We start from the raw sequence: 72,089 nt of genomic DNA on the forward strand, positions 1-72,089 counted from the left end.
GAAGTAGACCACAGGGCCCCTTTTGCTGTTGTGAACTGAAATGTAGATTAAATGATAGATGTGTCTGTCACATCGGAGAAATACTTCTGAAAAAATCGAGCCTATTTAAGCACCTTGATCTACATTTTCAACCTCCACAACTCTGAGAAGTAAAATTCCATGATTTACATCATATTTTCTGTGGTATTTTCTTAACAAATTTATATATCCTCATTTCTGCCAGCATTTTCTGCTGTCATCTAGAAGGTCCTTGTGAGTAGCAGAGAAATATGGAAACTAAAAACTGTGATTTTAGATTACCAAGTATCTACTAACACAAAAAAGATATCCCAGAAGCAACCTACTACCATCCTCCAGGACCCAGAAAAAAAAAAAAGGAATGAGTCAAGATGCAGGGCAGTAGAAAAAAGTGAATAATGAAAGATCACATCAGAAGTAAATAAGGAAGGGTTTGATGCTGTGGTGTAGTGGGTTAAAGCCTTGACCTGCTGTGCATGCATCCCATATGTTGCTGTTAGGAGACCAGGTGCTCCACTTCCAATCCAGCTCCCTACTAATGCACCTGGGAAATTGGTGGAAGATGGACCGTGTTCTTGGGTGCTGGCACCCACATGAGAGACTTGGAAGAAGCATCTGGCTTTTCCAATAAATAAATAAATCTTAAAAAAATAGAAGCAGTGTTAGCACTGTTGGAAAAACAGACACATAGTTCAATGGAAAAGAATAGGCAGCTGAAATTTACCGACTTTTCTACAGGTAACTCCTATTTAACAAAGGAAAGAAAACAAACAGGAGAAAGAAGAATCCCTTTCGCAAATGGTTTAAAGGAAAGTGATTATCCATATGTAGAAACCTGAAAAGATACCCCAACACCTTATACACTATGTAAAAGCAACTCAAGGTGAATTAAAAGTCTAAATATAAAACCAAAAACTAAGTAAACATATGAGAAGCTGTAAAACATTAGCATAGACAACAGTTTTGGGTCAGATTCCAAAAGCACAAGTAACAAAATAAAATATACAAATTTGAGCATATCAAATTAAGATACATCTTCACAACAAAGTAATCAACAGAGTGAAGATACAATGGACAGAATGGCAGGAAACATTGAAAACTCTGACTATGACAAAAGATTGATAGCCAAAACATACTTATATAGAACTGGAAAAACTCCAAACAAGAAGCAAAATGTACAGTTCAGAAATGGAGAATGATCTGAATAGATGTTTCTCAGAAGAAGAAATCTCAATGGTCAAGACATAGATGAACATGCCCAATATCACTAGCCATTAGGGAAATGTAAATCAAAACCAATAGCAGACTCCATCTGTGGGAGAAGACAATGCTTGGGCTTTCATTTGTGCAACAAGTGGGTTTAGAGGACCCTGTTCACCATTAGAGGGCAGAGTCTACATGGAAGTAAGGAAACCTTAATGTTTTCCTAATGGGCTTGTTAACTTCTTGACCAATGCCTATTACTTTTGCCACAAACTTTCCAGTCTCACTACTTTCCTGCTTCTTCCTCTTCTCTGTGGCTTGCAAAAACAGTATACCTTCTATATACGGAGGATACTTTTGTTTTGTTTTATTCCTTCTGTCTCATGATGTTCCTCTAAGAAATCACAACCCTCCAAGTATTCATTAATTTATGCAGTCTGCAGTTTTCATGGGCTACTACATGGCAAAGTACTAGGTTAAAGGAAAGGTATAGGTCAGGAACTGAGCAAAGTTCACAATGATGAAGCCATTGGGGAAATGAACCTGATGGAAGACCTCTCTCTCTCTCTCTCTCTCTCTCTCTGCCTCTCCTTCTCTCTCTGTGTAACTTTGATTTTCAAATAAATAAATAAATTTTAAAAACTAACTAAATATACTAATAACTTGGTGGCAACACCTTTCTATCAGAACATGTGAAGCACTCAAACACAGTTTGTCCCAGAAAGTCAGCCATAGTTTTCAAGGGCATGTCTTCTACTCCATTTGTGGACACCTCTGTGTGGCGTAAGGGCACTTATTTCTTCCCTTCTTCTTTCTTACCACTCTCACAGTTATAACTTCTATCGATGCTTCCACAGACCAGTCTCTATGAAATTGTAGAACTAATATCCTCCCATGTCAAAAATGTCATGGGTTTAAACACAGAACCCAAAATAAGACAAGTAACTGACCTTCTTATTTACACAGTGTGGAAAGTAAGATTCTCAGTGGATCACTGGGTAACTGTAAAGTACTGCGCAGAGAAAAACTGTAACTTATCTGTATTTATGATGCTGTAATTCTCCACTTTATGCATACTCAGATTAAAAGAGCTCCCGTTAGTGGGCAGCACTGTTGCATAGTGGGTAAAGCTACTGCCTGCAGTGTCAGCATCCTATATGGGTGCCGGTTATGATCCTGGCTGCTGCACTTCCAATCCAGCTCTCTGCTGTGGCCTGGGAAAACAGTAGAAGATGGCCCAAATCCCTCATCTCCTGCACCCACCTATGAGACCTGGACAAAGCTCCTGGCTTCTGGTTGTGGATCCAAACAGCTCCAGCCATCTATCTCTGTTTCTGCCACTCGGTAACTCTGCCTTTCAATTAAATAAATAATTATTTAAAAAAAACAGCTTCATCCCAGAAGAAGTTCCTGGCTACAGGCTTCAGACTGGCACAGCTCCAGCTGTTGCTGCCAATTGGGGAGTGAACCATCGGACGGAAGACGTCTCTCTCTCTCTCTCTCTCTGTCTCTCTCCTCTCTCTGTGTAACTCTTTCAAATGAATAAATAAATCTTTAAAAATGTAGCTCCAGTTATTGACAACACAGTAGACTTGCATTAATTTTAGTTCCCTTCTCACTTTGCAAAGGGATCAGCGTCAGGTCAAAACAGTTGACAGCCTTGCTAACAGGAGAAGAAATAGCTGAAGACAGAAAATGAAAAGCAGCCAAATAAATCATCAAAGAAAGAGAAGTGGACCACATCCAACACAAACCTTTAAAAGTGGATGCTCACAATTAACGAGTGAAACAGCTGCCCACTGAAATCTTATCTAGGGAGGGAAGATGTCCTAAGTTCTGCTTCTGTAAACTTCAGTCATAAATCTGTCCTAATAAATCTGTCCCCAGCATCTCTTTTACAATCATACTGGACCCACTGACCATTGGAAATGTGGTCCTAAGTCATGTAGGCTGCCATTTAAACCCACCAATGCTGTAACAGCTAAGAAACTTGAATTTGATGCTCAGTTCTCAGGAAATCATTCCAACTGAGCCTAGGGCCATTAATAGAAACTCCTTGGATCCTCCACTGTCTCTGTGCCTGTTTGAAAGAAGAGAGTTTTCCCACCCCAGGTTTCTGGAACAGCTTCAAATTCCACATTGGAAAAATCTGATAACTAATATGAGAGGGATCAACACACAAAGCAGCTATTCATGCTTCACACTGCTCCCCACCAGGAAGATGAGATGCAGGATGAGAGCAGTGGGGCAGATCCTAGTCAGATCCTTCTTCCCACCCCTCTGCTGCCCCAGGCTCCCTGCTGAAGGCCATCCTGCCCCACCCTGCAGAAACCAGCCCAGGAAACATCAAGAGGCCCAGCCCAACTGTATTCTAAGACCACCCACAGTGGGAACCCAGCTTATTTAACTGTGGAGAGCCAGAGTCTTTCCGCCTTCCTTCTCTGCGTGTGCAGGTTTCCAGAACGCTGCCCTCTCTCTCCTGTAACCACTAAATTAAGCACATTAGGGACAGTTTGGGTGAGGTTCTGCAGGAGAGAGTCCAGGCACTGGGAGCCTGAGAAGCAGAGGTGGGAGACAGAACAGCCCAGGTCCCAGCCCTGACCTCGGGGGAAACTGCCAGGATCTCTGGTGCCCTGGCACCCACCCTTCTCCCACACATGTCCCCACCCCATCCTGCACACCAAACCTGCAGCAGAAAGTCCCCGAGCAGGTAAGCTTTCTTCCAGAAACACGGGGAGCAAAGCAGGGAGTGTGGGGAACAGAGTCCCTGGTAACTGGGACCCACAGGTGGACAATGAAGAGGGAAGAAGCAGCAGGAGGCAGGCTCAGGTGAGCACTTGGAAACTGCCTGGGATTGCACGTGCAGAGCAGGTGATGCAGTAAATGAGAGAGAAGGAGCACCACAGCCCCCAGGGCTGACCCTGATCAGGGAATGAACTCCCTCTGGTCCAACTCAGACCCCCAGGGACTGGCAGTTTTACACACATGTGCACAGGCATTCGGGAAGCAGAATATGTTGGAGCTCCTGGGAACTCTGGGAAATGGAGTCCAGTCCGCAGCATCCATAGAGACACCAGCTGGCCCTCCCCAAAGGCTGCAGTCGGGGGTGGGTGCCCACAACCAGAGGGCATTTCCTTTTGTTCAGTCCCTCCTTCCTTTCCTTCCCAACCCAAAATCTCAGGGATCAGTTGCTGTTCTTCCTTTCCTGAATCAAATCTGAAAGAGTGACACTCACTGCTGCTAACTGACCCCAAATCCTGGCTCCCTCATAACCTCTGTCTCTTCCAGAAAAATCTTATTTACTACTTTGGCCCTAGAAATCATAAATGACTATGATAGAATGTAACTTTTAACAGAAGTGAGGAAGGCATGGTTTAATATCCAGTTTTGAGAATACAATTTTCATTTGTGTTTTATTGATGTTTATAGTTCTTTTAAGATTTGTTGATTTATTTGGAAGTCAGAGTTACAGAGAAGGAGAGGCAGAGAGAGAGAGAGAGAGAGAGGTGTTTTCCATCTGCTGGTTCACTCCCCAATTGGCAGCAGCACCACAGCGCTGACCCCTTATAGTTCTTTTCAAATCATTTTACACTTTCTTTTTATTCATCTAGTACAGAGACAGAAGAATGGACACAGAGCTAACATAGCTGAGTATTCAAGGAGACAGGTTAAGGGGTTAAATGCCTCATATCATATCATTTATACCTTAGATTAATTCTGGGGACAGTATTATCTGGAATTTACAAAGTAGAAACTGAATGGAAAGAGCTTAGAAAAATACGGTGTTTTTTAATATCATTAAAAAGTCTAAGATAAAGGCTAATCAAGGGGCCAGCACTGTGAAATAGCAGATAAAGCTACTGCCAGCATGGACATTCCATATGAGTGGAGGTTGAGCCCGGCTAGTCTGCTTTCAATCCAACTCTCTGCTATGGCCAGGGAAAGTGGTGGAAGATGGCCGAAGTCCTTGGGCAGCTGCACCTGTGTGGGAGACCCAGAAGAAGCTCCTGGCTGCTGGCATTGCAGCAGTACAGCTCCAGCCATTGTGACCAACTGCTGAGTGATCCAAAAGATGGAAGATGTCTCTCTCTCTCTCTCTCTCGCCTTCTACTCTGTGTAACTCTGACTTTCAAATAAATAAATAAATCTTTTTTAGAGAGCCAATCAACATATAACACTAGCATAAAAATCTTTCTTTTGTCTTGGGTCTCAGTTTTTATAATCTGATTTCTCAAATGGAAAAATGTGAGAGAGATGAAGTGTACCTACAAAAATAATTTACTATAGTTATTTACTGTAATAATTTACTGTAATGATGTACTGTAATTTACTGTAATAATTTACTGTAAAGAACCACATAGGATTATAACTTGTCTAGAAAACAAAGGAGATTCAAAGTTGCTATTATTTAATGGTTATTTTTTCTTATTTTTAATATCAAGATAGTATATAAATATTATGCACTCCTGGGTATTTCTGTGTTGTTTGATATGTTTTATTTTTAAGCAGAAATTCAAAGAGATAACTGGCTAACATGGAGTTCTGTGTTTCTGATTACTTCTCTCAATTAGAGATCATGGGATTAGAGTTGGTGCTAGATTAAGAATGCTTCAATCTTTATCCACTGGCTTCACACCAGCATTTACTATGTTAAAAAATATTCTTTGGGTAGATTGCTCTTTCTTGCCAGACTGTAAACTTCATGGGGTCTAGAAACATATTTGCTTTGACACTAAAACTCAGCATCTTGACAGTCAGTCTTTTAGTTGAATAAATACATGATATACAAAATAAATATTTCTGCCCCTCAAGAACTGCCTAAGAGAGAAGAAAATAGAAATCAATTTGATGACTCTCAGTATTAGGTGAATATATAATTTGTCGTTCTGACATAAGCTTGGTCATAAAAAGGGAATATGAATAATTACACACAGTTGAAGTGTATGAACACCTAGGGCCAGCGGGTTAAATGTTCACCCTAGCAATGTAAGGCATTCCATGTCAATAGGAGAGGAAGGAGGAAGAGGGGAGGGGGTGTAGGTGGGAAGGTGGTTACGGAGGGAAGAATCACCATGCTCATTACTTAGCAGCAAAGAGAGAATCTGTGATCATTTGTTGCTTAAGAAAGGGTGATAGGCATTATTTAATTATAATGCAGGCATCAGTGTTTTCCTGTCTCTGAAATAGGAAGTCTATAACTCAGAATTCCTTGCTGTTTCATCAAAAACAATTCAAAACAAAAACCTAATTAAGCATAAGAGGAAGTTACGCATTAGAAGTCTATTCTAATCTCTAGGAGGTTCAGGGGTTGGAAAATTCATCCAAAATCTTGCTGCCAAATGTCCCATACATTTTCCATGACCACTACCCATCAGCATAAGCTCTTTTAAAAAAAAGAAAGATTTATTTATTTGAAAGTCAGAGTTACACAGAGAGAAGAGAGGCAGAGAGAGAGAGAGAGAGAGAGAGAGAGAGAGAATCTTCCATCTGCTGGTTTACTCCCCAATTGGATGCAATGGCCAGAGCTGAGCTGATCCAAAGCCAGGAGTTAGGAGCTTCTTCCAGGTCTCCCATGTGGGTTCAGGAGTCCAAGGATGTGGGCAATATTCTAATGCTGTCTCAGGCCATAGTAGAGCTGGATCAGAAATGGAGCAGCGGGACTTGAACCAGTGACCATATGGGATGCTGGCACTGCAGGCGGCAGACTTACCTGCTACACCACAGCACCAGCCCCCATAAGCCCTATCTTCTGCAGAACCAGCACCCCAGACACCAGCCACCACATGGCATCCCATGGCACACTCACCCCTGGCAATGTGCTGCAGCTCCTGCTCCTCTCCACTTTCACTGGAAGAATCTGCAACTCCTTTTTTTCATGCAAGTAATTCTGATTCAGATGATGACCCTGACACAATTGGCTGGCAAGTGCCATGGCATGTGTCCATGGCCTAGCTAAATGCAAAGCTGGAACATTTTAAACTTTTCACTGCCATGGTGAGACACGGACTCCATCTAATGAAGTAGGGGATTTTTCAGGGAGTCTAGAGAATCAAATATGACAAAATGACAAATCTTAACCAAAGAGTGCCGTGGTACAGATGAAGAGAACCCAAAATGTATTTTTCTATCTTTTCTTTTCTGAGTTAAGTGCCTAAAAACAAAGCCAATGAGGGTTAAACAGACCCATTCTGAAAATTCCTTAACATCTTCATTTTCATCCAAATTAATATATTGCTTGAAGAAAATAAATTTTACATAAATGAAAATGCAGTACCACAGACAAGTGTACAGAACATAGGCCCTCAGTTAGCTTCAAACCATCTGGGTCCATTAATGTGTTCTTCCAGAATCAAAGCTGCAGTACAATAGAACCACAGCCTCTGACATTCCTCCTCCACCCCAATGGATCTTGGGTTTTCCTCCCACCTCCCCTCTCCTGTGAATACATCAGTAGCAGAACAAATGGAATCCAAAGATACGATGATGTTATTTAACATGGAATAAACACAGTGTTTTAGTCAGTATAATCCTCAATACTACACTAATAATTCCGAGTTCACTGATTATGAAAGTAAGTATAAGAAATCTCTTCCTAAGTAATCACAACATCGAGAGCTGAATGTAGACTTTCAAAGTGAAAGAGAGAATAGTGTAGAGATGTGTATCTCTATAATAGAGATTTACCGCTGTAATTTATAGACAGTACACCATGTTTGTATTTTTTTTTGTAGTCCTGCATATTTTATTACATGCAGCTTGTCACTTTGGAAATTTTATGATTAGACACTAATATGCAACAAATTTTGAATCCTTACAGATAATATAGAGCACCCTAGGCCCTCCCAAGGGCAGAAAACAGACCAAGAGCTCATAGACTGGCTGCAACTGCAAGAAGCAGATGAAGATATCGTCAGAAAGATACATATTCCTGCAGTGTGGCTGCTGAGCAGTTCTGCCCTTATGGATCTCATCTCTGTTTCAGATCGTTAAAGAAAGTTACATGCTTTCTGACATTTCTAAAGATTTCACTAATGAGAATCTAAGATATCTTCACTACGCTAAGAGCCTCAGAACAGTCCAAAGACTTGGGCCATCTTCTACTGCTTTCCCAGGCCATAGCAGAGAGCTGGATCAGAAGAGTAGCAGCCGGGACTAGAACCGGAGCCCATATGGGATGCTGGCATTCAGGCCAGTGCTTTAACCTACTGTGCCACAGCACTGGCCACAACATAGTATTTCTAATAGAAGAGATGGTTAAGTCATTAACTCCTCTAAAATACAAGTTAAGTATTAGTTTTGAAACTCTGATTCATTCATGAGAAAAACAAAAGGTTAATTTTCTCTCTTTGCTTCTGGGTATGTAAATTTTCTTCTAAGAAATTAATCATGACTTTTACATCTCAGACCCTATTATGAGTAAGTAGAGAATATTGTGGGGTCATATGCTCATTCTATCAAAAGAACATTTCTCCAATTAAAGAAAACATTATGGGAATCCCATATGGGAACTGGTTTGAGTCCTTGCTCCTTGCTGCTCCACTTCTGATCCAGCTACTTGCTATGGCCTGGGAAAGCAGTAGAAAATGGCCCAAGTGCTTGGGCCCATGCACATGCATGGGAGGCCAGAGCTATGGCCCAGCAGATTAACACCCTGGCCTGAAGCACTGTCATCCCATAAGGGCACTGGTTCAAGACCGGGCTGCTCAACTTCTGATCAAGCTTTTAGCTTATGGCCTGGGAAAGCAGTAGGAGAAGGCCCAAGTCCTTGGGCCCAAGCCTAAGTGGGAGACATGGAAGAAGTTCCTCGTTCCTGGCTTCAGATCAGTACAGCTCCAGCCATTACAACCAGTTGGGGAGTAAACCATCAGATGGAAGACTTCCCTCCCTCTCTCTCTCTTTCTCTCTCTCTCTCTCTCTCTCTGTGTAACTCTTTCAAATAAATAAACAAATCTTTAAAAAAAAAAGCCAGGAGTCAGGGAAATTTCATCCAGGTCCCTTGCTTGGGTGCAGGACCCAAGGATTTACCATATTCTGCTGCTTTCCCAGGTATGTTAGCAGGGAGCTGGATCAGAAGTAGAACATGCAATTGGTGCCCATAGAGGATGCTAGTGCTGCAGTTGTTGGTATAACCCATTTTGCCACAGTGCTGGCCCCATAACAATTTATAATTCCTAGTAATTAACAGGGAAGAAAGAAGTATGGCAGGATACCTTTTTTTTAGAAAAATTATTTTATTTATTTGAAAAAGTTATATAGATAGGGAGAGAGAGAGAGAGAGAGAGAGAGAGAGAGAGAATCTTCTGTCTGCTGGTTCACTGCCCAAATGGCTACAATGGACAGAGCTGAGCTGAACTGAAGCCAGGAGCAAGGAGTTTCTTCTGGGTCTCCCACATGTGCAAAAGGTCTCAAGGACTTGGGCCATCCTCTACTGCTTTCCCAGGTGCATTAGCAGAAGGCTGGACTGGAGGTGGAGCAGCCGGAACTCTACCAGCACTCATATGGGATGCCTGTATTTCAGGCCAGGGCTTTAACCTGATGTGCCACAGTGCTGGCTCCAACAGGTGACCTTTTACTCTCAATAATCTCCTCTTGGTATTGGCAGCAGTTTGTAATTTTTTGTTTATTTGCCTTCTTCTTAATCTATATTTTTAAAAAATTACAAAATGTTCCAGCACCCTGAGAACCTCCATCACAAGGGCATACCATCAGATGTTTGTCCAGAAAAGGGTGGTGTAGATGCAAGGTGGAAAATGCAAGGTGAGTTGATTCATCTTTCTCAGGCTGTGGTTTCCATGGGCAACTTTTACAACCAACTGCCTTATTTGTTCCTCTTCCACAGAGTGGAACACATGTTAAGTCATCCTATTTAGCCAAAAGCCAGTGGCAGCACTTCAATATGTCATCAATCCAGGGACAGCATTGTGGTACAAAGAGGTAAGTTGCCAACTGCAACAGCAGCATGCCTTATGGCACTGCTTTGAGACTCACCACCTTCACTTCTCATTCAGCTCTTTGCTTGGGAAAGCAACAAAGATTGCCCAAGAGTTTGGGTTCCTGCACCCCCATGGGGGACTGGGACAGAGTTCCAGGGTCCTGGCTTCAGCCTGGCTCAGCCCCAGCTATTGTGGCCATCTGGAAGTGAGCCAGCAGATGGAAGATAGAGATCTCTCTCTCTATTACTTTTACCTAAGCATACATTACATACATAAATGAAGATGCATCAATATAGCAACTTGTTGAGGAAAAGTCTTCTGATTATTGCAGGTTTTGTTTCAATGCAGAAAAATCTTCAGACACAAAAATTATAAACTGATTTATATTTATATTTCTCAACCACATACTTTTCAGAAAAAATTGTCTGCCACTCAGCATCAGGTATCAGTCTGAAAGCATTCATTAAAAAATCAAGTAATTTTACTAAGCACAAAAACCTCTAGTATAGACTGCATATAAACCAGTGGCTTCCATGGGTATACACAGATTGATTTTTGTTAATTTACGGGGATCACTGCACTTCCCTGGCATGGAGCTGTCTGAAGAGTTTAAACACTGATGGGTGTGGCATCATTTCTGATATTTGCTTATTATCCAGAGTGCATTTATTAAATATCTATCTTGAACTCCACACTCTATAAATCTATTTCAAATATGTAGATATTTAATGGTACTTACACATTTACAAACTGAGCTAATCCTCCTAACTTCTCTCTGGAATAGCTATGCCTTTGACATTGCCTTTTTTCACACATATGGAAATGCATAATATGCTTCTGTATGGTACTTCAGAATTTATAAAAGGCTTTTCAGGTAAGATTTACATAACATCATGTGAAAGTGGCCAAAGGACACAGTCTTCTCATTACAGAGGGGAGAGGTATGAAGTCACTCTCTGAACAGTTACTCAGATTCTATCAGTCAGGTTCAGAATCTTATTAGGTATCAGATACACATCTAGATTTTTTTCCCTACTGTCTCTTTGTCAGAATTCCCAGCCTATGAGTGAACTTCATCTGAATGAATGCTAATATTCAAGGTTCTAAGTGAAAAAATTACTGAGGTTTGTATTGGTGAGGAAAGCATGTGTCTAAATGTTACTTGTATTTAATAATAAGTATTGAATCATATGAAACTGAATATAAGATTATGCAAATTTTTAAGATGAAGAGCATATATTTAAAACCACATTCTTACATTTTGCAAACGTGTTGAAACAGCTTACTGGAGCATGTGTTTGGCATAGTGGTAAAGCCTTCCACATCCCAGTCAGAATGCTCAGGGCTCAAGCCCTAGCCCTGCTTCTGCTTCTGGCTTCCTGCTAACAGAACCCTGGGAGGCAGCAGCTGATGGCTCAAGTACTTGAGTCCCTGCCACCTGTGTGGGAGACCCACACTGAGTTCCTCGCTTCAGCCTGACCCAGCTCTGGTTGGTGCAGACATTTGAGGAATGAGCAGGAAATGGAAGGGCTCTCTCTGCCTTTCAAATAAACAAAAATAACTATACAGACCTTTTCTTAAGGTGTCTTGTTCACATCTAAATGATTTCCCTTTTCACAGTAAAATGCCTAACTGTCCTCTTTAGTAACAATGCATGTTTTGCTCTCCATGTCCACTCCTGAGCTCCAAGTACTGGCAGCTCACCCTAGCATGCTGACTGGTTCCAATGTTCAAGTACTCATCTCCCATTCTCTTTTGGTGGGTCTACTGGAAAGAAAGGAGAGTATCTACAGTAATTAATATCTTACTGTGGCTCTTGCTGTCCACCTGCAGGCCTGAAGGATGACCACCTGAATACACACTGTGATGTTCTGGACGTAGTTTTCAAACTTCAGTCACTTTGCAGCTGAGGGACTCTGTCCTCGTCAATCACTTGAAAGCCTGCAGGAGTAGGGAGAAGCTGTGTTTGAAGAATTCACAAATACAGTGCATTGAAGCCAACCACTACCACCCCCACCACACCCCTACTTCAGGGTTCTGGCAAATCCCAAACCAGGAGTTTGGGACCAGCAGTGGTTCAGGAGGTGACCTCAACTCCTTACTCTGAACAGCTCCAAAGAGCCTGGTGCACCCAGCGGGAGCTCAGCACCTCGAACTCCCACCCTCCTGCCCTTGCCACCAGGATGCCCGGCTCCCAGAGCCTCCAGGAGGCCTGCAGCAGACCCGCAGGTCCAGGTGCACTGGGATGTGCGTCCAGAACTAACCCAAAATACAGGCCCAGCTTAAGTGTCACCTCCCCACAAAGTCACTGTCACCTACTCCCTCCCGGAAGGCTGCAGGCCAGCACCCGGCACCGGGTGTCATGGCATTTGGGGTTCACCCGCTCTCCCTCAAAGGAAGATGCCCCCGTGGGAACCCCGCTCCACCTGCGGCAGGGCTGGGGGTGGAAGGGCCGAGCCAGCCTCCACCCTAGGACTGCAGCCTGGGAAAGTCCAGGGCCCCAGTGCCCTTGCCAGGCATAGGGTCTCTCTAAGTGTACTCTGAGCCAGGGCCTCAGCCATCAGCAGCTCTCTTGCTTCCAGAGTCTGCTGCAGGGCAGTTCAGGCTCAGTCCAGCAGGGGGCCTCAGGACAATCGTTGCTGCCCTGAGGCAGGACCAGTGCTGCAAGACCCGCCCCATGCTAGGCTGGCTATAGAGGCGGTGGACATTGGTGGGCAGCTGGTAGTTGCAGTGTGTGCGCATGACATGGGTGGTGCTAGGTTCTTGGCTGTCCCGTTTCGTGCCTTGGGGCTAAAATGCCGGTGGTGGCCCCTGAGTCAGGAGGGGCAGGAGAAGAAGAGACAGACCTGGTGAGTGTGACTGCCCACCTCTCCTGCCAGCCCTGCTGGCTGAGGCTTGCAGCACGTGCTGCACTTGGGGAAGCAATGAAGGCCAAGTCTCAGCAGGAAAACCAAGTGCGCGGTGCTGATTTACTCACTGACACAGCATCTGTGTGGTCTGCATGGGCAGACAGGGGGAAGGGTTTGGTAGAAGGGTGCTGGAGGTGCACTGGGCCTTTGTGCTGCTGCCTGCTGTAGGCATCCAGGGCAGCAGAGTCCTGCGGGGTCCCTAGAGATCCTGGCCATGCTGTGCCTTCCATCATCCACCCTCCTGCACTGATGCTGGGGGAAGTGCTTCTGTGGTTGATATCTCATTGGAATCCATGGTCATTTTCTCATGATGGGCTGATCTCACACAGTGACAATCATGGAACAAATCACTGTTCTGTGGCATCTGCCTCCCAGGAGCATTGCAGGTGGACAGGGGGAAACGGGTGACTGGTGGCACCTCCTGTGCATGGTCTCTGTCCCATCCTGGACCGAAGGTGGAAAGGGAAGGAGAGGAGCTGGCTCAAAGCAGTCCCGCTGCGGGTTCCATTAGGTGCAAAATGTCTCCCGATTGCGGTTAACCTTGCAGAGAAACTGTCTCCTTTTGTGGGCAAGTGACAGCATCTGCTTTATTAGCTGTGCAGTGTATTGATAATTAAAATTTGGGCATCCCTATCTATAGTCCTCACAGCATAGTTACATTCTGAGGAAGTGATGAAACTGCTCAGTACTTCGGGGCTGAGTGTAATATTAGGTGGGCAAGCCTGTTGTTGGCTTTTGGTTTATAGCTATTGGGCGACTTTATTTGGTAAAAATGCATTCAGGCTCAGTAGTGTATTCAAGGATGACCACTTAGTGAATTGTCTTTTTTTTTTTTTTTTGTAAGAATAAGAGTATTGAAGACTGGGTTGAGCTACCTATGGCAAAACTCCACCATTCCTGGGAAGGCCACAATTGGCAAGAAAAGCAGGTAGCAAGCTTTCACCAAGTAAGTTGAGATTCCTGTGTTTGCAATCTGAAGAGCTCACTGCTGAGCTGGGAGGGGAACTGCTCTGAGCACAACTCATTAGAGAACTGTTCTTGCAGACCTTCCCCGAAGGAAGCACTGTTGTGGTCAGAAGCATTCCAGGAGCTGCTGGGCAGCAATTGTGAATTAGGCTTGAATTGAATCCACTGCAAGTATCACAAGAGTGCAGAAAGGCTGTGTCCTCAAATCAGCAGCTCACCAAGGAGAATTTGACTTAACCTAGAAGGTCTGTTTATCTCCGCTTATTTCTCAACATATTCACACCAGGTGGGGAAGATAAATCACCCTTCAGCTCTGCAATGGCAGTGCTCTTGGTTGAGGCTGAGGATGCTTTTCATTGCATGCAGTGTTTGCAAGAGACTTAGTTCCCTGAGGATTTATGCCTCTCCTGTAAATACATTTTTGGCATTAAAACAAACTGAAGTATTTCTGTTTTAGTAGTATGGAACCAACTTAAGTATATTGCCTACTGGCATCTTTGTCTTTAAAGAGCTAAATCCACAGGATTACAGGATTGAGTAAAAACAAGAGAATAGCTAATCCTAGTACTAGAAAAGCACAAGGGAATGTTTGATCATTAGCTTCCTTATATTCCTCATGTTTCTTTTTATTTTTCTGCCTGCTCTTCCCTACATACAGATGGTCTGGCTGTATTGGAAGCTTTTTTAAAAACTGAATTCTGTGAAGAAAATATAGGCTACTGGCTAGCTTGTGAAAACTTCCAAAAAAATCCACCCACCCCAGAAGCTATCCTTATATGCAAGAAAAATATATACACTCTGCTTAGAAAAAGGCCCAAAAGAGGTTAGACACAATTCCTCATTTCAGCATAAAGTGTACACTCTTGACATCAAGAAGCAACAAAAGAAGTAAAGACATAAGACTAAAGCAAGGGCCAGGGAATCTGAAAAGCTTCCTCTCCTGATGCCCTGACTTTCAAATAAGTCTCCCCAGACCTGGCAGGTGGAGCTCATCACACATTACAGCTTCTGATTTCCACTTTCAAAGAGCAGAGCCCCCTTTTCTAACAAAGGATAATGAGTGATCTTTGTTTCAGATGAACATGCTTTCAAACCAAAACTCTTATTATCCAAAATATAAGAGAAGCTATGACTCCCAGCTTTACAACTGCCTCGAAAAGGGTGTATTGCTTGATGGAGAATAACTTTCTGAAGTTGTATTTATTGGCAAGGCAGAGTTACAGAGAGAAAAAGAGAGGGAAAGACAGCGGTCCATCTGCTGGCTCACTCCCTAAATGGCCACAATGGCCAGGGCTGGGCCAGGCTGAAGCCAGCAGCTTCCTCCAGGTCTCCCATGTGGGGGCAGAGGACCAAGCGCTTGGGCCATTCTCTGCTGCTTTACCCAGCAAGGAGTTGTGGAAGAAGTAGAGCAGCTGGGAGTCAAACTGGCATCCATGTGGGTTGTTAGTGCTGCAGGCAGCAGTGTAACTTGCTATGCCACAACACCAGCCCCCAGAAAGAACTCTTATCCCTGGTCTTTCTTTTGAGTCAGAATGCTCCCAGGACTTGTGTTGAAAACCACAGATCACCACAGAACCCCATGAGAAGAAAAAGGAGTCCCAGAGTAGAGGACATGTTCTGTTTCCTACGGCAGAAGTTTTTGACTGCCAGAGACGAACATTCAATTCAGCCTGGGTGTTTGGGAAATATACCTCGCAACTGGGGATTCCAGTTCAGGTAGTAAATCAGGAAGCTGGTGACTGTCCAGGAGATGCCTGTATCAGAACAGCTTCCACCACCGTGAAGACACAGGCAGGAAATACGTGGTCTGAGTGGGGTGGGTCTCACTGGAAAAGCAGGACTCTGAGATGGAAGATAATGCAATGGAATGCTGTTGTTCCAGACTCACTTAAAATCAATAGGTCTGGGATTCTGTAGCCTTAGCTACCTAGCTCTACATCTTTCCTTAAATCCATCCATATTACCACATGGTTTTAATTCTAGGTTTTAAGTCCAAACTAATGTAACATGTTTATTATGTAGAATCATCCATTCTATTGTTGTGTATTGCTGAAGCTGAAGTGATGTTTGAATTGTTAAATGGTATATAAAATAGTGAGTGCTCATGTGTAGAAAACCACAGTGGCTGTTCCAAGTGCCAAACACTCTTGAAGGCAGTTAAGCTTTGAAGTGGTCTTTGAATATTTGAATACATTTATTTTGATAACTAATGTCATTGAATACTCAGAGTCCAGGTGTGAGTTGATTTGATTTTTGTAACTGGAAATATGACCAACATAAGATCTTTGTAGTAAAGAAGCATGCATTACTGAATCTGTGCAGGGAGAACTGACAGCCCCCAGAGCTGAGATGAGGGTGGCAAGGAAGATGCTCTTTTCTAAACCTAAGTCACAGCACATCTTTAGAACGACCCAGGGTTAAAATTACTAACAGAATCTTTAATTAAACATTAAGGTATTTGATGAGAATAGAACATTGACCTAAATCCCTTCTTGAGGATTAAGAACCAGCTAAATAGGAGGCTGCGGTGGTGACCTCGAAGGGGTTGGAGCCTGGGGTCAGGGGTCGTGGGTCCCAATGGCTGGTCCAGAATCATCACGGGCTACCTGGGTCGTGGGCCAGCACCATGGCTCGGGGCTCCAGAGGTCGGGGGAAGCCTGCTGGGCCCCTTCTTGCTTCCTTCTTTGGGCAGAAGTCAGGCATCACAAAGTGACCTAAAGTGACCAGTTTGGTGCCGAAATCCCTGAGGCACCACTGGAGCCCGGGGCCAGGCCTGCAGGCAGGGCAGAAGCAGAGGGGAGACACCGGGACCTGGGGGCCAAGGCTTCAGGTGTTTCTGTTGGCCCCCAGGCACCCACGGGGCCTCAGCCTCTCTCACAACAGAAATGTGCATGCACCTCAGACCATTTTTACCCTTAATTCCACTTTAAAGAAAGGTTCATCGAGGATGGACTCATGGCATGGGGGTGCAACCACAGCCTGCATGGCCCACATCATGGGCACCAGTTCCATTCCCTGACGCCCTACTTCCTCTCCAACTCCAGCCAACGAGTGCAGTGGTGATGGACAGGTGCTTGGACCCCACACCACATGGAGATGGGAGGGGGCTCATGGGCCTTCAGCCTCACCCAAACATTGGGGAATCAAACCAGCAGATCGAAGACCCCTGTCTCTATGCCTTTCAAATAAATCTCTTAAAATAAATAAAAAAGAAATGCAAATAAAAAGAACCAGCTAAATAGACATGAACTGTATGGAGACAAACACCAATATTACATTACTCAACTCTCCACTGCTCCAATGAACAAAGAAGACAAATAAGAGGGATATAGGCCTCCCCTTTTTTGTTATCCTTCCCTTGGTTCCAACTAGCATGGGCTTCCAGAAAATGCGCAAGGAATCCATTCTCTTCTGTGGTCAATACATGATCTCAGAATTTCCCTTATTCATTTGCCTAACAGATTTTGATTATGTCACTCTAGGTAAAGGGAAGGCAAGAAAACTGCCCTTTTCCCCCATTTTTAAAATCTATTATTTATTTGAAAGGCAGAGTTATAGAGAAGGGGTAGAGACAGATCTTCCATCTGCTGGTTCACTTCCCAAATTGGCCTCAGCTGAGCCAATCTAAAGTCAGGCGCTTCTGCCAGGCCTCCCACATGAATGCAGTGGTTCAAGCACTTGGGCCACCTTCTGATGCTTTCCCAGGCACATTAGCAGGGAGCTAGATTGGAAGTGGAGCAGCTGGGACTTGAATCAGCACCCATATGGGATGCTGGCACAGCAGGCCATGGCTTTACCCACTGTGTTGGTACCGTGTGTTTGTGTGTGTGTATGTGTGTGTGTGTATGTATGCATGTATTTTTATTTCAAAGACTCATTTATTTATTTGAAAGGCAAGGTTAGAGAGGGAGAGACATAAGAAGAGAGATCTTTCAACCTCTGGTTCACTCCCCAAATGTCCACAACAGCAGAGGCTGGGCCAAGCCAAAGCCTGGAGGCTGAAAAGCAGATAATCTTTAGTTATTAATTTAAAATGAATAGGCTGTAGCTGGTACTGTGGCATATAAGGTAAAGCCACCACCTGCAGTGCTGGCATTCCCTATGGGCACTGGTTCATGTCCCAGCTGCTCTGCTTCTAATCTAGCTCCCTGCTAATGTGCCTGGGAAAGCAGCAGGAGATGGCCCAAATACTTGGGTGCCTGAATCCATGTGAGAGAGCTGGAAGAATCACCAGGCTTTGGATTAGCCCAGCTCCAGCTGCTTGCAGCCACATGGGGATTAAAACAGCAGACAGATCATCTCTATTTATGTGTCACTCTTTATAATGCTGTCTTTCAAATAAATAAATAAATAAACCTTTAAAAAAGGTTTATTAATGTATGCTATAATCCAATCCAGGAACAGTAAGAGAAGCATTAAATATTGCTACCTATATTTTTATTTTTTAAACTTTTATTTAGTGAATATAATTTTCCAAAGTACAGTGTATGGATTACAAAGGCTTCCCCCCATAACTCCCCTCCCACCAGCACCCCGCCCATCTCCCACTCCCTCTCCCATTCCATTTACATCAAGATTCTTTTCCAATCATCTTTATACAAAGAAGATCGATTTAGTTTATATTAAGTTTTCATCAGTTTGCAGCACACAGAACACAAAGTGTAAAATACTGTTTGAGTACTAGTTATAGCATTACTTCACATTGGACAACACATTAAGGACAGAGATCCCACATAAGGAGTAAGCACACAGTGATTCCTGTTGTTGACTTAACAATCTGACACTCTTGTTTATGGCATCAGAAATCTCCCTGGGCTCTAGTCATGAGTTGCCAAGGCTATGGAAGCCTCTTGAGTTCACTGACTTCGATCTTATTTAGACAAGGTCATAGTCAAAGTGGAAGTTCTCTCCTCCCTTCAGAGAAAGGTACCTCCTTCTTTGATGGCCTGTTCTTTCTACTGGGATCTCACTCACAGAGATCTTTTATTTAGGTCCTTTTCTTTTCTTTTTTTCTTTTTTTGCCAGAGTTTCTTTCCATACCTAAAATACTCTCATAGGCTCTTCAGCTAGATCTGAGTGCCTTAAGGGCTGATTCTGAGGCCAGAGTGCTGTTTAGGACATCTGCCATTCTACAAGACTGCTGTGTATCGCACTTCCCATGCTACCTATATTTTATATGGTCTGAGTATTGTATAAACTAAAATATACAACACTAGGAGTATGCTATCAGTAATTACACTGCCAATCTCAGTGATTATAAATAAGAATTTTAGCAACTATACTGATTCTGAACAGTGATTCAATGATTCTGTTTTTAAATTTAAAAATGCCCATGAACTTGAATGTTTCTGTGTAGCTCCTCATAGAACTACAAGCTTTAGAATTTCTATGCTGTTTAGCATTTCATCTTCAGTGCGAACTTGATTATTACACTGCCAGTTTATAAAACACTTCACAGTCATGTGAGCCTAACCATAAGATAGGACTGTGTAGAATAAATCCTTTAACTATAAAGACAATCTTATCTCACAAGGGAGGAAGATCCAGAGGGGTCAAATGACTTGCTAATGTCACTTAGCTCTGTCAGCACAGAAACAAGGAAAGCTCTCAGCTTCCTGCCACCTCCCCTTACACCACCTGCCTCAACTAGATGAACCTGTAATTTTAAGGACACTCAGGCACCATGAGTTTAAATGAATTTTTCAAGGTTACATGACAAGTACCAAAGCCAGAAGCAAAAATTATTGCTTCCATCTTTCTCTTCCTTGTCCACAATGGAAGTCCGATGTACAGTTATGCATTATTCTAATATCACAACCAAGAAGCATTATTTTTCCCCAATTTAACAATGAAACTTTTTTTCCATTGAGGAAGTTATTTTAATGGATGATACAAACATACTTTTTTGTTTTTTAATTGGAGATGCAAAGAAATGAACAAGTAGACAGAGAAGTAGTATTCACCCTCTAGTTCACTGCTGAAATGTCCCCAGTGGCCAGGGCTGTCCCAGGAGTAGGGAACCCAATCATCTGAGCCATTTCTTGCTAGCTCCCAGGGTCTACATTATCAGGAATTTGGAGGCAGGTACTGGAACCAGGAATCAAACCAAGAAACTCCAATATGAGACATAGGCATTTGAACCACAAGGCTACACCCTGGCTTCCAGACTTGTTTTTTCACCAGTCCTCTGAAAAGGAAAGTTAATTACAACCTGAAATCCAAGACTCTGGAGTCCTCAGGTGTGTGCTTCTATGCAAGTTGATGCATTAGAGTTACATATGTTGCCCAAGAGTCTGCAGTTTAGAGAGAACAGAAGAGTGAAACATGTGTCAGAGGATGTCAGCATTGGAGAGGTGGCTGTGCTCTAGTCAGAGGCTGAGGAGGACAAGTCCACAGGGAGCAGCAGCTTGATTTAGTCACAAGGAAACCGGCTGTTTCTGGATTCATCCACCCCTCCCAGCTGACTGGCTGTGGAATTCTGATTGAATTCACCTGAAAATCCCACTCCCACTCGATTTGGAGGGAATTAATATCTGTCCCCTAAGTAAAAGGGTTCCATTTCTTTTTCCAAACCACAAAAAATCATGTTGGTTGCGTTGCCTGTAAATTTCTAAGCATGAAACACCAATTTTTTTTTTTTTAATTTCATAATAGCTACTCTGTGTGAACTCTTGTTTGTATTGCATCAGAATACAAAATCTTGGGAGGAAGAAGGCAAAACCAACTCAGACCCAGAAAACATTTAGAAAATTGCTGCTTAAGTACCAAAATTAGCAGAGGCACACAAAACAGTGACAGAAAGCCAGAATTGGAGCAAGCCAACAGCTATGCCCTGATTCAAAAAGACGGTTCCTGCTGTACCCTGAACTCCTTATTCCAGCCTCCAAACCAAAGCTAACATCAGAAAATTCATTACAAACCATGATAAATAAGAAAACTGTGAAAAAAGCCAAAGAAATGCAAGAGTCCTTAGTGATATTGGGCTTGATTTAGTCACAAGGAAACCGGCTGTTTCTGGATACATCCACCCCTCCCAGCTGACTTGCTGTGGAATTCTGATTGAATTAACCTGAAAATCACAGTCAAACTCGATTTGGAGGAAATTAATATCTGTCCCCACAGCAAATTGGTTCCATTTCATTTTCCAAAACACAAAAATTCATCTTAGTTATCCTGCCTGTAGATTTCTAAGCCTGAAAAGCCAATTTATTATGTTTTTTATTTCATAATGGATCCTCTGTCTAACTTCTTGTTTGTACTGCATCAGAATACAAAATTTGGGATGGAAGAAGGCAAAAGAAACTCAGACCAAGAAAACATTTAGAAAATTGCTGCTCAAAACCAAAAATTGGCTGAGGCACCCAAAACAATGACAGCAAGCCAGAATTGGAGCAAGCCAACATCTGTGCCCTGATTGAAAAAGACCATTCCTCCCGTGCCCTGGACTCCATATTCCAGTCTGAAAACTAAAGCTCACATCAGAAAATTCATTACAAATCATGATAAATAAGACAAATGTGAAAAAAGCCAAAGAAATGCAAGAGTCCTTTGTGATATTAGGCTTGATTTAGTCCCATGTAAACTGGCTGTTTCTGGATTCATCCACCCCTCCCAGCTGAATGGCTGTGGAATTCTGATTGAATTCACCTGAAAATCGCACTCACACCTGATTTGGTGGGAATTAATATCTGGTGCTGGTTCTGCGGGCTGGGGCTTTAACCCACTGTGCGATAGCACTGGCCCCTGTAAGTGGTTTTCTTAATTATTCCCAGCTTTCTGTCTGTTTTGTTTTTAGATTTATAATAATTTCTTAATGAAAATGGATGTAGGAAGGTAAATTTTATTCTCAGGGAATATATAGAAACAAGATGTATGATGAATTTGTCATGACTATCAATCATTGCATTTATCCAAGAAAAGGCAATGTCATCTCTCATTTTCTGTTGCCATAGCAAAATATATATTTGTTATATGATTTCAATTGAAGTCAAGGATAATATTCTAAATTTTGGGGTCATAATGTCCAACACATTCTTTAGTGTTATACAGATGATGTAGTGGGCAGTGTTTTAGTTCCACCCTGGAAATAAACACTTAGCATTCTGCAAGAGAATTACTTACCTAGGGCTAAACCACAAATCAGTGACATTTATTATTTTTTTTGACAGGCAGAGTGGACAGTGAGAGAGAGAGAGACAGAGAGAAAGGTCTTCCTTTGCCGTTGGTTCACCCTCCAATGGCCACCATGGCCAGTGCACAGCAGCCGGCCCACTGTGCTGATCTGATGGCAGGAACCAGGTACTTATCCTGGTCTCCCATGGGATGCAGGGCCCAAGGACTTGGGCCATCCTCCACTGCACTCCCTGGTCACAGCAGAGAGCTGGCCTGGAAGAGGGGCAACTGGGACAGAATCTGGCACCCCGACTGGGACTAGAATGAAGTGTGCCAGCGCCACAAGGTGGAGGATTAGCCTAGTGAGCCGCGGCGCTGGCTGCATTTATTTTTTTTAATTGTTAGAGTAATGCAGTCCTTAATAGTTTGAGGAGATGAACTTGATTCCCAGCTAGAGTAAGAACACTGTGGGGAAAATAATCTACTGCATGTTCTTTCACGTTTTAAGATTGTATTTAACAATTTATTTATTTATTTAAAAGAGTTACACAGAGAGAGGAGAGGCAGAGAGAAAGAGACAGAGGAGAGATCTTTCATTCAACATTTCACTCTCCAATTGGCTGCACTGGCCGGGCTGCACCCATCTAAAGCCAGGAGCCAGGAGAATTTTCTGGGTATCCCACACGGCTTCAAAGGCCCAAATCCTTGGGCCTTCTTCTACTGCTTTCCCAGGTCATAGCAGAGAGCTGGATCAAAATTAGAGCAGCTGGGTCTTGAAACGGTGCCCATATGGGATGCTGGTGCTTTAGGCCAGGGCATTAACCCACTGTGCCACAGTGCCAGCCCCAAGGTTTATTTATTAACTTATTTGAAAGGCAGAGTAATAGAGATAGGGAGAGATGGGTAGTGAGAAAGAGATATCTTCCATCTGCTGGTTCATTCAACAAATGGCCACAATGGTTGGCCAGGCCAAAGCCAGGAGTCTGGAACTCTATCTGGGTCTCCCATATTTGTGGAATTGGCCCAAATACTCAGGCCATCTTTCACTGCTCTTTCAGCCACTTTAGCAGGGAACTCAATTGGAAGTGGAGCACCAAGGACTCAAATTGTCTGTCCACATGGGATGCCTGAATTGCAGGTGGAGATCTACCTGCTGTACCACAATGCTGGTGCCTACTGCAGGTTCTCAAAGCTCTCTGTATTTCCCTCAGTCACAAATGCAGATTATAGTACAGAATTTCTCAGGTTCTGTTCTTGGGTAAATAACTCCATAGCTTTTACTTTAATTTGTTATCATGTTATTTCAGTTCTTTAAATGTTTATGAGTAGAATAATTATAGAAAAAGCAAAAGCTACTTTCTATTCTTTCTTGAATCTCCTCCCTTACTTAAAATATTTATGAGCCTGATAGAGAAAGAAATTGATGGAGTGAGAGAAAGCTAGAAAGCTCCCATGCACTTCTTCACTGCCTAAATAAAAATATCAAACAGAGGTGGGGCACAACTGAAGCCAAGAGTCAGGAATGGAATCTAGGCCTCCCTCTTGGTTGGCATCACCATTGCTTCCCCTGGTCTGCATTAGCTGGGAACTGGAAACTGGAGCTGGCACTGAAATCCAACTTTGGAAATTTGATGCAGAGAGAGAGTATCTGAGCTGGCATCATAAACACTAAGTTAAATGCCTACTGTCTCTTTTAAAAATTTTTTTCTCTGCCATAATTGCATTGACTGTGTATAGTGTTTTTCTGGAAATTCTTCATTGTTCAATCCCTTCATAACTTCCCTGATGGTTTCTTGTCTTTTTTCCTGAATACTTCTACATTCTTCTGAACACTGCTCATTCCAGAGTGACTCTTGTCCCCCTTTCAGCCTACTGTGCAATTGCCCTTGACATAGTCTGGCCTTTGTGAACAGAAATTCCTGTTTCCCTCCAGCTTGGGCAATTTTCACAGCCTTTACACCATAGGTTTGATCCCCTGTGGAATGCTTCTGTGTGGCTGCCCAAATGCTCATAAATCTGAAATGAAATGGCATTCTTGCTTCTTCATCCATACCCATGTAGAAGATATACAACTGCCATTGTTTGTTAGGTGACAGAGTTGACATGTTGACCAGGAGTGTTCTGTCACAGGGGATGATAGCATTTGAAGACCTGGCTGTGTACTTTACCTGGGAGGAATGGCAGAACATGAACCAAGCTCAGAAAATCCTGTACAGGGATGTGATGCTGGAGACCTACAGCAGCCTGTTCTCCCTGGGTGAGTGACACTCATCACATGCCCAATGGTAACATTTTCTTGCTATTTGACAACTAAGTGAGCACTATTCATAAAGTTGAATGAGGGACAGGTATAGAATTTGAGTCCATGAAGAATCTGAATATCTATCACCTGGGAAGGATTTCACATTGGAACATTTGTTGCATAGCTCCTGGACCAAGCTGTACTCCTTTCATTAACCCAAGATAGTGATTTCACAAAGTCTATATTGTTTCCATTAGTAGGGCACTGTAGGACCAAACCTGACTTGATCTTCAAGTTGGAGCAAGGAGCAGAGCCATGGATGGGGGAAGAATGCCTACATCAGAGCCTTCCATATCAGTGTGTACATAACGGGCAGGGAGGCCAAAGCAGAAGCAGTGCAACAGATATTGACTGGTGTTCTTTCCACGAGTTTTTCCCAAGTCTTACTCCTGAAGACAGCTGGTCCTGTGATTCAGACACAGACATTCTACAGTATCTATGGAGATCAGTATCTCTGGTAAAGGCAAAGGAAATGAAGTTTTCTGTGAAAATCAACAAACCTCCAGAAACTCAAATTATCACAGAGGAGTGTTTATAGAAAGAAACAAGAGGAGGCAACCAGGGCTGATTTCTTCACAATGAGTTAGAAATCAATTTTCAATAATTGAGCAGACTCTGGGTTGCAGGAATAAATTATTTCAACTGGTGGGAATGTATAGCCAAGGTGGTATATTGGAACTTTCTGTAACTGTTGTAGTTATTAGAAGATTAGGATGTCAGGTTTCCTTAGAAATATGGGGAAACTATAATAGTGCAGATAAAACAGAGATTTTCATTAGAAAAATCCCACAAATGCTGTTTGCCTGGGAAGACAGAACACAAGACAACCACATATTCAAATCTTGTCCCATGAATGTGATCCTGCTTAGAGTATAGACACATTTCACTCTTTACCTTCAAGGAAATGATCTAGTAAAACTTCCCCATATTTATGGTTGAAATATCACAGAAGTACAAAACCCACAATTTTTCTAAAAATGAATTGAAAAAGGGGCTGGCACCGTGGCTCACATGATTAATCCTCCCCCTGCAGCACCAGCATCCCATATGGGCCCCGGGTTCTAGTCCTGGTTGCTCCTCTTCCAGTCCAGCTCTCTGCTGTGGCCCGGGAGGGCAGTGGAGGATGGCCCAAATGCTTGGGCCCCTGCACCTACAATGGAGATAAGGAGGAAGCACCTGGCTCCTGGATTTGGATTGGCATAGATCCAAATGTATTTGCCATTTGAGGGGTGAGCCAATGGAAGGAAGATCTTTGTCTCTGTCTCTCACAGTCTAACTCTCACAAATAAAGAAATAAAAATACATTAAAAAATGAACTGAAGAAATGGACAGGGAAAAATTGGTTTCTAGATTACAGGTGAATATATTTATTAAATATTAGTCCATTCTGTGAAGTCTTATTCATTTTTGTGAAAGTAGAAAGTGAGAGAGAAACAGTGAGGAATAGATTTTCTATTAACTCTCTCCCCAAATACTATCAACAGTTATGACTAATCTGAAGCCAGAAGCCTGGAATTTCACCTACTCATCTCTATCACAGGGTCCCAAGCACATGAACCATTATCTGCTGCTTTCCAGTATCTATTATCTCAGAGCTGTATTGGAAGCAGAGTAGCCTCGGCTTAAACTGGCACTGTTTTGAGATACAGGCATCCCAAGCAGTGATTTAAGACATCTTACCACAAAAACCATTCAATCATACTTGGAAAAAATTCTGGTAGTAAACAGGATCATGGATGAACATTGGAAAATCTATGGATACAATTTAATATATTAATGTATAATGGAGAAAACCTGTATATTCATAAATATGTATCTTCTAATCATTTTTTGAAAATCTTATGATGGAATGAGGATATAAGCCTGAGCCATTCTCCCTCATTGCCCAAAGTAGATAAACTTTGGAATGTATTCCTTGCCCTTGAAACTCAATTGGGTCTCACAGCCTATTGCCTTCATACCCCACCCTGCATTATTTTCCAGGTTCCTAAGGCCCCCACCCAGTTCCTGGAATTCCCCTCCACTGCTGCCCCCTACCCTCATGCCCAGCCTTAGCCCTCCTCAAAAAGGTCTGGCCCCTGGGAATTGGGGCCTTCATGCTCCATCTTGTACAGGCAGTTGGTCACCCACCTCTGTGGATTAATTTTCTCTGAATAAATTCTGTCTGGCTGTAAATTCATACACTTTCTCCTCTATTCTACAACTCTTTTCCTAACATTTTGGTGCCCTGTGTGAGGAGGCACAAATGCAGAACTTTTCCTAACATCTTATCCCTCTTAAATACAAGTAACTTCATTCCTTTTACACGAGTATGCTAGAAGAAACAATTATATTTGATGTAGTGACATCATTTTTTTCTCACTTCAGTTGCCATGAAACTGGATGAACTGATTAAGACCAACCAGAAAAGTCTGGAGAAAAATCTGCATCAGGATGTTATGACAAATAACAAGACATTAACTCCCAAGGGAGTTGAATTCAGAAAAACACTTAATTTAAGTATAAGCCATATTCCAAAACTGAGTATCAAAAAGAGAAACTATTCAGGAATAAAACCTGAAGAATGCAGTATATGTCACAATATGTGTCCCCATTGTGGGCCTGATCAACTACAAGCTGGAGAGAAATTTTGTGCTACTAAGGTACCTGGGAACACTCTCCAGTTCTGTGAACCTCTTAATCAACAGCACAATATTCAGATCAAGGAGCAGGCACTTGAACAAATTGGACAAGGGAAAGTCTTCAAAAGCAAGAATATATTCTGTGAATCTGAGAAGCTTTTTATGGTAGAAACCTGTAATAAGTCAATTGCCACTATTGGCAAGACAACTCAAATAGTACAAGATTTCCATAAGAATTCTAACCTCAGTATACATCAACAAAGTCCCAAAAGAGAGAACGTTTATAAGTATATTGGGCCTGTGGAACCTGTTATTTACCAATCACATGTTAGACTGAATCATAGACCAAATATAGGGAAGAAATCCTATGCATGTAAACCTTGTGGGAAGTCATTCAGTATTAAATTCTGCCATACCCTCCATCACAGCACTCATATAAGTGGAAAACCCTCATGTGTGTAATGATTGTGGAGAAACCACTCACCAGAAGTCAGATCTCATTAGACATCAGAGAATTCACACAGGGTTGAAATCTTATAAATGTAATGACTGTGGGAAGTTCTTTGGCCAGAAGAAACACCTCATAAATCATCAGAGAATTCACACAGGTGAGAAACCTTATGAATGTAATGACTGTGGAAAATCCTTTGGCCAGAAGGCAAACCTCCTAAATCATCAGAGAATTCACACAGGGGAGAAACCTTATGAATGTAATCATTGTGGAAAAGCTTTTGGCCAGAAATCAACACTCACAAATCATCAGAGAAGTCACACAGGGGAGAAACCTTATGAATGCAATGACTGTGGAAAAACCTTGGGCCAGAAGTCAAACCTCATAAATCATCAGAGAAGTCACACAGGGGATAAGCGTTTATGAGTGCAATGACTATGGAAAACTCTTTGGCCAGAAGCCACACCTCATAAATCATCAGAGAATTCACACAGGGGATACGCCTTATGAATGCAGTGACTGCAGAAAAGCCTTTGGCCAGAAGGCAAACCTCAGAAAGCATCAGAGAATTCACACAGGGGAGAAACCTTATGAATGCAATTACTGTGGAAAAACCTTAGGCCAGAATTCAAACCTCAGAAAGCATCAGAGAATTCACACAGAAGACAAGCATTATGAATGCAATGCCTGCGGAAAAAGCTTTGGCCAGAAATCACAACTCAAAATGCATCAGAGAAGTCACACAGGGGAGAAACCTTATGAATGCAATAATTGTGGAAAAGCCTTTGCTGAGAAGTCAAAGCTCACAAAGCATCAGACAATTTGTACTGGGGGAAACCTTATGAGTGCAATGACTGTGGAAAAACCTTTGCTGAGAAGTCAAACCTCAGAAAGTATCAGAGCCTTCACACCATGGAGAAAGCTTATAAATGAAATGACTGTGGAAAAGCCTTTGGTCCCATCCTTGCATACCAAGGATAAATCCCACTTGGTCTGGGTGGATGATCTTTCTGATGCATTGTTGGATTCAATTGGCCAGAATTCTGTTGCAGATCTTTGCATGTATGTTCATCAGGGAAGTTGGTCTATAATTACTTTCTTTGTTGCACTTTTTTCAGGTTTAGGAATGAAGGTGATGCTGGCTTCATAGAAAGAATTTGGGAGAATCACCTCTCTCTCAATTGTTTTGAATAACTTGAGAAGAATTGCAGTTAGTGCTTTAAATGTCTGTTAGAATTCAGCAGTGAAGCCATCCAGTCCTGGGGTTTTCTTGGCGGCGAGGATCTTTATTACTGATATCATTTCCATCCGGTTATGTGTGTGTTTACGTTTTCTATATCTTTGTTGCTCAATTTAGGTAGGTTTTATGGATGGAAGGATGGTGGAAAGCCTCTTTGCTGTACTTCATAACTCATAAGATATCAGAGAATCCACACAAGGAATTTTCTACATGACCTTTTTGTGCAAGTTATATCTCATGAAATATTAGAGAATTCACCAAGGGGAGAAATGCATGAATGTAATACATGTGAATAAGCCTTTGTGGTGCAAATCAGACCTCATCAAACATAAAAGAATTCTCATGGGGAGCAATTTTATGAATGTAATGACTCAGAGCCTTTTACCATAATTCAGCCCTCATTGTACATCATCAAATTCATATAGGGAAAAACTCCTTTGAAAGTAAAATCCCTTTAATTAGAAGCCATACCTCATAAGACAACAGGGAATTCACATGGGAGAGAAACCTTATGGGTGTAATGAGTGTTGGAAAGCTCTGCCCAAATCTCTCCTTATATCAGAATGCACAACATATATATCTAATGAATGAAATAAATGTGAGAAAGTCATTTCACATAGGTAATGCCTCATAATCCCTCATGGAATTTGAACAAGGGAGAGACCTTAACAATATAATGAATGTGGAAGAGCTTTTCTCCAAAATTCATGTAAGTATTGTGACAAAACCTTTTGCTGGAAATCACATCCTATCCAACAGAGACTCATGTAAAGGAGAAAGCTTATAAATATTATTAGTGTGAAAAGGTTGTTTGTCAGAAGTCAATGGTACATCAGAGAATTGACACAGGTGGTTTCTTAGGAGTATACCGATTGTGTAAAAACATTTTCTTTATTTCAGGCTTGTATAGATACAGAATTCACAAAAGGTGATAGTCTTTGCATGCTGTAAATACGATAAAACCTTTAGCCAGAAATTAGACATCAACAGACTTCAGAGAATTCATAAGGAACAAAAGTCTATGCAATGAATTTGGAAAAAGTATTTCTGCTATAAATCAGTCTTCAATTCCCATGAATAGACTCACAAATGAGAAAACATGCATGCATACAAAAGTTTTGTACCATAAATTATCTCTAGATGGTAAACTAATATATCACACAAAAGAAATATCATGAGTATAATGGAATTGGGAATCGCTTTGCTATAAGGCAGAGTTCCAGAAAGCTTAGCAAGATTACAGAAAAGTCTCTGAAAATGTAACATGTCTGAAAGATTTGTTGGCATCACAAACTGGAGGATAGCTCAAGTGCATGTGTTTTTGTGACCTGGCATCCAAATTGATATCTCTTTTTCTTTGATGAATTCCTTGTTTATTTATTTAGCAGATTTAGAGACAAAGGATTCCTGTCCATTGATTTACTACTATATGCCCACAATTGCCATGGTAAGGTCTATGGCAAAAACTGAGTGCTGGGGGCTGTGAATCTGATTCATCACTGATAACATTGAAGACATTGGTTCCTGGTTCTTATGCTGCTATGCATGGAAATGTTTCTCTAATTTCATTTTCAAATAGTTCATTGTTAATATAAAGAAATGCTTCTAATTTTTAAAATTTCATTGAAATAATTTGTGATTAATGTGTCCTAGTCATGCATTATTACAGGGTGTAGTGCAATATTTGCACACATTTATGCAGTAAAAAGTGATCAAGCTAAGCAACTACAGTTTTATTAATTTTTAAAGAGTTATTTATTTGAAAGACAGAGTTACAGAGAGAAGTAGCAGCAGAGAGAGAGAGAGGTCTTCCTCTGCCGGTTCACTCCCCAGGTGGCCCAATGGCCGGAGCTCTGCCAATCTGATGCCAGGAACCAGGAGCTTCTTCCAGATCTCCCACTTGGGTGCAGGGACCCAAGGACTTGGGCCATCTTCTACTGCTTTCCCAGGCCATAGCAGAGAGTTGGATCAGAAGAGGAGCAGCCAGGACTAGAACTGGTACCCACAGGGGATGCTGGTGCTTCAGGCCAGGGTGTTAGCCCACTGTGCCATAATGCTGGCCCCCAAGCAACTACAGTTTCTAATTCTTCTCCATGATTTGAGACTACCAGTTCCTCTCTTTCAGTTCTTTACACAGAACCTAATATGGTTGAATGTAGTCATCTCATTATATTATGGGGCACCAGAAGTTCTTTCTGCCTCTTTGTATTTTGTTACCTATTATCCAATCCCCCTCTATCCCTAGCTGCTTCCCTTCTCAGCCTCTAGTAATCACAGTTCTGTGTTCAGATCCATTATTTTCTCTCACTTCCACATGTGACAAGGACCAGGTGACATTTGTGTTCCTGCTTCTGTCTTATTTCAATTAATTTAATAATATTTTGTTCTTTTTTTGTATCTAAAAGAGGTTGCCCTGTCCATTGTTTTTCACTGATGGACAGCTAGATTGGTTTCACATCCTGGCTGCAGTGAACTGTGTTATAGTGGCTGTGTTATGGGAAAATTGCTGTATCTTTGATATGCTCTTCTCCTTTCCTTCTAATAAAAGTTCCTTATTCTATATAGCCAAGAGCAAGATAACTCTCACATGGTAGGTCAATTTTTATCTTATTTTAAATTTTTGTTATTTATTTGAAAGAGTTACAATAGAGATAGGGACACAGAGAGGTCCTCCATTAGCTGGTTCGCTCTACAGATGACTACAAAGGCCAGAGTTATGCCATTCTGAAACCTGGAGACAGGAGCTTCCTCTGGGTCTCCCACATGGGTGCATGGGCCCAAGGACTTGGGCCATCTTCTACTGCTATCCCAGGAGATAGCAGAGAGCTGGATTGGAAGAAGAGCAGCTGGAACTAGAACTGGCACCCAAATGGGATGCTGGCCCCTCAGGCGCTGCACAACAGCACCGGCCCAATTTTTATCCTTTTTAAGGAATGGCCATACTGTTCTGCATAACATCTGTACTAACTTGTGTTTTCATCCACCATATATGATGGTTTTCTTTTCCCATGTGCTCTCTAGCATTTGTTATTTTTTATCAGTTTGGCATCAAGATGATATAGTATTGTTCATGTTTTTGTGTATTTTGAAATCAGTTAATTTGTTTATTAAATCTTTGTTTATTTGAAAAGTGGATTTAGAGAGAGGAGGAAAGACAGAGATAGCTTTCATCTGCTGGCTCACACCCCAGAGAGTTTCAAAGTTGAGCCTGGGGCATGCTGAAGTCAGGAGCATCATCCAAGTCTCCCACATCAGTGGCAAGGACCCAAGTCCTTCGTCCATCTTCTGCTGATTTCCCAGGTGTTTAGCAGTGAGCTAAATTGGAAGTGGAGATTCCTAAGCTCAAAGTGGAACTCACATGATATGCTGGCCTCACAGATTGCAGCTTACCCCACTTAGCCACAATGCCAGCCCCTCTATCAATTTAATTCCTCAAAAATAGGTCAGTAATGTTGGCATCTATCTCATTTTGTTTTTTCTCTGTTATTATTCAACTTATTGATGTCTTATTTTTGTTCACATTATTCCTCTCAATTGCTCTACCTGAGGTGAGTAGGGCTGCTGTGTTGCTTGAATGCAGTGTATGCTTTAGATTACTCATTTACTGAGTGCATGTCATTCACATAGCACTTCACCGAAATTCTACTATGTCCCAAATCCTCTTCTAGGCACAGAATTCAGACCACTTTTCTCTTAGGCCTAGATCTTGCCTTTAACATACTATTTGGAATTTAGTAGCTCATGAAATCTGCAGACTGCATAAATGAATGAATATTTTGAGGGCTGTGTTTTTGTGGAGGAACTTCATAGGAGACCGAAGGAATAAAATAAATCTAAAGTATCCACAGTATACAGAATGTATACTATTTTACAAGCCACAGAGAAGAGGAAGAAGAAGGAAAGTAGTGAGACTAGAAAGTTTGTGGCAAGACTAACAGGCACTGGTCAAGAACTTAATAAGCCCATTAGGAAAGCAGTAAGGTTTCTTTGTCTCCCCGTAGACTCTGCTCTCCAGAGGTGAACAGGGTCCTCTAAACCCACTTGCTGCACACACAAACACCTGAGTGTTGTATTCTCCCACAGGTGTTGGAGACTGATATGGTGTTCTGATTTATATTTACATAATGGCTAGTGACATCGGGCATATTCACATGTTTTGACCATTTACATTTCTTCTGAGAAATGTCTATTCAGATCCTTGCCTGTATTTTTTGGAGTTTTTCCAATTCATGTAAATGTTCTGGAAATCTGTAAACATTCAGAGTTTTAATTTTTCCTGCCATCTGTTCATTGTATCTACACTCTGATGTTTACTTTGTTGTGAAGAAGTATCTTAGTTGGATATACTCAAATGTCTCTGTTTTTATTTTTGTGACTATTGCTATTGGAATCTTACCCAAAAGCTATTGTGTGTTGACAATATTTAGAGTTTCCCTATGTTTACTTGGGTTTGGGTCTTATGATTAGATTTTTCATTCACTGTGAGTTCACTTTCACATAGTGTAAGTGATGTTGGAGTCTATTTTCAGGCTTCTACATTTGGATCATCAAGTTCCTCTGCACCACTTGTGAAAGAGATTCTTCTTTCTCCAGTTCATTTTAGTTCCTTTGTTAAATATGAGTTGCTGGTAGAAATTTGGGTTTATTTCTATGCTACCTAGTTTTTTCCATTGAACTATGTGTCTGTTATTATATCAGTGCTAACACTTCTTCTTTTTGTGTTTTTTTTTTTTGCAGTTTATTTATTTATTTGAAAGGCAGAGTCACAGAGAGGTAGAGGCAGAGAGAGAGAGAGGTCTTCCATCCACTGGTTTACTCCCCAAATGGCCACAATGGCCGGAGCTCTGTTGATCTGAATCCAAGTGTCAGGAGCTTCTTCCAGGTCTCTATGCAGGTGCAGGGGCCCAAAGACTTTGGCCATTTTCTACTTTTTTCTCAGGCTATACCAGAGAGGGGTATACGAAGTGGAGCAGCTGGGAAACATACTGGCACCCATATGAGATACCGGCACTGCAGACGGTGACTTTACCTGCTTTGTCATAGTGCTGACCCCTGTAATATGTCTTAAAATATGGTGTGATGTCTCCAGCTTTTTTTTGCTTTATAATATTTCTTTAGATGTTAAGCATCTCTCATGTTTCTATATGAATTTTAGCATCATTTTTTCTAGCTCTGAGAACATCGTTGGTATGTTGATTGGGATTGCATTGAATTTGCAAATTGCTTTTGGTAGTATGGACATTTTGATATTATTCTTCCCATTCACAAACATAAGTTTTCTGTGAGACTGTTAAAAAGCCTTGACAAAAATTGGACTTTATTACACAAAAATTCATCACTTTTTGGGATCATTTAAATCCATAATTTTGCACTAATATTTGATAAATAATGAAAGACTTTCTCTGAGCATTTTAGTAGGAGAAATTAAAATATTTATTTTATCAATTTATTCAAATATTGTTTAGATGTGATATTCAAATATTGTTTAGAGCCATTGTCTGTATTCCCTCTAAATTACGATCTTTCTGCTTTTTGCCTGTTAAACTTGTCCCTTGATTCAACAACCCTTTTTAATGTAATGTAAATGGAAAATGTCATTTCATAAGCTAAAAAAAAATGACAAAGAAGGAAAAAGAAGGGAGGGAGGTTGAATATATAATTATGTTCTCTTAATTTTTTCTATGAACCGTACTGAATCTTTTAAAAGCTAATGAAAATTAAAACTCTAAATTGGACCATTATGACCAATATTTAAAACAAGTGATTAAAAACTGTAGATGTCTTCAATTTTGATTATCATTCTTATTTAGAATATCTGAAAGAAATCCGGCTTCTCACTTAAAATATACCAGTGTTTTAGAATTCAGTATTAAATGACTTTGTTTAAAAGTGTTATTTAATCTATTGCTTTAAGTGGTAATACTATGGCCATTGTAAAACAAAATCCTTATCATTTTCCATAAAACAGAAAGGGCCTTTAAAACATCATCACTAAAAATATTAAGAGACCTAAAATATAACATTCTTAAAACCCAAGTGATACCATTCAAAATTTTCAAATATGCAGGGATAGTTCATGTCAAGTAACTAAATAATTGTGAAGTGTATATATGGAATAGCTTCTATAAATTCTTTTGGCAAGGGCTGGCACTGTGGCATAGTGGGTGAGGCTGCCACCTGCAGTGCTGGTATTCCATAGGGGCATCAGTTCAAGACCTGGCTGCTCCACTTCCTATCCAGCTCTCTGCTATGGCCTGGGAAAGCATTATAAAATGGTGCAAGTCCTTGGGCCCCTGCACCTGCATAGGAGACCAGGAAGAGGCTCCTGGCTCCTGCCTTCCAGTTGGCACAGCTCCAGCCATGGAGGCCAACTGTGGAGTGAACCAGTGAATGGAAGACCACTCTCTCTGCCTCTCCTTCTCTGTCTGTGTAATTCTGACTTTCAAATAATATAAATAAATCTTTAAAAAATTCTTTTGGCAAATAGATGAAGCTACTTGTTGTACATTTCAAATAAATAGCAAACATACTAGAAAAATATATTGAATAAAATTTAAGCAACTCATAGCTATACACAGAAATTTCTCACCATAACAACATAGCAACCACTAAATTTCCAAACTTAATTTTCCACAACTTAGAATCTTTAACTCCAGAAGGAGTACAAAATTGACAGAACAGTGGCCTATGTATCAGGATACCTAATGCTAATACAGAATTATCCCTGCTACAACTTACCTGTGTGACCTTGAACAATTCACTTTACTTCTCTGGGCCTTGGCATTTAGCATCCTCATGTGATAAAGGAGGCTTGGATAAGATCAGTTGTACTCTATCTTGAGACTTCAACGATCTCTCAGTTTCGAACAGGCACCTTAGGGGAAAGTAAACCTTTAGATCAAAGCTTACATTTTTAAATCTAAATATATTTTAAACTCTTTCTACAACTAGTACAAAACAACACATTCAAATGTGTACCATGCCACTTTTCAATATTTGGGAATAATTAATGCATCATTTTAGAGCATTGTCTTGAGGCCAGTGCTGTGGTGTAGCCAGTAAAGCCACTGCATGCAGTGGGGGCATCCCATATGGAGGCTGGTTCAAGTCCCAGCTGCTCCACTTTCCATCCAGCTCTCTGCTATAGCCTGGGAGAGCAGTAGGAAGTTGGCCCAAGTCCTTGGGCCCCTGAATCTGCATGGGAGACCCTGAAGAGGTCCTGGCTCCTGGCTTCAGATTGGCATATCTCTGACCTTTTAGGCCATCTGGGGAGTGAACCAGCAGATGGAGGACCTCTCTCTCTCTTTTCCTCTTGTTCACTATCTGTGTAACTCTGACTTCCAAATAAATAAATAAATCCTTTAAAAAATCAAAAGAATATTGTCTGGCACACAGTGAACCACTAAGTACAAGATATTATTAGTAATATTAGATTGAAATGTTGAAATAAACTAGGCAATAAGCCTTAAGATGCAAATTAATACCAAGAAATATAATCTCAAATTTCTGTGTTCAACAAGGTAGTCTCTTTTTCACTACTAACTTTATACTGAATAAGATATTTTGATATTTTGTTAAAAGTAAATTTATCGGAGGCCAGCGCCATGGCTTACTTGGTTAATTCTCTGCCTGTAGTGTGGGTATCCCTTATGGGCAAAGGGTTCTAGTCGTGGTTGCTCCTCTTTCAGTCCAGCTCTCTGCTATGGCCCAGGAAGGCAGTGGAGGATGGCCCAAGTGCTTGGGCCCTGCACCCAGATGGGAGACCAGGAGTAAGCACCTGACTCCTGGCTTTGGATGGGCACAGCTCCAACTGTGGCAGCCATTTGGGGAGTGAACCAACGGAAGGAAGACCTTTCTGTCTTTCTGTCTATAACTCTACCTGTCAAATAAAAAAAATTATTAGTTTTTCATAAAAACTGCAGTATTGAAAAGGTTCTAAAATCCCTCTAATTCTAAATGTCTGTGACTGCTAACTCATTAGCACATATTGCATTCTTTACATCTGGGTAATCATGATAATTCACTTTTAAATGATTAACAGATCTGCTGTTATATATAAATACATGCTTTTCCAAAAATCATACAATAAGCAGGCTACATAATTTACTTCAAGTAAAATTGCCATATCCAGTCCTACAATTGTAAATAAGACAGTTTCAATTGTTCAGCATTATCAATTATAAATTCCAATAGCGTAGCAATAGTCATAAAAATAAAGGATCCGATGCTGTGGTGTAGCAAGTAAAGCTGTGGCTTGCAGTGCTGACATCCCACATGGGTGCCAGTTCAAGTCCTGGCTACTCAAATTACTATCCATCTTTTTAGGCAAGTAAGACTTACTATCCAGCAGTAGAGGATGGCCCAGGCCCTTGGGCTCCTGCACCTGCATAGGAGACCCAAAAGATGCTGCTAGCTCCTGGCTATGGATCGGCACAGCTCCAGCCATTGTGGCCAAATGGGGAGTGAACTAGCGGTTGGAAGACTGCTCTCTCTCTCTCTCTCTCTCCTTCTCTGTGTGTGTAACACTGAATTTCAAGTAAAATAAATGAATCTTTTTTTAAAAAGGACGAAATAAAAAGGAAGATGAATATTATAAAATTGTTTAACTTTTATTTAATAAATATAAATTTCCAAAGTACAGCTTTTGGATTACAGTGGGTTCCCCTACCCCATAACTTCCCTCCCACCCATAACCCTCCTATTTCCTGCTCCCTCTCATATCCCAGAATATTACAAAATTGTATAAAAGACATTTGTACAGTAAACAAATATACTGATTTCTAATGTAATATTTGAATACTTGAAGCAGCAAGGCTAAGTACTTCTAGGCAAAATAACATGTTTTGTCCAGTGTAAAACCCATTTACCATCCCAATACACAAAGGGATTTGGGGCAATAAGGAAAAAAAGAAGTCCACACATGCAGAAATTTTAAGCAAAACAAAATAGAGAATGTATTTAGTTTCATGAAAATCACACGAGAATTAATAGTATTCCACTCATTTCCAATAAATATTTTTAAGTTTAATGAATGAATGAATTTTCAGTTACATAGCAGAAAGCTTCTACCCTCTCCCATAAAACTGAAAAAGAAACTTTTTAAAAGTAAAAACTGATGAAAGAATTCTGCAATACATGTTAATGTTAAGTAGCCCAGCAGAGTTTATTTAGAAATACAAACACACACACAGAAAATAAATACATTAAAATCTTACTGAATAGGTCAGTAATAGTTCAGGATCCAATATAGTGTGCAAAAGATTCTGGATTTCCCAGTCACTTTGTATAGGAAATGATGTGCTTTGCTATGTAGCATGTACCTGTAGATTCCTGAACACCTCCACTTTGCTTCTTACCCTGAGTCCTAGCAAATACAGGAACACAGCTGTTGAATCATTCATTTTCTGGATTTGGGAATATCAAAGAATTAATCAGTATAGAAAATTGTACAGCAGAGACCAAATATCCAAGGAAGTTCAGGAAAATGAATTGAACAAGTCAAACTACTATGAATGTATACTGAATGCTCTGTTTTAATATGTCTTACTTACCTAAAAAGACATGAGGGCTATTGCTCTCTCTCTCTTAATACAACTAAGGAGAAGATATCACCAATGCTCAAGAAAAATGAATAGACAGCAGATCTAATACAAAATCCCAAAAATCTAAAATAGAAAAACTGGATATGCACTCTTTACACATACAATGAAGTGACAATGAAGTAGAACAAATCTAAAATTAGAAAAACTTCTTTTTTTAAAGATTTATTTATTTATTTGAAAGTCAGAGTTACACAGAGAGGCAGAGAAGAGAGAGGGGTCTTCCATTCACTGGTTTACTGCCCAGTTGGCTGCAATGGCCAGAGTTGCTCCAATCCAAAGCCAGGAGCAAGGAGCTTCTTCCAGGTCTCCCACATGGGTGCAGGGGCCAAGGACTTGGGCCATCTTCTACTGCTTTCCCAGGCTATAGCAGAGATCTGGATCCATATGAGATGCCAGCACTGCAAGTGGTGGCTCTACCCACTACGCCACACCGCTGGCCCCAAAAATTCTTGTCAAATTAAGAACATTTAACCTTTGTTTTAGAGTGCATTATTAAAATATCTAAATTGGGGGAATACATAATTTCTTTCTTTAGAAATCAGAAGAGAAAAAGAACACTTCAAGGCTACTGTGACACCACACAGAAGGAATGGAGAATCATGACCTCAATTAGCCTAGGGACAGAATAAAAGGGAGGGAAACAGGAACAACAGAATTAAGATGAATAAGCTTTGACAGCTGAGAGAATCTGAATGTAAAGAAAAGGCATCCAGTTAACTGAACCAATAGAGATAAGTCTGAGAGGAAAAAACATTGTTAAGACATATTAATGGGGCCAGAGCTGTGGCTTAGTAAAGTCAAAAAAAATCAAAAATTTGTCGTTAAATTATATAATTAAAAAAGATAAAAAAAGATATTCAATCTTAAGTCTCTATAGCATAAGATATACATCAATTTTCCCAGGTTCTATTTGCATTTATTAACAAAGTTACATGGGTATAATCACTACAGTGACTCCAATAAGTCTTTTTATAAAAATTATTTTTTATTTTGACAGGCAGAATGGATAGTGAGAGAGACAGAGAGAAAGGTCTTCCTTTTTTTCTGTTGGATTACCCCCCAGTGGCTGCTGCAGCCAGTTTGCTGGACTTGAAGAGGAGCAACTGGGACAGAATCTGGCACTCCCAGCAGGACTAGAACTCGGTGTGCCTGTGCTGCAGGTGGAGGATTAGCCTATTGAGCCATGGCACCAGCCTCCAATAACTCTTAACCTGAGATGCAACTAAACTTAACAAGGATACTCAATAGGAATTTTAGAAGAATTCCAAAATATGTATCAGAATAAAAATAAATACTTTTCTTGGTACATCTCTTTTTAACTATACTATTGTCCAAATTTCCAATTGTCAGAATTACAAAAAAAATCCCAGAAGCAGCAGAGTTGGTCCAACATGATGAGGAATACAATTAAGTTTTTCAGTTACAACTTACCTAGAGAAAATGAGAATTCTCAGATCCCAGATTAAAATAACCAAGAAGGCCCAATAAAAGAAAACTCAATGTCTTCATACACTAACATTTATTACCTCAGATGTGTTTAACAAAAAGGTGATTATTCCAGCTATATCCCATTAGGTAACCCAATTTTAGCTGCTAAATCCAATTAAAAAAAAAGCACCTCATGATATATTACTAAAATCATATTGCTATATACCATCCACAATGTCCACTGAACCTTATACCTAATGTTAACAGATCTGATGAAAATCAATAGATAAATGATGTGTCTTAACCAAGTGTGGCAAATGCGTTTTGTTCAAAGTTTTTCCAAAAATCCTGAGTCTCAGTTTGCCTTCACCTTGAAAAGAAACTTTTGAGGTTTACAAATCAGTCCAGCTTCTTTGGGCCTCCCTCCAATGCAAGGGGCTAAAATCCATCAAAATAAACTCTAGGCACTGTCCTTGTGCTCCCAGTGACTTTTTCACTCTAGGGGCTCACAAACCTTCTAAATTCTTTAGATCACCTGTGATGTCCATTAGTTCTCAAAGACTACGATGCAAGTAATTTCCCCTCTTGGAACCTTGTTATTAACTGTGCTGTATGAGAAATGAAGTCTCCTACACACCTTGTGCTTACGATTCTCCAAACCATGTTGTCTGCTAGGACTTTGGCCATGAATATAGGACAGCAATACCTGAACATGATTACTGAGATCTCCTTAATAAAGGATAGACTGGGGCCAGCACTGTGGTGCAGTGGTGTAATCCTTTACTTGCAATGCTGGCACCCCATATGAGCACCAGTTCTAGTCCCCATTTCTCCTTTTCCCAGCCAGCTCTCTGCAATAGCCTGGGAAAGCAGTAGAAGCTGTTCCAAGTGCTTTGGTCCCTGCCAAAATATGGGAGACCTGGAAATTGCTAGCTCAGATTGGCCCAGCTGCAGACATTGCAGTCATTGGCGGAGTAAATGAGCATATGGAAGACCTTTCTCTCTGTCTCTTCCTCTCACTGTCTGTAAGTAAACCTGTCAAATACATAAATAAATTCTTTATATATATATTTACATTTATTTATATATATTTATGTATATAAATATATTCATATATAAAATATATTATAATTTAGCATATAATATCTTATATGTGTTAATTAAAAATAGATAATATTATATAATTTATTATAAGTATTATATATAATATATATTTTTTAATAACTACTTTAACAAAATTTCTCAGAACCCATCTAATCCAAACCTAGGACAATTGGGAGCTGTTGTACTTGGCCCACCCATAATTGAAATGGATTCTAAATCCTTCAACTGCAAGGAGAGTATCATAGACATTAATGCTCCAAACGGATCCAGTTCTCTGCTAATGTGTCTGGAAAAGCAGCACAGGGTGACTCAAATATTGGGGCTCCTGCACCCTTGTGAGAGACCTGGAAGAAGCCCCTGGCTCCTGATATCAGTCTGGCCTAGCCACAGTCATTGCAGCCATTTGAGGAGTGAACAAACCAGGAGGAAGATCAATCTCTCCCATTCTCTCTTTCTAGTGCTGCCTTTCAAATTCATAAAAGGATCATTAAGAAAATAGATCACTTCAATAAATTTGCCATTGCTCAGTCATGATGACTTTTACTACCTTCAGTTCTTTTTCAAAAGATTTATTTATTGGAAAGGCAGATAGAGGAGCTGGTGGTTGTGGTGCAGTGGACAAAGCTGCTATCTGTTACATTGCCATCCTCTCCGTGCACCAGTTCAAGTACCAGCTATTCCATTTCTGATCCAGCTCCTTACCAATGGACTGAAAAAGCAGGGAAAGATGGCCCAAGTGCCTGGGATGCTGCCACGCACATTGCAGGAAAAGCTCCTGGCTTCAACCTGGCCACACTCTGGCTATTAAAGTCATCTCAAAAATGAATTAGGTGGTGGAAGATTTCTGTCACTCCCTCTCTCTGTAACTCTTTCAAATAAGTAATTAAATATTTTAATATGATTAACAAAAAGGCAGAGAGACACATAGATAAAAAAGAAGGAAAGAGAAGCAGAGAGATCTCCCATCTTCTGGTTCACTTTCTATATGGCTACAACTGTGCAAGACCAGGTTTCAAATCCCCATTGAGGTTACAGTTCTCCAAATTAGATGACAGGAAGGAAACAATTTGAGCTATTATCCGTTGCTTCCTAGGGGTATTAACATGAAATTGGTTTGGAAGTGGAGTACCCAAAACTCAGATTAGCACTGCAATATAGGATGTGGGCATCTGTTGTGACTGCTAACAAATTGGAAATCCTAGAGGAAAAATCAACAGATTCCTGGACATACACAATATACCAAAATTGAGTCATGAAGACACATAGAAAAGCTAAACAAACCAAAAACCAAGACAGAGATTGGATGAGTAATAAAGACCCTCCCAACAAGGAAAAGTCCAGGATCAGACAGCCTCACTATTGAATTCTACAGGACTTTTAAAGAACTAATCATTCTCAAATTATTCAACACAATTGAAAGAGAGACAATCCTCTCAAACTCCTTCTATTAATCCTGCATCACCCTAATTCTTCAACTAGAAAAAGATACAGTTGAGAGAGAGTACTATAGAAAAATATCCCTGATGGGGGCCAGTGCCATAGCACACTGGGTTGATCCTCCACCCGTGGAGACAGCATCCCCTATGGGTGCCAGTTCTGGTCCCGGTTGCTGCTATTCCAGTCCAGCTTTCTGCTCTGGACTGGGAGGGCAGTGGAGGATGGCCCAAGTGCCTGGGTCCCTGCACCCGCATGGGTGACCAGGGAGATGCTCCTAACTCTGGCTTCCGATTGAACCAGCACCACCTGTTGTGCCATATGGAGCATAAACAAGCAGATAAAATACTTCTGTCTCTCTGCCTCTGCCTCTCCCTATAATTAACTACACCTTTCAAATAAATAATTCTTTTGAAAAAGTCAACAAACAATAAAGGATGGTGGAGAGGGAGAGAAAAAGGTACCCTAACCCACTGTTGGTGGGAATGAAGCTAGTACAGCCATTATGGAAGGCAGTATCAAAGTTCCTCAGAAATCTGAAAACAAACATACCATATGATCCTGCCATCTGACTCCTAGGAATTTATCCACATGAAATGAAATAGAATATGCATAGGCATAGTTATCTGTACCCTCATGTTTATTACAGCTCAATTCATAATAGCTAACATGGAATCAACCCAGAAGTCCATCAACTGGTGACTGGAAAAAGAATATGAGCTATATATACAGTGTAAAATACTATTCAGCCATAATTGTGAATGAAATCCTATCTTTTGTAACTAAATGGATGAACTGGAAACAAGTATGCTTCATGAAAGAAGCCAGCCCCCAAAAGACAAATACCATATGTTTTCTCTGACTGGTGGTAATTAATATATAGACAACGAAAAGTAGCATATGAGTTAAATTGATATTTTGAGATTTGAGTATTGTTCATAGCACTTTTCTGAACTCTTTGATAGAGTAAACAACATATACTCATTGATATTTCTGCTACTACTTGCTGAATTCTTTATTTTGTAGAGGGTTAAAGCTTGTGATTCTAAAATAAAATCAAAGCATGCAGCTGTCAAAATTAAAAGAAAATAAAACGAGAAGGAGGGAGTTGGAAATATGAGACCAAGGGAAGATAGGGTAGGATGTTATCAGTTTGCTCTTCAATCTGTATATATAAATTACATGAAGTTTGTTCACTTAATATGCATTTAAAAATATAAACTTAACACTGGAAAAAAAAGACCTGAGATCAGTGTTTTCTGGATCACCATTAAAAAAATTTAGTCTTCATTTATGTCTGACCATATTTAATTTCTTATTTATTTATTTTATAAGAAAATTAACATCACCATTCCTAACAAGTCCATCCTGCTTCATCCATATCTATCAGTTCCCACTATGCTAATAATTTCTCATGAACTTAAATCCATATCATCTTAAAGTGATGTAATGTGGGGCAGGCGCTGTGGCATACCAGATAAAGTTGCTTCCTGCAATGCTGGCAAGCCATGTGGGTGCCAGTTCAAGACGTGGCTGCTCCACTTCTGAACCAGCTCTCTGCTATGGCCTTGGAAAGCAGTAGAAGGTGGCCCAAGTCCTTGGGGCCTTGCACACATGAGAGATCCGGAAGTAGCTCCTGGCTTCGGATTGACACAGACCAGCCATTGCGGCCAACTGGGAGTAAACCAGCAGATGGAAGACCTCTATGTTTCTGTCTGTCTGTCTCTCTCTCTACCTCTCCCCTATTTGTGCAACTCTTTCAAATAAATAAATCTTTAAGAAAAAAGCCAGAATCATGTCATTATTTATGTGTTTTAGAGGCTTTGCAGATGTTGATTACATGTGCCATGAAAACCCATCAAAATGCAAATCCTATAAGAGGCAACTCCATGTGCACTAAACTGGTAAAATCCAGTGCATGTGTTGAGAAAAACACACTAGCAATACATTTCAAAAAGCTGTGAAATATTATAAGTGGCTGTCAAAAGCTAAAAATCTGACAATGACTCATTATGTCATTTATTTATACATAATGCTGAGAAAATCAGAAGTATTTGTTAAAAATTCTGCTAAAATGCACTAGATTTATAATTTTTAAATGCATCATTCCTAGATGTAATGCAGTCCTGTGCTACTTTAGAGTATCAGAAATTTAAAATGCTGGACTTGTGCTGTGTTGGAGCAGGTTAACTCCCTGGCCTGAAGCACCAGCATCCCATATGGGGGCCGGTTCAATACTCAGCTGCTCCACTTCTGATCCTGCTCTCTGCTATGGACTGGGAAAGTAGTAGAAGGTGGCCCAAGTCCTTGGGCCCCTGTACCCATCTGGGAGACCTGGAACTAGCTCCTGGCTCCTGGCATCGGATCAGCACAGCTCTGGCAGTTGCAATCAATTAGGGAGTGAACATCAGATGGAAGACCTCTCTCTTTCTCTCTGGCTCTTCTCTCTGTCTGTAACTCAACTTGTAAATAAATAAATAAATCTTTAAAACAATTAAGAAATTTAAAAAGGGAAAGGTTTTTAAAAATGTATTTATTTATTGTGAGGCAGAATTACAGATATAGAGAGGAAGAGAAGGAGAGGTCTTCTATCGACTGGTTCCCCCCTAAATGGCCAGAATGGCTGGAGCTGGGCCGATCTGAAGCCAGGTGCCAGAAGCCAGGAGCCAGCAGCTTCCTCCAGGTCTCTCACATGGGTGCAGGGGCCCAAGAACTCAGGGCATATTGCACTGCTTTCCTAGGCCATTAGTAAAGAGCTGGATTGGAAGTGCAGGAGCAGGGACTCAAACTGGTGCCCATGTGGGATGCTGGTGCTGCAGGTGGATGCTTAATCTACTATTCCACAAAGTGGGCCCAGGGAAAGGTTTTAGGAAGACATCTTTCATGTAGACTAGGCTGCAATATTGCAAGGTAAGGTTTAGCTTTTATTTCCACACATCAGTATTCATCTTTTAGCAACTATAAATACTGAATATCATACATATAGACATAAATATAGGTAATTGCAGATTTTTTTGTCATTCTTTCTAATTCTCTTTTTAATGTCTGCTAATAGGCCATCTTATGGATTATTATATTGATGTTACCCATACACAACCATCAGGCATTTCCACTGTTGAATGTGTTTATGTGTACAGGTAGTTTTGTTTGTGTGTACATGAATGCACATTTGATGGAGATAGCACTGACAGTAATACTGTGAGAATTCCTAACGCTGATTTCAAACTTTCTGTCCTCCGCAGAGATGGCTGTCATTGAAGTAGACCACAGGGCCCCTTTTGCTGTTGTGAACTGAAATGTGCCTCCCTAAAACTCAAACACTGAAGTGCTAATCACCAACATGACTTTACCTGAGGAAAGTAGTTTTAAGCAGATCAAATGATAGATGTGTCTGTCACATCGGAGAAAGGCTTCTGGAAAACTCGAGCCTATTAGCACCTTGATCTGATATTTTCTACCTCTACAACTCTGAGAAGTAAAATTCTATGATGTAAATCATATTCTCTGTGGTATTTTCTTAGCAAATTAATATATCCTCATTTCTGCCAGCATTTTCTGCTGTCATCTAGAAGGTCCTCGTGATTAGCAGAGAAATATAGAAACTAATAACTATGATTTTTGATTACCAATTATCTACTAACACAAAAAAGATATCCCAGAAGCAACCTACTACCATCCTCCAGGACCCAGAAAAAAAAAAAAAAAAAAGGAATGAGTCAAGATGCAGGGCAGTAGAAAAAAGTGAATAATGAAAGATCACAGCAGAAGTAAATAAGGAAGGGTTTGATGCTGTGGTGTAGTGGGTTAAAGCCTTGACCTGCTGTGCATGCATCCCATATGTTGCTGCTAGGAGACCAGGTGCTCCACTTCCAATCCAGCTCCCTACTAATGCACCTGGGAAATTGGTGGAAGATGGACTGTGTTCTACAGTTCTGGCACCCACATGAGAGACTTGGAAGAAGCATCTGGCCTTTCAAATAAATAAATAAATCTTAAAAAAAATAGAAGCAGTGTTAGCACTATTGGAAAACAGACAAATAGTTCAATGGAAAAGAATAGGCAGCTGAAATTTACCGACTTTTCTACAGGCAACTCCTATTTAACAAAGGAAAGAAAACAAACAGGAAAAAGAAGAATCCCTTTAGCATATGGTTTAAAGGAAAGTGATTATCCATATGTAGAAGCCTGAAAATATACCCAACACCTCATACACTATGTAAAAGCAACTCATGGTGAATTAAAAGTCTAAATATAAAACCAAAAACTAAGTAAACATATGAGAAACTATAAAACATAAGCATAGACAACAGTTTTGGGTAAGATTCCAAAAGCACAAGTAACAAAAATAAAATATAGAAATTTGAGCATATCAAATTAAGATACATCTTCACAACAAAGTATTCAACAGAATGAACATACAATGGACAGAATGGCAGGAAACATTGAAAACTCTGACTATGACAAAAGATTGATAGCCAGAACATACATATATAGAAGTGGAAAAACTCCAAACAAGAAGTAAAATGTACACTTAAGAAATGGGCAATGATCAGAATAGATGTTTCTCAGAAGAGGAAATCTCAATGGTCAAGACATAGATGAACATGCCCAATATCACTAGCCATTAGGGAAATGTAAATCAAAACCAATAGCAGACTCCATCTGTGGGAGAAGACAATGCTTGGGTTTTCATTTGTGCAACAAGTGGGTTTAGAGGACCCTGTTCACCATAAGAGGGCAGAGTCTACATGGAAGTAAGGAAACCTTAATGTTTTCCTAATGGGCTTGTTAAATTCTTGACCAGTGCCTATTACCTTTGCCGCAAACTTTCCAGTCTCACTACTTTCCTGCTTCTTCCTCTTCTCTGTGGCTTGCAAAAACAGTGTACCTTCTATATATGGAGGATACTTTTGTTTTGTTTTATTCCTCCTATCTCATGATGTTCCTCTAAGAAATCACAACCCTCCAAGTATTCATTAATTTATGCAGTCTGCAGTTTTCATGGGCTACTACATGGCAAAGTACTAGGTTAAAGGAAAGGTATAGGTCAGGAACTGAGCAAAGTTCACAATGATGAAGCCATTGGGGAAATGAACCTGATGGAAGACATCTCTCTCTCTCTCTCTCTCTCTCTCTCTCTGCCTCTCCTTCTCTCTCTGTGTAACTCTGATTTTCAAATAAATAAATAAATCTTTAAAAACTAACTAAATAAATATACTAATAACCTGGTGGCAACACCTTTCTATAAGAACATGTGAAGCACTCAAACACAGTTTGTCCCAGAAAGTCAGCCATAGTTTTCAAGGGCACGTCTTCTACTCCATTTGTGGACACCTCTGTGTGGCGTAAGGGACACTTATTTCTTCCCCTCTTCTTTCTTACCACTCTCACAGTTATAACTTCTATCGATGCTTCCACAGACCAGTCTCTATGAAATTGTAGAACTAATATCCTCCCATGTCAAAAATGTCATGGGTTTAAACACAGAACCAAAATAAAACAAGTAACTGGCTTTCTTTTTTTTTTTTTTTTTTTTTTTTTTTTTTTTTTTTTTTTTTTTTTTTGACAGGCAGAGTGGACAGTGAGAGAGAGAGACAGAGAGAGAAAGGTCTTCCTTTGCCGCTGGTTCACCCTCCAATGGCCGCCGCTGCAGCCGGCGCACCGCGCTGATCCTGGCAGGAGCCAGGAGCCAGGTGCTTTTCCTGGTCTCCCATGGGGTGCAGGGCCCAAGCACCTGGGCCATCCTCCACTGCACTCCCTGGCCATAGCAGAGAGCTGGCCTGGAAGAGGGGCAACCGGGACAGAATCCGGCGCCCCAACCGGGACTAGAACCCGGTTTGCCGGCGCCGCAAGGTGGAGGATTAGCCTATTGAGCCACGGCGCCGGCTATGTAACTGGCTTTCTTAATTACACAGTGTGGAAAGTAAGATTCTCAGTGGATCACTGGGTAACTGTAAAGTACTGCGCAGAGAAAAACTGTAACTTATCTGTATTTATGATGCTGTAATTCTCCACTTTATGCATACTCAGATTAAAAGAGCTCCCGTTAGTGTGCAGCACTGTTGCATAGTGAGTAAAGCTACTGCCTTCAGTGTCAGCATCTTATATGGGTGCTGGTTGGGATCCTGGCTGCTGCACTTCCCATCCAGCTCTCTGCTGTGGCCTGGGAAAACAGTAGAAGATGGCCCAAATCCCTCATCTCCTGCACCCACCTATGAGACCTGGACAAAGCTCCTGGCTTCTGGTTGTGGATCCAAACAGCTCCAGCCATCTATCTCTGTTTCTGCCACTCGGTAACTCTGCCTTTCAATTAAATAAATAATTATTTTAAAAAACAGCTTCATCCCAGAAGAAGTTCCTGGCTACAGGCTTCAGACTGGCACAGCTCCAGCTGTTGCTGCCAATTGGGGAGTGAACCATCGGACGGAAGACGTCTCTCTCTCTCTCTCTCTCTGTCTCTCTCCTCTCTCTGTGTAACTCTTTCAAATGAATAAATAAATCTTTAAAAATGTAGCTCCAGTTATTGACAACACAGTAGACTTGCATTAATTTTAGTTCCCTTCTCACTTTGCAAAGGGATCAGTGGCAGGTCAAAACAGTTGACAGCCTTGCTAACAGGAGAAGAGATAGCTGAAGACAGAAAATGAAAAGCAGCCAAATACATCATCAAAGAAAGAGAAGTGGACCCCATCCAACACAAACCTTTAAAAGTGGATGCTCACAATTAACGAGTGAAACAGCTGCCTACTGAAATCTTGTCTAGGGAGGGAAGATATCCTAAGTTCTGCTTCTGTAAACTCCAGTCATAAATCTGTCCTAATAAAGCTGTCCCTGGCATCTCTTTTACAAACACACTGGACCCACTGACCATTGGAAATTGTGGTCCTAAGTCATGTAGGCTGCCATTTAAACCCACCAATGCTGTAACAGCTAAGAAACTTGAATTTGATGCTGAGTTCTCAGGAAATCATTCCAGCTGTGCCTAGGGCCATTAATAGAAACTCCTTGGATCCTCCCCTGTCTCTGTGCCTGTTTGAAAGAAGGGAGTTTTCCCACCCCAGGTTTCTGGAACAGCTTCAAATTCCACATTGGAAAAATCTGATAACTAATACTTGAGAGGGATCAATGCATAAAGCAGCTATTCACGCTTCACACTGCTCCCCACCAGGAAGATGAGGTGCAGGATGAGAGCAGTGGGGCAGATCCTAGTCAGATCCTTCTTCCCACCCCTCTGCTGCCCCAGGCTCCCTGCTGAAGACCATCCAGCCCCACCCTGCAGGAACCAGCCCAGGAAACATCAAGAGACCAGGCCAGACTGCATTCTGAAAACACCCACAGTTGGAACCCAGCTTATTTAACTGTAGAGAGTGGGAGTCTTCCTGCCTTTCTTCCCTGCATATGCAAGTTCCCAGAACGCTGCCCTCTCTCTCCTGTAACCACTAAATAAAGCACATTAGGGACAGTTTGGATGAGGTTCTGCAGGAGAGAGTCCAGCCTGAGAAGCAGAGGTGGGAGACAGAACAGCCCAGGTCCCAGCCCTGACCTCAGGGGAAGTTGCCAGGATCACTGGTGCCCTGGCACCCACCCTTCTCCCACACATGTCCCCACCCCTTACTGCATGTCAAACCTGCAGCAGAAAGTCCCTGGAGCAGGTACGCTTTCTTCCAGAAACATGGGGAGCGAAGCGGGCAGTGTGGGGAAGAGAGTCCCTGGTACATGGGACCCACAGGCAGAAGATGAAGAGGGAAGAAGCAGTAGGAGGCAGGCTCAGGGTGAGCACTTGGAAACTGCCTGGGATTGCACGTGCAGGGCAGGAGTTGCAGTAAATGCCAGAGAAGGAGCAGCACAGCCCCTAGGGCTGACCCTGATCAGGGAATGAACTCCCTCTGGTCCAACTCAGACCCCCAGGGACTGGCTGTTAGCAGGCACATGGGCACAGGCATTTGGAAGGCAGAATAGGTCGGAGCTCCTGGGAACTCTGGGAAATGGAGTCCAGGCTGCAGCATTCATAGAGACACCAGCTGGCCCTCCCCAAAGGCTGCAGTCGGGGGTGGGTGCCCACAACCAGAGGGCATTTCCTTTTGTTCAGTCCCTCCTTCCTTTCCTTCCCCTCCAAAAATCTCAGGGATCAGTTGCTGTTCTTCCTTTCCTGAATCAAATCTGAAAGAGTGACACTCACTGCTGCTAACTGACCCCAAATCCTGGCTCCCTCATAACCTCTGTCTCTTCCAGAAAAATCTTATTTACTACTTTGGCCCTAGAAATCATAAATGACTATGATAGAATGTAACTTTTAACAGAGGTGAGGAAGGCATGGTTTAATATCCAGTTTTGAGAATACAATTTTCATTTGTATTTTATTGATGTTTATAGTTCTTTTAAGATTTATTGATTTATTTGGAAGTCAGAGTTACAGAGAAGGAGAGGCACACAGAGAGAGAGAGAGAGGTGTTTTCCATCTGCTGGTTCACTCCCCAATTGGCAGCAGCACCACAGCACCGACCCCTTATAGTTCTTTTCAAATCATTTTACACTGTCTTTTTATTCATCTAGTACAGAGACAGAAGAATGGACACAGAGCTAACATAGCTGAGTATTCAAGGAGACAGGTTAAGGGGTTAAATGCCTCATATCATATTATTTATACCTTAGATTAATTCTGGGGACAGTATTATCTGGAGTTTACAAAGTAGAAACTGAATGGAAAGAGCTTAGAAAAATACGGTGTTTTTTAATATCATTAAAAAGGCCAATCAAGGGGCCAGCACTGTGAAATAGCAGGTAAAGCTACTGCCAGCATGGACATTCCATATGGGTGGAGGTTGAGCCCGGCTAGTCTGCTTTCAATCCAACTCTCTGCTATGGCCAGGGAAAGCAGTGGAAGATGGCCCAAGTCCTTGGGCAGCTGCACCTGTGTGAGAGACCCAGAAGAACCCCCTGGCTGCTGGCATTGGAGCTGTACAGCTCCAGCCATTGTAACCAATTGGTGGGTGAACCAAAAGATGGAAGATGTCTCTCTCTCTCTCTCTCCCTTTCTACTCTGTGTAACTCTGACTTTCAAATAAATAAATAAATCTTTTTTTAGAGAGCCAATCAACATATAACACTAGCATAAAAATCTTTCTTTTGTCTTGGGTCTCAGTTTTTAAAATCTGATTTCTCAAAGGGAAAAAATGTGAGAGAGATGAAGTATACCGACAAAAATAATTTACTGTAATTATTTACTGTAATTATATATTGTAATGATGTACTGTAATTTACTGTAAAGAACCATATAGGATTATAACTTGTCTAGAAAACAAAGGAGATTCAAAGTTGCTATTATTTCATGGTTATTTTTTCTTATTTTTAATATCAAGATAGTATATAAATATTATGCACTCCTAGGTATTTGTGTGTTGTTTGATATGTTTTATTTTTAAGCAGAAATTCAAAGAGATAACTGGCTAACATGGAGTTCTGTGTTTCTGATTACTTCTCTCAATTAGAGATCATGGGATTAGAGTTGGTGCTAGATTAAGAATGCTTCAATTTTTATCCACTGACTTCACACCAGCATTTACTATGTTAAACAATATTCTTGGGGTAGATGGCTCTTTCTTGCCAGACTGTAAACTTCATGGGGTCTAGAAACATATTTGCTTTGACACTAAAACTCAGCATCTTGACAGTCAGTCTTTTAGTTGAATAAATACATGATATACAAAATAAATATTTCTGCCCCTCAAGAACTGCCTAAGAGAGAAGAAAATAGAAATCAATTTGATGATTCTCAGTATTAGGTGAATATATAATTTGTCGTTCTGACATAAGCTTGGTCATAAAAAGGGCATATGAATAATTACACACAGTTGAAGTGTATGAACACCTAGGGCCAAGCGGGATAAATGTTCACCCTAGCTATGTATGGCACTCCATGTCAATAGGAGAGGAAGGAGGAAGAGGGGAGGGAGTGTAGGTGGGGAGGTGGTTACGGAGGGAAGAATCACCATGCTCATTACTTAGCAGCAAAGAGGGAATCTGTGATCATTTGTTGCTTAAGAAACGGTGATAGGCATTATTTAATTATAATGCAGGCATCAGTGTTCTCCTGTCTCTGAAATAGGAAGTCTATAACTCAGAATTCCTTGCTGTTTCATCAAAAACAATTCAAAACAAAAACCTAATTAAGCATAAGAGGAAGTTATGCATTAGAAGTCTATTCTAATCTCTAGGAGGTTCAGGGGTTGGAAAATTCATCCAAAATCTTGCTGCCAAATGTCCCATACATTTTCCATGACCACTATCCATAAGCATAAGCTCTTTAAAAAAAGATTTATTTATTTGAAAGTCAGAGTTACACAGAGAGAGGAGAGGCACAGAGAGAGAGAGAGAGAGAGAGAGAATCTTCCATCTGCTGGTTTACTCCCCAATTGGATGCAATGGCCAGAGCTGAGCTGATCCAAAGCCAGGAGCTAGGAGTTTCTTCCAGGTCTCCCATGTGGGTTCAGGGGTGCAAAGACGTGGGCCATCTTATATTGCTTTCTCAGGCCATAGCACAGCTGGATCATAAGAGGAGCAGCTGGGACTTGAACCAGTGACCATATGGGATGCTGGCACTGCAGGAGGCAGCCTTACCTGCTACACCACAGCACCAGCCCCCATAAGCCCTATCTTCTGCAGAACCAGCACCCCAGACACCAGCCACCACATGGCATCCCATGGCACACTCACCCCTGGCAATGTGCTGCAGCTCCTGCTCCTCTCCACTTTCACTGGAAGAATCTGCAACTCCTTGTTTTCATGCAAGTAATTCTGATTCAGATGATGCCCCTGACACAATTGGCTGGCAAGTGCCATGGCATGTGTCCACGGCCTAGCTAAATGCAAAGCTGGAACATTTTAAACTTTTCACTACCATGGTGAGACACGGACTCCATCTAATGAAGTAGGGGATTTTTCAGGGAGTCTAGAGAATCAAATATGACAAAATGACAAATCTTAACCAAAGAGTGCTGTGGTACAGATGAAGAGAACCCAAAATGTATTTTTCTATCTTTTCTTTTCTGAGTTAAGTGCCTAAAAACAAAGCCAATGAGGGTTAAACAGACCCATTCTGAAAATTCCTTAACATCTTCATTTTCATCCAAATTAATATATTGCTTGAAGAAAATAAATTTTACATAAATGAAAATGCAGTACCACAGACAAGTGTACAGAACATAGGCCCTCGGTTAGCTTCAAACCATCTGGGTCCATTAATGTGTTCTTCCTGAACCCAAGCTGCAGTACAATAGAACCACAGCCTCTGACATTCCTCCTCCACCCCAATGGATCTTGGGTTTTCCTCCCACCTCCCCCTCCTGTGAATACATCAGTAGCAGAACAAATGGAATCCAAAGATACGATGATGTTATTTAACATGGAATAAACATAGTGTTTTAGTCAGTACAATCCTCAATACTACACTAATAATTCCGAGTTCACTGATTATGAAAGTAAGTATAAGAAATCTCTTCCTAAGTAATCATAACATCGAGAGCTGAATGTAGACTTTCAAAGTGAAAGAGAGAATTGTGTAGAGATGTGTATCTCTATAATACAGATTTACCGCTGTACTTTATAGACAGTACACCATGTTTGTATTTTTTTTGGCAGTCTAGCATAGTTTATTATATCCAGCTTGTCACTTTGGAAATTTTATGATTAGACACTAATATACAACAAATTTTGAATCCTTACAGATAATATAGAGCACCCTAGGTCCTCCCAAGGGCAGAAAACAGACCAAGAGCTCATAGACTGGCTGCAACTGCAAGAAGCAGATGAAGATATCGTCAGAAAGATACATATTCCTGCAGTGTGGCTGCTGAGCAGTTCTGCCCTTATGGATCTCATCTCTGTTTCAGATCATTAAAGAAAGTTGATGCTTTATGAAATTTCTAAAGATTTCACTAATGAGAATCTAAGATATCTTCACTATGCTAAGAGCCTCAGAACAGCCCAAAGACTTGTGCCATCTATTGCTTTCCCAGGCCATAGCAGAGAGCTGGATCAGAAGAGGAGCAGCCGGGACTAGAGCCGGAGCCCATATGGGATGCTGACACTTCAGGCCAGTGCTTTAACCCGCTGTGCCACAGCACTGGCCACAATGTAGTATTTCTAATAGAAGAGATGGTTAAGTCATTAACTCCTCTAAAATACAAGTTAAGTATTAGTTTTTAAACTCTGCTTCATTCATGAGAACAACAAAATTTTCTCTCTTTGCTTCTGGGTATGTAAATTTTCTTCTAAGAAATTAATCATGACTTTTACATCTCAGACCCTATTATGAGTAAGTAGAGAATATTGTGGGGTCATACGCTCATTCTATCAAAGGAACATTTCTCCAATTAAAGAAAACATTATGGGCATCCCATATGGGCACTGGTTGGAGTCCTTGCTGCTCCACTTCTGATCCAGCTCCTTGCTATGGCCTGGGAAAGCAGTAGAAAATGGCCCAAGTGCTTGGGCCCATGCACATGCATGGGAGACCTTGAAGCTCCTGGCTCTTGGCTTCAGATGAGCCCAGCTCCAGCCGTTGCAGCCAACTGGAAAGTGAACCAGCAGATGGAAGACTTCTCTCTCTCTATGCAACTCTGCCTTTCAAATAAATAAATCAATCTTTGGGAAAAAAAAGATGTCCAAGTCTTACATCAGAGTACTGGGCTTCAGTGCCTAGCTCTGGTTCCTAACTCCAGCTTCATGCAAATACTGATCCTATAAGGCAGCACTGATGGCTCAAGTATTCAGGTTTCTGCCCACACATGGGAGATTAAGAATGAGTTCATGGGCTGGCGCCATGGCTCACTTGGTAAATCCTCTGCCTGCAGCACCAGCATTCCATTTGTGTGCCGTGTTCTAGTCCTGGTTATTCTTCTTCCAGTCCAGCTCTCTGCTGTGGCATGGGAGGGCAGTGGAGGATGGCCCAAGTGCTTAGGCTCCTGCACCTTCATGGAAAACCAGGAAGAAGCACCTGGCTACGGGCTTTGAATTGGCATAGTGCCAGCTGTAGTGGCCATTTGGGGAATGAACCAGCAGATGGAAGACCTTTCTTTCTGTTTCTCTCACTGTCTTTATCTCTACCTGTCAAATAATCAAAAAAATTGAGTTCACACTCCTGGCTTCAGCCTGACCCAGTTCTGGCTGTTGCAGGCATTTGGGGGAGTAAAGCAGAGAATCAGAGTGCATTTTCATTCTCTCTCCCTCTGCCTCCTAATTAAGTAAAAAAAAATTAAAGACACTCAAACTGGACTAAAGGAAATAATATAGGTAAGTGTTCCACTTCTTTCATATGACCAACAACTAGGTACTAAAAGTTTTCAGTTTTTCCACTCACCACATCCTTTGCCCATGGCATTTAATTTCCTAGGTTTTAATTTTTCTTTTCCCTAGGTAAAATGTGACCACTTGGTGCCAGTGCTGTAGCATGAGGTAAGACACTGCCTGCAATGCCGGTAACCCATATGGGTGCTATCTGAGTCTCAGCAGCTCCCCTTCCAATCCGGCTTCCTGCTAATGGTCCCAGAAAAGCAACAGAAGATAACTGGGGCCCTGCCACCCACATGGGACACCCAGATGAAGTTCCTGTCTTCAGTCTGGCCCAGCCCAGGCCACTGCAGCCACCTGAGGAGTAAACCAGCAGATAGATAATCTGTCTCTTCCACTCTGCTACATTTTCAAATATATGCATCAATCTTCCTTTAAAAAATAAAAACAAAAACCATTTAAGCTTTCAAAGGTATACAAGAAAGAAGTTTACAGCACTGATAAATTCAGGACCTAAACCATCTTCATGAGTGAAAAAAGCAAAGCAAAGAGCAATATACAGAATGATACTGAGTGGGTTTTTAAAAGCATATATTTTGATCCCTAAATTTCTAAACCATGAACATGATTATTACATAAATATATTTATATATTTTTAAGAATTGTTTTATTTACTTGAGAAAGGTCTTCCATCTGTGGCTTCACTCCCCAAATTACTGAAAACCTGGGGCTGGGCCAGGGCAAAGCCAGGAGTAGGGGCCAATGCTATGGCACAGCAGATTTACAACCTTAGCTTGAAGCACTGGCTCCCATAAGGGTGCTGGTGAAAGACGGGGCTGCTCCACTTCTGATCAAGCTTACAGCTTATGGTCTGGGAAAACAGTAGGAGATGGCCCAAGTCCTTGGGCCCCTGCACCTAAGTGGGAGACCTGGAAGAAGCTCCTGGTTCCTGGCTTCAGATCAGCACAGCTCCAGCCATTGCAACCAGTTGGGGAGTAAACCATCAGATGGAAGACCTCCCTCTCTCTCTCTCTGTGTGTGTGTGTGTGTGTGTGTGTGTAACTCTTTCAAATAAATAAACAAATCTTTAAAAAAAAAGCCAGGAGTCAGGGAAATTTCATCCAGGTCCCTCGCTTGGGTGCAGGACCCAAGGATTTGTACCATATTCTTCTGCTTTCCTAGGTATGTTAGCAGGGAGCTGGATCAGAAGTAGAACATGCAATTGGTGCCCATAGAGGATGCTAGTGCTGCAGCTGTTGGTATAACCCATTTTTGCCACAGTGCTGGCCCCGACAATTTTTAATTCCTAGGAATTAACAGGGATGAAAGAAGTATGGCAGGATACCTTTTTATCAGAAAAAATATTTTATTTATTTGAAAATGTTATATAGAGATGTAGAGAGAGAGAGAGAGAGAGAGAGAGAGAGAGAGAGAGAATCTTCTGTCTGCTGGTTCACTGCCCAAATGGCTACAATGGACAGAGCTGAGCTGATCTGAAGCCAGGAGCAAGGAGCTTTTTCTGGGTCTCCCACATGAGCAAAAGGGCCCAAGGACTTGGGCCATCCTCTACTGCTTTCCCAGGTGCATTAGCAGGAGGCTGGACTGGAAGTGGAGCAGCTGGAACTCTACCAGCTCTCATATGGGATGCCTGTATTTCAGGCCAGGGCTTTAACCTGATGTGCCACAGTGCTGGCTCCAACAGGTGACCTTTTACTCTCAATAATCTCTTCTTGCTATTGGCAGCAGTTTGTAATTTTTTGTTTATTTGCCTTCTTCTTAATCTATATTTTTAAAAAATTACAAAATGTTCCAGCACCCTGAGAACCTCCATCACAATGGCGTACAATCAGATGTTCATCCACAAAGTGTGGTGTAGATGCAAGGTGGAAAATGCAAGGTGAGTTGATTCATCTTTCTCAGGCTGTGGTTTCCATGGGCAACTTTTACAACCAACTGCCTTATTTGTTCCTCTTCCACAGAGTGGAACACATGTTAAGTCATCCTATTTAGCCAAAAGCCAGTGGCAGCACTTCAATATGTCATCAATCCAGGGCCAGCATTGTGGCACAAAGGAGTAAGTTGCCAACTGCAACAGCAGCATGCCTTATGGCACTGCTTTGAGACTCACCTCCTTCACTTCTCATCCAGCTCTTTGCTTGGAAAAGGAGCAAAGATTGCCCAAGAGTTTGGGTTCCTGCACCCACATGGGGGACTGGGACAGAGTTCCAGGGTCCTGGCTTCAGCCTGGCTAGCCCCAGCTATTGTGGCCATCTGGAAGTGAGCCAGCAGATGAAAGATAGAGATCTCTCTCTCTCCCTCTCTCTCTCTCTCTTCCTTTTACCTAAGCATACATTACATAAATAAATGAAAATGCATCAATATAGCAACTTTTTGAGGAAAAGTCTTCTGATTATTGCAGGTATTGTCTCAATGCATAAAAATATTCAGACACAAAAATTATAAACTGATTTATATTTATATTTCTCAACCACATACTTTTCAGAAAAAATTGTCTGCCATTCAGCATCAGGTATCAGTCTGAAAGCATTCATTAAAAAATCAAGTTATTTTACTAAACACAAAAACATCTAGTATAGGCTGCATATAAACCAGTGGCTTCCATGGGTATACACAGATTGATTTTTGTTAATTTACAGGGATCACTGCACTTCCCTGGCATGGAGCTGTCTGAAGAGTTTAAACACTGATTGGTGTGGCATTATTTCTGATATTTGCTTATTATCCAGAGTGCATTTATTAAATATCTATCTTGAACTCCACACTCTATAAATCTATTTCAAATATGTAGATATTTAATGGTACTTACACACTTACGAACTGAGCTAATCCTCCTAACTTCTCTCTGGAAAAGCTATGCCTTTGACATTGCTTTTTTTCACTCATATGGAAATGCATAATATGCTTCTGTATGGTACTTCAGAATTTATAAAAGGCTTTTCAGGTAAGATTTACATAACATCATGTGAAAGTGGCCAAAGGACACAGTCTTCTCATTACAGAGGGGAGAGGTATGAAGTCACTCTCTGAACAGTTACTCAGATTCTGTCAGTCAGGTTCAGAATCTTATTAGGTATCAGATACACATCTAGATTTTTTTCCCTACTGTCTCTGTCAGAATTCCCAGCCTATGAGTGAACTTTAGTCTGAATGAATGCTAATATTCAAGGTTCTAAGTGAAAAAATTACTGAGGTTTGTATTGGTGAGTAAAGCATGTGTCTAAACATTACATGTATTTAATAATAAGTATTGAATCACATGAAACTGAATATAAGATTATGCAAATTTTTAAGATGAAGAGCATATATTTAAAACCACATTCTTACATTTTGCAAACGTGTTGAAACAGCTTACTGGAGCATGTGTTTGGCATAGTGGTAAAGCCTTCCACATCCCAGTCAGAATGCCCAGGGCTCAAGCCCTAGCCCTGCTTCTGCTTCTGGCTTCCTGCTAACAGAACCCTGGGAGGCAGCAGCTGATGGCTCAAGTACTTGAGTCCCTGCCACCTGTGTGGGAGACCCACACTGAGTTCCTCGCTTCAGCCTGAACCAGCTCTGGTTGGTGCAGACATTTGAGGAATGAGCAGTAAATGGAAGGGCTCTCTCTGCCTTTCAAATAAACAAAAATAACTATACAGACCTTTTCTTAAGGTGTCTTGCTCACTTCTAAATGATTTCCCTTTTCACAGTAAAATACCTAACTGTCCTCTTTAGTAACAGTGCATGTTTTGCTCTCCATGTCCACTCCTGAGCTCCAAGTACTGGCAGCTCACCCTAGCAAACTGACTGGTTCCAATGTTCAAGTACTCATCTCCCATTCTCTTTTGGTGGGTCTACCGGAAAGAAAGGAGAGTATCTACAGTAATTAATATCTTACTGTTGTTCTTGCTGTCCACCTGCAGACCTGAAGGATGACCACCTGAATACACACTGTGAAGTTCTGGACGTAGTTTCCAAACTTCAGTCACTTTGCAGCAGAGGGACTCTGTTCTCATCAATCACCTGAAAGCCTGCAGGAGTAGGGAGAAGCTGTGTTTGAAGAATTCACAAATACAGTGCATTGAAGCCAACCACTACCACCCCCACCACACCCCTACTTCAGGGTTCTGGCAAATCCCAAACCAGGAGTTTGGGACCAGCAGTGGTTCAGGAGGTGACCTCAACTCCTTACTCTGAACAGCTCCAAAGTGCCTGGTGCACCCAGCGGGAGCTCAGCGCCTCGACTTCCCGCCCTCCTGCCCTCCCCACCAGGAATTCGGCTCCCAGAGCCTCCAGGAAGCCTGCAACAGACCCGCAGACAGGAATGTGTGTCCAGAGCTAACCCAAAATACAGGCCCAGCTCAAGTGTCACTTCCCCACAAAGTCACTGTCTTCTACTCCCTCCCGGACGGGTGTAGGCCAGCACCCAGCACTCGCAGTTGCAGCATTTGTGGTTCACCCATTCTCCCTTGAGGGATGATGCCCCCGTGGGAACCCTGCTCCACCTGCGGGCAGGGCTGGGGGAAGAAGGGCTGAGCCAGCCTCCACCCTAGGAAAGTCCAGAGCCCCAGCGCCCTTGCCGGTCATGGGTTCTCCCTGAGTGTGCTCTGAGCCAGGGCCACAGCCATCAGCAGCTCTCTTGCTTCCAGAATCTGATGCTGGGCAGCTCAGGCTCAGCCCAGCAGGGGGCATCAGGCCAATCATTGCTGCCCTGGGGCAGGACTAGAGCTGCAAGACCCACCCCATGATAGGCTGGCTATGAAGGCAGTGGTCATTGGTGGGCAGCTAGTAGTTGCGGTGTGTGTGGGTGATGTGGGTGGTGTTAGGTTCTTGGCCGTCCCATTTTGTACCTTGTGGCTAGAATGCAGGTGGTGGCCCGAGAGTCAGGAGGGGCAGGAGAAGAAGAGAGAGACCTTGTGAGTGCAACTGTCCACCTCTCCCACCAGCCCTGCTGGCTGAGGCTTGCAGCATGTGCTGCAGTTGGGGAAGCAATGAAGGCTGAGTCTCAGCAGGAAAACCAAGTGCGTGGTGCTAATTTGCTCGCTGACGCAGCATCTATGTGGTCTGCATGGGCAGACAGGGGGAAGGGTTTGGTAGGAGGGTGCTGGAGGCACACTGGGCCCTTGTGCAGCAGGGGGGTGGTAGCTCATTGCCTCTTTCATCTCTCCATTCATGCAAGTCATTCATAAATCCCACATAGAGGAACAAGTGAGCAGGGGTCAGGAGCAGTGCTCTAATGTTTAGGCATTTTACTTTGTGGAGGGGGTTGTATCCTTGTCAGCCTACATTCAAAAAAGATACTCTGTCCCAGGAAAACAAGAAGACTAGGAAAGTCAGCATACCCAAATTGTTTCTTTTAATTTTAAAGACTCTCTTGTGTCCAACTGTGGTCACTATGTTAAAAGGAATATTTAGAAGACTGTGAACATTTTGAATGTTGAGCAAGGAGTTGCTCTCCTATGACATGGGTGAATCTATTGTAAGAACAACATGCATGAGTACATTCTTATAGAATATTTCTGCAGTGGTTTTTGAGTTCTTACAGATTTGAGTTTTATAAAATGATGCCAAATCATTATATTTACTTGTTTACTCAAGAGACACAAATATTTTTCTTTAAAGTGAAGAAACAAATTGTAAATGTTGAGAAGCAATTAATTTTGGGATGTGGTAATTTGCAATAACCAGTAAGGATGGCTAATATATATATATATACATATATATATGTACAAATTTAAAATGCAAACCAAGAAGTGAAAAATGTTTTTGTTACTTTAAAAATGAACGTTATAAATTCTCTCCTTAAACTATATTTCACCGGGTACGTGGCTCACAAGGCTAATCCTCCGCCTGCAGTGCTGGCACCCCAGGTTCTAGTCCCAGTTGCTCCTCTTCCAGTCCATCTCTCTGCTGTGGCCCAGGAGAGCAATGGAGGATGGCCCAAGTGCTTGGGCCCTGCACCCACATGGGAGATCGGGAGGCCATGGTGGCCATTTGGTGGGTGAACCAATGGAAGGAAGACCTTTCTCTCTGTCTCTCTCACTGTCTAACTCTGCCTGGCAAAAAATAAATAAATAAATAAATAAATTTTGCCTTGTACACTCTCAGTTCTTATTCTGAAGATGTTAAAGTGTATCACATTTTTATTGAGAAGCAAAGAAAAATGTTCCACTTTAGAATATTAAAAACATACAATTTAAATTTTGCTGAACAGCTTGTAATAGTTGAATTTGTATTTTTAGGCATAAATGTGTTTTCTTCTTGATGTATTATGACAGATATATTATTTTCATGGTAGTGGAATGTATGAGGTAAATGATCCAACAGATTTGTTTTCATTAGATCAAACTTTCCATGGGGTACCTAAACTTAGAATGAGTTTGATATCACAACACTATTTACATTCTCTGTAAGAAAAATAAAGGACATTTGTCCCTAGATTTCAAATTACAGAATGAGATAGTCCAATTTATTTTTGGTTTTCCGTGATGTATTGCTGTGTTTTATAATACCATACATTCATGAAAAATAGATTTTTATTCAAAAGTTCACATTTGTGCCACTTTTTTTTCTGTAGGTCTAAAATTTTTCTAAAGGTCAATCTTTCTATAAAAAAGTTCATATGTGTTGCCTGATGTAATCAATTTCTTTTTTTCTAGATTTATTTTTATTTATTTGAAAGACAGAGTTATGTAGAGAGGTAGAGACAGAGAGAAAAGTCTTCAATCTGCTGGTTCACTTCCCAATTGGCTGCAAAAGCCGGAGCTGAGCTGATCTGAAGCCCGGAGCCAGGAGCTTTTCTCAGGTCTCCCACACAGGTGCAGGGGCCCAAGGACTTGAGCCATCCTCTGATGCTTTCCCAGGTGCATTAGCAAGGAGCCAGATCAGAAGTGGAGCAACTGGAACTCAAACCAGCACCCATATGGGATGCTGGCACCCTAGGTTGGGGTTTTAACATGCTGTGCCACAGCACTGGCCCCTGTAATCAATTTCTAAAGTGTATACACTGACAAGAAGAATTACACAAAGTACACTCATCTAACAAGGCATATCTTTGCTAAATTTAAAGACAATGGCTTTACCTGCTACACGTAATGCTAGCCTCAAGTATTTGCTTTGGAGCAATACTCATCTGCAGTTTTCATAGGTTTTATCAGAAAGTATCATTTGATAGTAAATCCTTTTAGTGAATATATGAAATAGATCAAACATTGAATTTGTGAAAAAAAATGGCTGCCATTCAGATCATGCCAAGTCTAAGGCTTTGCCACTTCATGATTATATATCCTTGGGCAAACCAGTTACTTACCTCTTCATGCCTCAGTTGCATTTTCTTTAAAGTTAAAATAACAGGAGCTACCTCCATTTTTCTGGAAACATAAAATTCAGGAAACATCACCTGGTATAAAATAAATGTTAGCAATTATTATTATTATCTATTCACATTTTCCTAAATAAAGGTATTTAAATATCTGTGCCTTTATGCTTAATGTTGTAGTGTACACATTTAGATACAACTCAAAATTTATTTGAAATTATATACATTCAAGTTTTGTAAAACTTCATATTTTGCTTGACATGGTAACTCAAACTAGATTCAATTCCTTTTAATTTGATGAGTGAGCCATTTCTTATCTAATTCCCTGGATAATGTAACTTATTCACTCATTTGTGCTTTGTGATGATACCTGCCTCTTTGTCAAAACAGTAACTAAACTGCATCCTTTTTGGTCAAAAATAAATCAATAGAGTAAATTGGTATTTAAAGAAAGGGACTATTCTTTGGCAGTAATCTTAAACTAGCACATTGATGCACTTTGGTAAGTGCATTGGAGACTTGCTGATTGTGTATGTACATTTGTGAATGTATGTATGGTACATGGGTATGTGTGTGTGTGTGTGTGTGTGTGTGTGCTCAATTTAAAGCTACAATAAAATTGTAGCATTATCCAAAGAAATAATTCTAGAAAATCATAGTTTGCAATGATTTTTGCTCTTTGGAGATTATGATGTTTAGATGATGCCTAAAGTTTCTGTGAATTTTTTTCAGAATTCTAGTAATATACAACACTGAAATTCATAAAGAAGGGGAAAATAGTTGGGTTCAAAGATATCATTAGACTACAGAACCAATCAGCCATAATTCAGGCCTCCAAATTAAACTACTTGTATGAGAAAATTTAAGTAGTTGTATTGATGTCACATATTGTTTGCAAACAAATGTATCTTTTTAAAAATTATTTATCTATTTACTTATTTATTTGAAAGCCAGAGTTACACAGAGAGAGAAGAAGAGGCAGAAAGGAGAGAGGGAGGTCTTCCATCTGCTGGTTCACTCCCCAATTGGCTGCAATGACTAGAGCTGCACCGACCCAAAGCCAGGAGCCAGGAGCATCTTCTGGGTCCCCCATGCGAGTTCTGGGGCTCATGGACTTGGACCATCTTCCAGTGCTTTCCCAGGCCTTAGCAGAGAGGTGGCTCAGAAATGGAGCAGCTGGGACTCAAACTGGCATCCATTTGGGATGCTAGCACTGCCAGGCTGCAGCTTTACCCGCTATGCCACAGTGCCAACCCCAAATGTATATTAACATTACTGTATTTGGTAAACACATAACATTAGTGTTGAAAGAATAAATAATTATAAACCTCAGTGAAGGCAATTTGTCATTAGGTAACAAAACCATGCAATGCATTCAACTGAATTCTAGTCCAGATATTTTTTCATAAAGAAATTTTAAACAAAATTATATTGATGCCAAAATATTCACAATAGAATGATTCCCTGAAGTGCAAACATATGGTAATCATTTACATTGGATGATTGCTTGATAAAATACATCGATAAATTTCATGTAGTCTATAATTTAATAAATCCTTTAAATTAATTGAATTAGTTTGAGGATATGCTTTGAAGAGTGTCTATAAAAAGTGTAGGGCAATAATTTATACTGACAATCATAACTTCCCCCACCCACCCATAACCCTCCTATTTCCTGCTCCCTCTCCCATCCCAGAAGATTACAAAATTGTATGAAGGACATTTGTACAGTAAAAAAATATACTGATTTCCAATGCAATATTTGAATACTTGAAGCAGGAAGGCTAAGTACTTCTTAGCCAAAATAACATGTTTTGTCCAGTGTAAAACCCATTTGCCATCCCAATACACAAAGGGATTTGGGGCAAGAAGGAAAAAAGAAGTCCACACATGCAGAAATTTTAAGCAAAACAAAATAGAGAATGTATTTAGTTTCATGTAAATCACACGAGAATTAATAGTATTCTACCAATTTCCAACAAATATTTTAACTTTAATGATGAATGAATTTTCAGTTAAATAGCAGGAAACTTCTACCCTCTCCCATAAAACTGAAAGAGAAACTTTTTAAAAGTAAAAACTGATGAAAGAATTCTGCAATACATGTTAATGTTAAGTAGCGCAGCAGAGTTTATTTAGAAATACAAACACACACACAGAAAATAAATACATTAAAATCTTACTGAATAGTCCAGTAATAGTTCAGGATCCAATATGTGTGCAAAAGATTCTGGATTTCCCAGTCACTTTGTATAGGAAATGATGTGCTTTGCTATGTAGCATGTAACTTTAGATTCCTGAACACCTCCACTTTGCTTCTTACCCTGAGTCCCAGCAAATACAGGAACACAGCTGTTGAGTCATTTATTTTCTGGATTTGGGAATATCAAAGAATTAATGAGTATAGAAAGTTGTACAGCAAAAACCAAGAATATCCAAGGGAGTTCAGGAAAATCAATTGAACAAGTCAAAATACTATGAATGTATACTGAATGCTCTGTTTTTAATATGCCTTACTTACCTAAAAAGACATGAGGGCTATTGCTCTCTCTCTTAATACAACTAAGGAGAAGATATCACCAATGCTCAAGAAAAATGAATACACAGCAGAGCTAATACAAAATCCCAAAAATCCAAAACAGAAAAACTGGATATGCACTCTTTACACATACAATGAAGTGGCAATGAAGTAGAACAAATCTAAAATTAGAAAAAAATCTTTTTTTAAAGATTTATTTATTTATTTTAAAGTCAGAATTACACAGAGAGAGGCAGAGAAGAGAGAGGGGTCTTCCATCCACTGGTTCACTCCCCAGTTGGCTGCAATGGCTAGAGTTGCACCGATCCAAAGCCAGTAGCAAGGAGCTTCTTCCAGGTCTCCCACATGGGTGCAGGGGCCAAGGACTTGGGCCATCTTCTACTGCTTTCCCAGGCTATAGCAGAGATCTGGATCCATATGAGATGCCAGCACTGCAAGTGGTGGCTCTACCCACTACGCCACACCGCTGGCCCCAAAAATTCTTGTCAAATTAAGAACATTTAACCTTTGTTTTAGAATGAATTATTAAAATATCTAAACTGGGGGAATACATAATTTCTTTCTTTAGAAATCAGAAGAGAAAAAGAACACTTCAAGGCTACTGTGACACCACACAGAAGGAATGGAGAATCATGACCTCAATTAGCCTAGGGACAGAATAAAAGGGAGGGAAATAGGAACAACAGAATTAAGATGAATAAGCTTTGACAGCTGAGAGAATCTGAATGTAAAGAAAAGGCATCCAGTTAACTGAACCAATAGAGATAAGTCTGAGAGGAAAAAACATTGTTAAGACATATTAATGGGGCCAGAGCTGTGGCTTAGTAAAGTCAAAAAAAATCTAAAATTTGTTTTTAAATTATATAATTAAAAAAGATAAAAAAGATGTTCAATCTTAAGTCTCTACAGCATAAGATATACATCAATTTTCCCAGGTTCTATTTGCATTAATTAACAAAGTTTCATGGGTATAATCACTAGAGTGGCTCCAATAAGTCTTTTTATAAAAATTATTTTTTAGTTTGACAGGCAGAGTGGACAGTGAGAGAGAGAGACAGAGAGGAAGGTCTTCCTTTTTCTGTTGGTTTACCCCCCAGTGGCCGCTGCGGCCAGTGTGCTGCGGCCGGCACACTGCGCTGATCCAAAAGCAGGAGCGGGGTGCTTCCTCCTGATCTCCCATGCAGGTGCAGGGCCCAAGCACTTGGGCCATCCTCCACTGCACTCCTGGGCCATAGCAGAGAGCTGGACTGGAAGAGGAGCAACTGGGACAGAATCTGGTGCTCCCACCAGGACTAGAACTCGGTGTGCCTACACCGCAGGTGGAGGATTAGCCTATTGAGCCATGGCGCCTGTCTCCAATAAGTCTTAACCTGGGATGCAACTAAATTTAACAAGGATACTCAATAGGAATTTTAGAAGAATTCCCAAAATATGTTATCTGAATAAAAATAAGTACTTTACTTGGTACATCTCATATTAACTATACTATTGTCTAAATTTCCAATTGTCAGGTGTACTAAAAAAATCCCAGAAGCAGCACAGTAGGTCCAACATGATGAAGAATAAAATAAAGATTTTCAGTTACAACTTGCCTAGAGAAAATGAGAATTCACAGATCCCAGATTAAAATAGCCAAGAAGGCCCAATAAAAGAAAACTCAATGTATTCATATACTAACATTTATTACCTCAGATTTATTTAACAAAAAGGTGATTATTCCAGCTATATCCCATTAGGTAGCCCAATTTTACCTGCTAAATCCATTAAAAGAAAAAAGCACCTCATGATATGCTACTAAAATCATATTTCTATATGAAATCCACCATGTCCCCTGTACCTTATATTTAATGTTAACAGATCTGATGAAAATCAATAGATAAATGATGTGTCTTAACCAAGTGTGCAAATGCATTTTGCTCCAAGTTTTTCCAAAAACCCCTCAGTTTAAGTTTGCCTTCACCTTGAAAAGACACTTCTGAGGTTTACAAATCAGTCCAGCTTCTTTGGGCCTCCCTCCAATGAAAGGGCTAAAATCCATCAAAATAAACTCTAGGGACTGTCCTTGTGCTCCCAGTGACTTTTTCACTCTAAGGGCTCACAAACCTTCTAAATTCTTTAGATCACCTGTGATGTCCATTAGTTCTCAAAGACTATGATGCAAGTAATTTCCCCTCTTGGAACCTTGTTATTAACTGTGCTGTATGAGAAATGAAGTCTCCTACACACCTTGTGCTTATGATTCTCCAAACCATGTTGCCTGCTAGGACTTTGGCCATGAATATAGGACAGCAATACCTGAACATGATTACTGAGATCTCCTTAATAAAGGATAGACTGGGGCCAGCACTGTGGTGCAGTGGTGTAATCCTTTACCTGCAATGCTGGCACCCCATATGAGCACCAGTTCTAGTCCCCATTTCTCCTTTTCCCAGCCAGCTCTCTGCAATAGCCTGGGAAAGCAGTAGAAGCTGTTCCAAGTGCTTTGGTCCCTGCCAAAATATGGGAGAACTGGAAGCTCCTAGCTCAGATTGGCCCAGCTGCAGACATTGCAGTCATTAGGGGAGTAAATGAGCATATGGAAGACCTTTCTCTCTGTCTCTTCTTCTCACTCTCTGTAAGTAAACCTGTCAACTACATAAATAAATTCCTTATATATATATTTACATTTATTTATATATTTATGTATATAAATATATTCATATATAAAATATATTATAATTTATCATACAATATATTATATAATATATAATTATAAACAGATAATATTATATAATTTATTATATGTATTATATATATATATATATATTATTGAGATGACTTCAATAGCCAGAGTGTGGCCAGGTTGAAACCAGGAGCTTTTCCTCTGATGTGTGTCCCAGGAACCCAGGTACTCGGAGCATCTTTCACTGCTTTTTCAATCCATTGGTAAGGAGCTGGATCAGAAATAATTATTTATATATAAATAACAAATTCATATATAATAATTATATACAATTATATATTTATAATAATTATATGCAATTCTATATTATGTATAGAAATATATAATATAATATATAATATAATATATATTATAATATATAAATATATATATGATGGACCAAAATATGGTATTCTCCATTTGGCAGAAGGGACAGGCTCCAATATCTACTGTCTATGACAGTATGTCAGCATAATGCAGGAGGTAACCCCTCTACCAAATAAGAAAAGCTATTTCAGTTCAGCTGGACATCATTCTGCTGACTGTTGACCTTATTACTGTTAGTCTGGATGCTTTCATTGGTTGCAATCCAGAGACCCAATTTTCCCATAGATATAAACATCAGCAAACATGAAAATTTGGTAAGAAAAGCTTAAACTGAGAGTTATGATTAATAACTATTTTAACAAAATTTCTCAGAACCCATCTAATCCAAACCTTGGACAATTGGAAGACATTGTACTTGGCCCACCCATAATCAAAATGGATTCTAAATCCTTCAACTGCAAGGAGAGTATCATAGACATTAATGCTCCAAACGGATCCAGTTCTCTGCTAATGTGTCTGGAAAAGCAGCACAGGGTGACTCAAATATTGGGGCTCCTGCACCCTTGTGAGAGACCTGGAAGAAGCCCCTGGCTCCTGATATCAGTCTGGCCTAGCCGCAGTCATTGCAGCCATTTGAGGAGTGAACAAACCAGGAGGAAGATCAATCTCTCCCATTCTCTCCATCTAGTGCTGCCTTTCAAATTCATAAAAGGATCTTTAAGAAAATAGATCACTTCAATAAATTTGCCATTGCTCAGTCATGATGACTTTTACTACCTTCAGTTCTTTTTCAAAAGATTTATTTATTGGAAAGGCAGATAGAGGAGCTGGTGGTTGTGGTGCAGTGGACAAAGCTGCTATCTGTTACATTGGCATCCTGTATGTGCACCAGTTCAAGTACCAGCTATTCCATTTCTGATCCAGCTCCTTACCAATGGACTGAAAAAGCAGGGAAAGATGGCCCAAGTGCCTGGGATGCTGCCACGCACATTGCAGGAAAAGCTCCTTGCTGCCATGCACATCGGAGGGAAAGCTCCTGGCTTCAACCTGGCCACACTCTGGCTATTAAAGTCATCTCAAAAATGAATTAGGTGGTGGAAGATTTCTGTCTCTCCCTCTCTCTGTAACTCTTTCAAGTAAGTAATTAAATATTTTAATATGATAAAAAAGGCAGAGACACACAGAGACAAAGAGAGAAGGAAAGAGAAGCAGAGAGATCTCCCATCTGCTGGTTCACTTTCTATATGGCTACCACTGTGCAAGACCAGGTTCTCATGTCCCCATTGAGGTTACAGTTCTCCAATTTGACGACAGGAATGAAAGAATTTGAGCTATTATACATTGCTTCCCAGGGATATTAACATGAAGCTGATTTGGAAGTGTAGTACCCAAAACTCAGATTAGCACTGCAATATAGGCTGTGGGCATCTGTTGTGACTGCTAACAAATTGGAAATCCTAGAGTAAAAATCAACAGATTCCTGGACATACACAATATACCAAAATTGAGTCATGAAGACACATAGAAAAGCTAAACAAACCAAAAACCAAGACAGAGATTGGATGAGTAATAAAGACCCTCCCAACAAGGAAAAGTCCAGGATCAGACAGCCTCGCTATTGAATTCTACAGGACTTTTAAAGAACTAATGCTTCTCAAACTATTCAACACAATTGAAAGAGAGACAATCCTCTCAAACTCCTTCTATTAATCCTGCATCACCTTAATTCTTTAACTAGAAAAGATACAGTTGAGAGAGAGTACTATAGAAAAATATCCCTGATGGGGGCCAGTGCCATAGCACACTGGGTTGATCCTCCACCCGTGGAGACGGCATCCCATATGGGTGCCAGTTCTGGTCCCGGTTGCTGCTATTCCAGTCCAGCTTTCTGCACTGGACTGGGAGGGCAGTGGAGAATGGCCCAAGTGCCTGGGTCCCTGCACCCGCATGGGTGACCAGGGAGATGCTCCTGACTCTGGCTTCCGATTGGACCAGCACTACCTGTTGGGCCATATGGAGCATAAACAAGCAGATAAAATACTTCTGTCTCTCTGCCTCTGCCTCTCCATCTCTGTAACTCAATCTTTCAAATAAATAATTCTTTTGAAAAGGTCAACAAACAATAAAGGCTGGTGGAGAGGGAGAGAAAAAGGTACCCTAATCCACTGTTGGTGGGAATGAAGCTAGTGCAACCATTATGGAAGGCAGTATCAAAGTTCCTCAGAAATCTGAAAACAAACATACCATGTGATCCTGCCATCTGACTACTGGGAATTTATCTGCATGAAATGAAATAGAATATGCACAGGCATGAGTTATCTGTACCCTCATGTTTATTACAGCTCAATTCACAATAGCTAACATGGAATCAACCCAGATGTCCATCAACTGGTGACTGGAACAAAAATATGAGCTATATATACAGTGTAAAATACTATTCAACCATAATTGAGAATGAAATCCCATCTTCTGTAACTAAATGGATGAACTGGAAACAAGTATGCTTCATGAAAGAAGCCAGTCCCCAAAAGACAAATACCATATGTTTTCTCTGACTGGTGGTAATTAATATATAGACAACAAAAAGCAGCATATGAGTTAAATTGACATTTTGAGATTTGAGTATTGTTCATAGCACTTTTCTGTACTCTTTGATAGAGTACACAACATATACTCATTGATATTTCTGCTACTACTTGCTGAATTCTTTATTTTGTAGAGGGTTAAAGCTTGTGATTCTAAAATAAAATCAAAGCATGCAGCTGTCAAAATTAAAAGAAAATAAAACAAGAAGGAGGGAGTTGGAAATATGAGAACAAGGGAAGATAGGATAGGATGTTATCAGTTTGCTCTTCAATCTGTATATATAAATTACATGAAATTTGTTCACTTAATATGCATTTAAAAATATAAACTTAACACTGGAAGAAAAAGACCTGAGATCAGTGTTTTCTGGATTACCACTAATAAAATTTAGTCTTCATTTATGTCTGACCATATTTAATTTCTTATTTATTTATTTTATAAGAAAATTAACATCACCATTCCTAACAAGTCCATCCTGCTTCATGCATATCTATCAGTTCCCACTATGCTAATAATTTCTCATGAACTTAAATCCATATCATCTTAAAAAGATGCAATGTGGGGCTGGCGCTGTGGCATAGCAGATAAAGTTGTTGCCTGCAGTGCTGGCAAGCCATGTGGGTGCCAGTTCAAGTCGTGGCTGCTCCACTTCTGAACCAGCTCTCTGCTATGGCCTGGGAAAGCATTAGAAGGTGGCCCAAGTCCTTGGGGCCTTGCACACATGTGAAAGACCCTGAAGAAGCTCCTGGCTTCAGATTGACACAGACCAGTCATTGCGGCCAACTGGGAGTAAACCAGCTGATGGAAGACCTCTCTGTCTCTGTCTGTCTCTCTCTCTCTCTCTACCTCTCCTCTATTTGTGCAACTCTTTCAAATAAATAAATTAATATTTAAGAAAAAAGCCTGATTCATGTTATTATTTATGTGTTTTAGAGGCTTTGCAGATGTTGATTACATGTGCCATGAAAACCCATTAAAATGCAAATCCTATAAGAGGCAACTCCATGTGCA

This window comes from Oryctolagus cuniculus, chromosome 21 (genome assembly GCF_051225735.1).
Source record: "Oryctolagus cuniculus isolate XC-2025 breed Fujian yellow rabbit chromosome 21, ASM5122573v1, whole genome shotgun sequence".
NCBI classification, from domain to species: domain Eukaryota; kingdom Metazoa; phylum Chordata; class Mammalia; order Lagomorpha; family Leporidae; genus Oryctolagus; species Oryctolagus cuniculus.